We start from the raw sequence: 72,089 nt of genomic DNA on the forward strand, positions 1-72,089 counted from the left end.
GAGGGGTCAAAGTTGTTCAATTAGTCCTATGGCTCAATACGACTCGATTACGAAGCATGTGAAGCAAATAGTCAAGTTTCATGCAAGGTACACGTATAGAAACAAGTTAGAAAGATTACATAAGTAATTGGTCAAGTTTGATTAAAAGTCAAACTTGGTCGGGTCAAAGTCAACGAAAAAGTCAACACGTTCGGGTCGGGCCTCGAACGAATTTTCTGAAGTTTTTAATCATATATAAGCATGTTGGAACAAGTCTCATGTGAAACGGAGGTCTAGAACGTCCCAAACATTTTTCGTTAAATGACAACCAAAACAGCCCACTTTAGGCTTATGGGACGGCGTCCCAAAAGGTCTAGACGGCGTCCCACTTTGAAGGGCAAGACGGCGTCTTGGACCCCTAGACGGCGTCTAGGTTTGAAAGTCAGGACGTCGTCCTGGGTATTGGGACGGCGTCTTGGCTTGTTTCCAGACCCTGGTTGCTGAAACTCCTAAGTGCACGAGTCCAAACATAAACCAACACAAATTACAACCCGCAAACATTCAAGACATGTATTTTATATCACCGGAAAGGTATTTTGACGAGGAACACAACTATGCACTTATCATCAATCAAACTTTCGCATACAACAACCAAAAACTGCAATTAATGTCCCTCATTCAATGCATACAAGTCATAAATGTAATTTAATGATTCGGCATCCAAATTACATGAACGATATGCCGTTTCGAAGGTAATCAAGCATACAACACAACCTAACACTTACAATTAACATTACATGTCATTCAAGTCATCAAAAGTCCATTTTAAGTTCATGAAACCTTAACCTAAATTCACCAAATTTCATAATCAAGTTTAGGAGGTTTCATTAATCAAACTATACATCATAATGAAGCTAGTAACACTAGAAACACAATTAAAACATGAACTCTTAGCATCAAACAACATATGAACACTCAAATTTCAAGATTAAGCATGTCATCTTTCAATATGAACTAGTTACATCAAAATATCAAAAACGAGCATACAAATCACATAAACAAACTAGACTCGAGCCATAGACACTAATTAACAACCTTATAACTTAAAAATCTCAAGAACACAAGAATTAGTGATTTTAGAAAGTTACCCAAAATTGATGAAATCGGTATGGAAACGAAGAGGAGATCACGAGGAGTTCAAATATGCAATTTGTTTTGATCGAATCCTTCTTGAACGAATTTGGATGATGATTGAAGGTGTGAGGGTTTTGAGAGAAAAAGGTGAAGTATTATTTGGGAGGTGATAAAATGAATGGAGAGGAAAGAGTTGACTAGTTGACCTAGTCATCTCTTTCTCCATTTGGCAACTTTAGTCCCTCAACTTAGGAAACGGGTACGGGAATTGCCTAGACGAGATAATTCAAACGCGTATTAACGAGATGTGTTATAAATATATAACGGAACTTAAATAGTTAAACGGAAAAGTAAATGGAAAAAGGCGGGATGTTACACTCTCGTTGCCGGGAATGCTCGTAGTCATTCCGACGTTGCCATGCCTCGTACTGCATATGCCTATCATAGTTCGTCATGTATTCATCCTCCATACGAACGCCTAAATCAAGAGCAGTCTCCCGAACAACTCCTATAATGTTGTTCGCCTCTTCCATTTCATCATCCGAACCTCTTTCTACCTGTCGCTGAGGTCCCTCGTATCGATATACCCGACCACGTCTCATCAATAATACCCTTGCACCGTGATAAAGGTTTGAACTTATAGTTTCACCTCCGTCCTCTATTTCGTTCATTGGACCCCCTTGGTGCTTATCTACACCTAAATACTCTCCAATGAGAGTAATGAAAATACCACCACCTATAATACTCCCCGATTTCATCCCCGAAACTACATTAGCGAGATAATAACCAACACAATAGGGAATGTTAACGAAACTCCTCGGGTCTCTAATACACTTGAGGTAGAACAAATCGTTTACGGTCAATTTCTCCTTATTTCTTCCCCTTTGTGTAATTGTGTTTGCTAAGAATCTATGAATCACCCGGAGTTCAGCTCTGTCTATATCTAAGTATGTATGATTTCCACTGGTGTGAAATTCATTAAAGTGGGACATACGCCTCCAGATGGCGTTAATATCAAATTCCCTATCTACCCTTTCTCCTTGGGCAATCAGGCTATTACAGTCGGGGCTCAAAAGTTCAGCAGGGGTGTAAATCTGTAAGGCCCTGGCTAAATCTATCATGGACATTCTGTACATGCGTCCACCTAACAGAAATCTAATAAAGCTTCTATCATCTATCCTCCTAACATCACTGTTTAACTTAATAGTACTAAGTAATTCTATACACCATTCCCTATATATGGTTCTACGAATGGAAAATAGGCGCATCCAATCGTTAAACTGAGAATTACCATACCTTTGCACCAATAATTCCCGAATCGGTTCGGCAAGGTTAACTGTTTCCAAAGGTACCCAGTCAATTGCCCTTGGCATTTCAACAACCTTAAAGTAGAGAATGTGCATATTCTTTTGATAATCTGGATACTCTATCCAACATCGATCAAATCTCAGATTTGGGTGTAACTGATCTTCATTAATGTCTAAGCTCAGAATCCTTTGATGTGGAGCGAATTGACGAAACTGATTCATGAATAATTGATCTTGATCGTGATATGGAATATGTTGCTCCTCCTGTTCTTCTTCTTCTTGTTGCATATGTTGTTCTTGTTCATGAAACATTTCCGGTTCGGGCTCTGGTTGCCTGGACGATGATGCTCCTGAACCTCCAGTATCGGCTCTCTGTAAAACACATTAAACACAAAAATTGTGCATCCAAATATGCATTAGTGTTAGCAAAATAATAACTTGAAACAATTATGATGACATGTTCAATTCATAACACATTTTATACACATTTTCTTAACAATAACAATTCTACACTTTTACATACGAAAATGTGTACAATGTTTTATCACATTTAAACTCTTAAACATGTCAGCAATAATTATTATAACAATTAAACACTTGTTACATTGCATTCAAATCAAACTAGTGCTCATTTTCATATTTTTGTCAAGTCTACACTTTGTCAAATAAGCATATACGAAAAATGTACATCAAGTTCATAAGCATTTATCTCAAATAACATGCCAAAATAATCACTACTAGCAATGAAACAAGTTTCAAATGGCCTTTATATCAAATTATCCAAGTTCATGAATTTTTAGACTTAAAAAGTCCACTTTAATTCTCAAAAACATGTTTAGGCTCAAAGTTTGGATCAATTAACTACCTAAACATGTTACACTACTTAATTTAGCAACAATTCATGACAAAAATCGGCCATAACCTGTTTATATCAAAAAGCCCCAAATTGCTCAAGAACACAAACCCTAGATTCTTAAAATTTTGAAGTTTTTTGCTTCAATTCATGTTAAATAGCTTCTATCTAGGATATACATGCATAATATAACAACAATTTAGCTCTAATTACACCTAAATTTAACAAAATCAAAATATAAATTTTCTAGCTCAAGAACACAAAAATTCGAATTTAAAGAGATTAGGGGTGAAATCTTTACCTTTCTCCTGAAGGGGTTGAGACTACTGAATCTAGGCATGATTATTGTGAAATTTTTGCAAGAAATTTGGTGAAAATTGGTGAAAAATTGAGAGAGTTTGGGAGGTTTTCGTGTTTGTGTATGTGTGTTTGTGAAAGAAGCAGATTCGCTGGATAAATTGATCCTGTCCAGTTTTTCTGGTCCATGCGAGTCGCATGGTTTTACTCTTACCCCGATGCGAGTCGCATGGGGTGTAATTCTGGTATTTTTTTTTTTTTTTTTATAAAAACCTTATACTTTTAAAACATAAAATTTAATAAAATTTTAAAAATTTTGTTTCTTTTTAAGACGAGGTCGTTTCGGGACGATGCCCTAGTCCGTCCCTCGACAAAATTTTAAAATTTGTCTTTTTGTAGCGATTGTTTTAAAAGCTAAGATTTTTGGGTTTTTTAATGTTTTTGGCATACTTTAAATCAATAAGATTAAAAATAATGATAATAAAAGTTCTCGTCCCTCCTTCGGGTAAAGCAATTTCGGTTCAAAGACCTAGTCTTCAACTTACGACGAATTTTAAAAATCATATTTTTAACTTAATGAGATATAGTAAATTTTTGTTTTTAAATTCACACAATTATAAAATTCAAAATTAAAAATTCACACCAAACTTAAAATTTGAAATGCATAAAATTAAAATTTCATATTTTAAAAATTAAAAATTCACACCAAACTTAATTTTAAAATTTATAAATTCATATTAAACTTATATTAATTTTTCAAATATTTACAATTTTAAATATATTGTTTTTACAAAGTTTACAATATTAATTTAAGATTTAAAAACATTGTAAAAATAAAATTAAAAATCTTTTTGTCTTTTTATCCCACTTTAATCAATCAAATATTATCAAAAATATGCGCCCCTCTTTTCGGTAAAGTAATTTCGGTTCCAAGACCTAATTTAACTCATGACGAATTTTTGAAATATTTTGGGTTGATTGATTAAAGATATTTATACCTTAAGAATAAACGTTAAATTTCGCAGTGATGTAATAAATTTTTGAATGATATCAATAATTTCGGTCGCCAAACCTAATTTTATTCAATACCAATTTAATACTTTTTAGCGAACAAATTAGCGTTTATTATCAAAAGGTTAAAAATAAAAATAAAAATAAAAACTGTACAGACATACCTGTGAAATAGATTTCTTAGTTATATGATCTATTATATTCATAAGATAGTCGGTTTAATTGGTTTTCCATGGCTGCATAGGCGTAACCTCGAGCATTCATTGTCTTTTCTTCTAAACATATGAACGGTCCGTCTCTGCATAAAGTAACAAATTCGGTATTTGAATAGGTTTGATTATTTGAACATTTACCTCCATGTGACCATTTTCCGCATTTGTGACATCGTTCTAGGTGTCGTGCTCTTCTTTTCGCTGCGGATTTTGATTTTCCTTTACCAAATTGTAACTTATTATCTTCGCATCTGGATTCTTTTCTAACTCCGTCCATTCTTTCTCTGATTACTGATACTATTTCGCTCGGTAGTATGTCATTATTACGTTTAGTGATCAAAGCGTGTAGCATTAGACCATGGTTTAGTTCACAGGCAGTCTTCATTTTGTAAAAACCTAAAAAAATAAAAATTCAGAATGGGGGGAGAAGACTAGTTCTTTAGGGTCTGCTAGGGAAAGACCATACGTGTTCCATTTTCGAGAACTACACGAAAACAGACAATCTAACTCTAACAGAAATACATATTATCCTTTAAAGACTTGATTCTCCCCACACTTAGTTAGCTGTGGTGTCGAAATTGTGATTAACTTCGTTGTCGACTTCCATCGGACCATGTATGTAATGTTTAACTCTGTGACCATTAACTTTAAATTCTATCCCATTTGAATTTATCAATTCTATCGTTCCGTATGGGAAAACTCTTTTGACTATGAATGGTCCAGACCATCTTGATTTCAATTTTCCAGGAAATAGCTTGAATCGTGAATTGAAAAGAAGAACTCTGTCTCCTTCTTTAAATTCTTTTGAACTTCTGATTCTTTTATCATGCCATTTCTTCGTTCTTTCTTTATAGATTAACGAATTTTCGTATGCTTCATGTCTTAATTCTTCTAATTCGTTTAGTTGACTTAATCGTAGACGTCCAGCTTCATGTAAATCAAGATTACATGTCTTCAAAGCCCAAAATGCTTTGTGTTCAATTTCTACTGGAAGATGACATGCTTTTCCATAAACAAGTCTAAAAGGTGTGGTTCCAATTGGAGTTTTGTAGGCTGTTCTAAAAGCCCAGAGTGCATCCTCCAATTTAATGGACCATTCCTTCGGATTTGATCCTACGGTTTTCTCTAGAATACGTTTTAAAGCTCGGTTGGTATTTTCAACTTGTCCACTTGTTTGTGGATGATATGCGGTGGAGATTTTATGAGTTACTCCATATCTTTTAAGAACTTTCTCAAGTTGATTATTACAGAAATGAGTACCCCGATCACTTATTAAAGCTTTCGGTGTTCCAAACCTTGCAAAAAGACGTTTTAAAAAGTTGACTACAACTCGTGCATCGTTAGTTGGGAGAGCTTGTGCTTCCGCCCATTTAGATACATAATCAATGGCTACGAGTATATATAGATTATTATTAGATTTTGGAAATGGACCCATAAAGTCAATACCCCAAATGTCAAATACTTCACATACTTGGATGACATTTTGTGGCATTTCATCACGTTGACTTATTTTTCCGGCCCTTTGACATGCATCACAGGATTTGCAAAGAAGGTGTGCGTCTTTGTAAATTGTAGGCCAATAGAATCCAGCTTCATAAACTTTTCTTGCTGTTAGTTGAGGCCCATAATGCCCTCCTGTTGGTCCTGTGTGACAATGGTTTAAAATTTTACTAGCTTCATCTCCAAATACACATCGGCGTATTATTCCATCGGGACAACTTTTAAACAGATGTGGATCTTCCCAGAAATAGTGTTTTATATCACTGAAGAATTTCTTTCGTCTTTGGTACGATAATCCTTTTTCAAGGAATCCACAAACTAAGTAGTTTGCATAGTCTGCAAACCATGGGATTTCTTTATAATCTATCTTCAATAGATATTCATCAGGAAAGTTGTCTTGTATGGCCGATTCATTCAGAACTTCTAATTCGGGATTTTCAAGACGAGAAAGATGATCAGCGGCGAGATTTTCTGCTCCTTTTTTATCTCGGATTTCAATATCAAACTCTTGTAAGAGTAAGATCCAACGGATTAATCTTGGTTTAGCATCTTGTTTTGAAAATAGGTATCTAAGAGCAGAATGGTCGGTATAGACCACCGTTTTTGCTAGAACGAGATATGATCGAAATTTGTCAAAAGCAAAGACAATAGCAAGGAGTTCTTTTTCAGTAGTTGTATAGTTCGTTTGTGCTCCTTGTAATGTCTTACTAGCATAATATATAGGTTGAAATCGTTTTTCAATCCTTTGTCCTAAAACGGCTCCCATTGCAAAATCACTTGCATCGCACATTAGTTCAAATGGTAGATTCCAATTTGGTGTTATCATGATTGGCGCATTAGTGAGTTTTTCTTTAAGAATATTAAAAGATTTGATACACTCATCTGAAAAGATGAATGGCGCATCCTTTTCTAGGAGTTTATTCATAGGAGTGGCAATTTTAGAAAAATCTTTTATGAAACGTCGGTAAAAACCGGCATGCCCTAGAAAACTCCTAACTCCTCTAACATTTGTGGGATGTGGAAGTTTAGCAATTACATCTACTTTAGCTCTATCCACTTCAATTCCTTCTTTTGAAATTTTATGTCCAAGAACGATGCCTTCTTTAACCATGAAATGGCATTTCTCCCAATTAAGTACTAGATTTGATTTTTCGCATCTAATTAGCATTCGTTCCAGATTAACTAGACATGATTTAAATGTATCACCGAAGACTGAAAAGTCATCCATGAATACTTCCATGCATTCTTCTATCATGTCGTGAAAAATCGCCATCATACACCTTTGAAAGGTTGCAGGGGCGTTACAAAGTCCAAATGGCATGCGTTTGTAAGTAAAAGTACCATAAGGGCACGTGAATGTGGTTTTCTCTTGATCTTCGGGTGCTATTGGAATTTGAAAATATCCGGAAAATCCATCTAGAAAACAATAGTAACTATTTCCGGCTAATCTTTCCAACATTTGATCTATGAAAGGTAAGGGAAAGTGATCTTTTCTGGTGGCGTCATTTAATTTTCTATAATCAATACATACACACCATCCTGTTACAGTCCTAGTAGGAATAAGCTCATTTTTCTCATTTGTAATGACAGTCATGCCACCCTTCTTAGGCACGCATTGAACTGGGCTTACCCATGGACTATCAGAAATTGGATAAATTAAACCTGCATCTAGCAGTTTAATAATTTCTTTCTTAACTACATCTTGCATATTAGGATTTAGTCTTCGTTGGCGTTGCACATACGTTTTATGACCTTCTTCCATAAGGATTTTATGTGTGCAATACGAAGGACTTATTCCTTTAATATCATGAATCTTCCATGCAATGGCTGGTTTATGAGCTTTCAACACAGAAATGAGTTGTGATTTCTCATTTTCAGTAAGAGAAGACGATATTATTACAGGTAATTCAGATTCACCATGTAAATAAGCGTATTCCAAATGGTTTGGAAGTGGCTTTAACTCTAATTTCGGAGGTTCTTCTATCGATGATTTATATCGATATCTGTCTTCTTCTTTTAGCATTTGAATTTCTTCTGTTGTTGGTTCATATCCATTAGCTATAAGTGTAGCTAACATTTCAGCTTCATCAATTGGTTCATTACCTTCTCCTAAAGAACATTCTCCTGTTCCTTGTAATTCTGGAAATTCTTCTAATAATTCTGCATGTGCATCTATAGTTTGAATATAATAACATGTATCATCTGCAGATTGTGGTTGTTGCATTGCTTTATCAACTGAAAAGGTAACATTCTCATCCTCTATACTTAGGGTCAGTTTCTTACCGAACACGTCTATCATTGCTTTAGCCGTGTTTAAGAATGGTCTTCCTAATATGAGAGGAACTTGAGAATCTTCTTCCATGTCCAAAACAACAAAATCTACTGGAAATACTAAAGTACCAACTTTAACTAGCATATTCTCCATTATCCCTCTAGGATATTTTATTGATCTATCGGCTAGTTGTATGCTTATTCTGGTTGGTTTCAATTCTCCAAGGTCTAGTTTAGCGTATAGTGAATACGGCATTAGATTTATACTAGCACCTAAGTCTACCAATGCTTCTATTGAACTAAGACTACCCAGAAAACATGGAATTGTGAAACTTCCTGGATCAGATAGTTTTTCTGGTATCTTATTCAACAGCACTGCTGAACAATTAGCATTCATAGTAACAGCTGAGAGTTCTTCCATTTTCTTTCTATTTGAGATTAGATCTTTCAAAAATTTAGCATATCTAGGCATTCCTGAAATCACATCAATGAAAGGAAGATTTACATTTATCTGTTTAAACATATCCAAGAATTTGGATTGCTCGGCTTCAAGTTTTTCTTTCTTCATTTTACTCGGGTAAGGAAGTGGTGGTTGGTATGGTTTAACATAAGGTTTATCCTTAACTGTGTTATCTTCATTAACCTTTTCAACTACCGGTTCTTTTTCCTTATCTTGATCAGGTTGTGGTTCTTGTGGAGTAGGAATAATTTCATCAGAAGTTACAGGTATTTCAGGTGGTTTAAGTGTTGTACCACTTCTTGTGGTAATAGCTTTAGCTGTTTCATTCCGGGGGTTAGCATTTGTATCGCTTGGTAGACTTCCCGGTTTTCTTTCACCTATTAACCTTGCTAGGTTACTCACTTCTTGTTCCAGATTTTGAATAGAAGCTTGTTGATTTCTAAATGCTTGAGCATTTTGTTCATTTGTTTGTTTTTGAGATGTGAAAAACTGTGTTTGAGTTTCAACTAGCTTCGTCATCATATCTTCTAAATTTGGCTTTTTATCATCGGTTTGTTGTGGTGGTTTGTTTTGAAAATTCGGTCTTTGCTGATTGTAAGTATTATTGGATACTTGTTGATTGCTAGGACCTTGTTGGTTATTGTATGGAATATTTCGGTTATAATTCTGGTTTTGATTGTAAATCGGTCTTGGCGGTTGATAATTATTCTGATAATTATTTCCAGGCCTTTGGTTTATGTATGAAATATTCTCTCTTTGTTCCATTGTTAATTCAATACTGAGACAATCTTTTGTCAAATGTGGTCCTCCACACTGCTCACAACTAATTCGTATAGCATGAATATCTTTAGTCATCTTTTCCATTCGTCTCTCGAAAGCATCTATCTTTGCGGAAATGGAATCTAAGTCATGGCTAGAATCGGCTCTAGCTGCTTTAGATGATCTAATGATGTCTTTTTCTTGGTGCCACTCATGTGAGTGGGAAGCAGTGTTATCAATAATTTTGTAAGCATCAGTTTCGGTTTTCTTCATAATCGAACCACCAGCTGCTATATCTATGTCTTTTCTTGTAGTGATGTCGCATCCTCGGTAGAATATTTGTACTACTTGACAGGTATCTAAACCATGTTGCGGACATCCTCTTAACAACTTTCCATATCTAGTCCACGCCTCATATAGAGTTTCATTTGGCTTCTGTGTGAACGTAACAATTTCTGCTTGAAGTCTTACGGCTTTAGATGCAGGAAAGAATTGTTTAAGAAATTTGTCAACTAAAACATCCCATGTATCGATCGCCCCTTCAGGTAACGATTCCAACCAATCTTTGGCTTCTCCCTTTAAAGTCCAGGGAAATAACATGAGATATATCTGTTCATCCTCCACTTCTCGGATTTTAAATAGTGTGCAGATCCTATTAAAGGTACGTAGATGTTCATTTGGATCTTCCTTCGGCGCACCACTAAATTGGCATTGATTAGTCACCATGTGTAGAATTTGTCCTTTGATTTCATAATCTGGCGCATTAATGTCTGGATGAGTAATTGCGTGACCTTGGCCAGTGCGTTTAGCTCTCATTCGGTCTTCCATACTTAAAGGTTCCAGATTCTCCATAATTGAATTTGTTGAATCGGTATCACTAGATGATTCTGTTTTAATGGTTCGTTCCTCAACAATCTCTGTTTGAATGATTGGTGGTTCCGGAGGAAAGTTTAATGGTTCAGGATCTACGAACCGTTCCTGAATATTCTCTGGATTCTCAATTGTGAGGTTGGGTTCAAAAAATGGATTATCGGAAATTTGAACTGAAGTATTTGGTTGACTAGATGACGATTCTAAAGAAAAATCAACGGCGGTTATATTTGTTAAACGATGTCTTGATCGAGTTACAGGTGGTGAACGTACAAAAGGTGATGAACGTCTTGCTCGGTGCATTCACTGAATATCCTATTAGTTTTTTTTAAAAGGAAAGAAAAATTATAATAAGTTATCCAATCAATAGACTTTTCTGATTTTGCCCACGTTTCGAATAGCCAAAAGATGCAGCAGAGGGGCAGGATTCGTTTGGTCTCAATATAATTGAGGACTGTTTGGCTCCAATAACCCGGTCCACGTACAAATCCAACTATTACTACGAACCAGAAAATTTTGATGTCTATTAATTTAACCACTTAAAATAAATTTTCGTAATTTTAAGAAATTTAGATAAGAAGTAGAAAAAATTCTAAGTCCTAAAAACTAGAATGGCGAGAAATAAGAGAGAAAAAGAGTTCGTCGCAAAAGGTCGAAAAAGAAAAAAAATGGTTGAAAAATAAAAGGTGACGGAAAAATAAAAGAAACTTATAAAAACTTAAAAATACTTTACTAACCTAACCTTATTACTACAACTAACTTAAAATTATAATCGCAAATTGAAATTACTAATTGGAATGATATTTGGTACATAGTAAAAGGTCTAAAAATATTAAAGCTTACATGAGAAACTAAATCTCAAATGGAAATAACTTAAAAAGAAACTAAAACTTAAAAAGGCATCGCAAAATTCTAAAGCACCTAAATCTAAGTCTAAAGAAAAAGCACTTAAGGAATTCTACGGCAAAGCCTAAAAATCTAGGAATAAAAATAACTATAGCAAAAACTAAGTTTAAAATTAAATATGAGCTAAAAATACAAATATTACGCTACAACGATTAAAAAGGGACAAAATATAAAAATATACAAAAAGTTGTAAAAAGTACAATTTTTATAAAAATATTATTTTTATATTATTTATATTAAAGTATTAAATTTTAAATATAATAAAACTATTTAAAAGTAGTTAAAATTAATTAAACTAAAAACTTAATTAATAATAATAAAATCAAATTAGGGTTTAATTAATAATAATTAAATAATAACCGTAATAAATGCGGAATTAGGGTTTGGATGTGGCCCTGTCAGACCCCTCATGCGAGTCGCATGATTTAAGAGGGTGGGTCATGCGAGTCGCATGAACACCCTGAACTGGTTCAATTGGACTGGTTCAAATGACAGGTCACGTAATATTTAATATTTTATTTTCTTTTTTTTTCTGTTTTAAATTTAAATAAAATATATATATATAATTAAAATAAAAACTTAAAAATAAACTTAAAATACTTTATAATTTTGTAAAAATAAAAGAAAAACTTAAAAATATATTTAAAATACTCTTTTTTTTTTTCGTTTTTTAAAAGATTTTTTAATTTTTTTTTTTATATCTTTTTAAATTTTTATAATTTTTAAACAAAAATATATATATAACAAAAACTAATTAAAACTTAAAAATATTTTTTTTTTTTATATTATATTGACGTTTCGCTTCGGTGTTCCCCGGCAGCGGCGCCAAAAATTACTTGATGTGAAGCGAGGTGTATATAAAATAGTTATTATTTTACTAGGAAAAACTATTAAATACGATACAATTTTACACAAGATATTTATTTATTTATAGAATGGATATACTTAAACCTTGCTACAACACTTATAGGCAGTGTACCTAATCGTACAGTAGTGTAGTTTTTAGTAAGTCCGGTTCGTTCCACAGGGAAATCTTTGAACAAAGCTCAACGCTATATTAGTTTATTTTATAAAAATACAAACATATATATAAGTAATATTATTATTATAAAGGGGGATTTTTTTACCGTTTAATGACCGGTTTGTCGATTTTAAAACTTTAGTCGCAGTTAAAACCTAATGTAAAATATAAAATAAATACAAGACTTAAATTAAAGCGTAAAGTAAATAACGATAATGAAATTGCGAATAATAAAAATGCGATAAAATAAAATTGCGATAATTAAAAGTACGATAATTAAAAGTGCAATTAAATAACAAATAATAAAAGTGCGATAATTAGAAGTGCAATTAAATATAAAATAAAGGAAATTAAATATGAAATAAAAGAATTATGCTTATTTAAACTTCCGTAATCATGATGTTTGACGTGTTGATTTTAGTTTTATGCCCTTGGGTTAATTGTCATTTGTCCTGGATTATTCAATATGTCCGTCTGGTTTTTGTCCATAACAGTCCATCAGTCATAAATATAAATTGCAAGTGTCCTTGTCAAATTATTATTATACCCGAAGTTAAATATTCCAACTAATTGGGGATTCGAATTGTAACAAGGTTTTAATACTTTGTTTAATGAATACACCAGGTTATCGACTGCGTGTAAACCAAGGTTTTACCACTTTGTTAACAATTACACCAATTACCCTTGAATGTAATTTCACCCCTGTTTTAATTATTCTAGTGGCTATTAATCCATTCCCGTGTCCGGTTAAATGAACGATTATTCGTACATATAAATACCCCGCCCATCGTGTCCGATTGAGTGTATATGGTAGTTTATAGGGACGCCCAATTGTAAATCTTTATATTAACATTAACAAACTTTCATTTAGTTAAACAAATATAAAGCCCATTAATAGCCCATAGTCTAATTTCCACAAGTGTCGTTCTTTTGTCCAAACCCCAATTATGGTACAAAGCCCAATTACCCAATTTTAGTAATTAGCCCAACATCATGATTACTTCGTTTTAAATAAGCATAATAATAACTTAGCTACGAGACATTAATATAAAAAGGTTGAACATAACTTACAATGATTAAAAATAGCGTAGCGTTACACGGACAGAATTTCGACTTACACCCTTACAACATTCGCTAACATACCCTTATTATTAGAATTATAATTAAAATTAAAATATAAATTATAAATATAAATATATTTACGTATGAAGAGGAAGAAAAAAAAGATGATTAAAACTCGGCAGAAAACTGGCTTTATATAGGACCTGACCAGCAATCTCACTCCATGCGACTCGCATGGATTTGTGCCTCTGGCCATGCGAGTCGCATGGCCACCCTGGATCCAGCCAAATTGGTTTGTTTTCTTCTTGCCGACGTAATATAATAATAATATATAAAATAATATATAATTATATATAATTATATATATATTATATTATATTCTTGTGCATAGTAGACTAGATATTTCTGGTCCGTTGCGTCGGGCGTTTCTTCTTGACTTAGGTCCCGGTTCCGGATTTTCGGACGTCTTCGCGTATTATTTTATATCGTGTACTTTGCATCTTGTAACTTGTACTCTTGTCATTTTGAGACGTTCCTCATCAATATTTTGAACCTTTTTAGTTGTATCTTGTACTTTTTAGCTCTTTGGACCTTTTTGTCTTCAATTTGTCGAATCTGCCTTTTGTCTTCACTTTTTAATATTTAAACGAATATTGCTTGTAAATCGAACAATACCAACTAAAATTTTGTCTTTCTTGAGGAATAATGCTATGAAATATATGTTCGTTTTTAGCATTATCAGATACTCGTAAGAGACCGTCGGAGTTCGTAACATCCATTAGCGTTACTTAAACACCGCGTAATCACTAATCCCCCGGGTGATGTCTTAAACACCGCGACTAATTCACCCCCATGACAATGTGGCGTCTTAAACACCGCGACGAATCCACACGTCAATCAAAATAATGAGTGGTGTCTTGAACACCGCGACAATTCCACTCCCATGACAATGTGGTGTCTTAACCACCGCGACAATACCACATGCCAATCAAACAATGAGTAGTGTCTTAAACACCGCGACACTACTACTCGTTACTTAGAATGTGGTGTCTTGAACACCGCGACAATACCACATTCATACTACACAAATAAATACATTATATACGTACACGCATAATTATTCCACTCACAATATTAACCCTTCGCCATTGGGGTTATATAATCCACATCACACGCCCATGTGATAGAGTACACGCAAGGTGTGCACCTCGTCAAAGATGGTCAACCAAAACGCACAACCGTGCCAATTGGACCTACACACAAGTCCATCAATCCACCTATATGTGAAGTGAGCTCTATAACCGAGAACCACTTCACCCGACCCGCACCCATCCTACACATACATATGCATATAGGATATTAACACTCACCTTAAGCCTTGATGAATGCAACCAAGTAATCCGCAACTCGTCAATGGAAAGTACATATTCCATTATCACAAATTCAACAACACACTTAGATTGGATTTACAAACCAACCCAATTTGACACTTAGTGTAAATTCGACCCAAATGTAATTCCAAGTACAAACCGCGCCCAAACTAACCAATAATTACTAACACGGGTGAAAATGGTCCTAATATGCCAAGTAAACCCAAACACAAGTGTTAAACACATGTCTCACCCATTTTGACACCAAAACCCTAATTTTGACCCATTAAGTCAAAATCTCACCGTTTACAAGTCTTGACACCAAAATACATTTAACTCGGTTTAATACTTCAACTTAATCCATTTTAAGTTTATAAACCTTAATAAATCAACAATCGGGTCAAAATCATCACCAAACCCTAATTTTGGCTCTAGTCAAAATTAGTCAACTCCAAGAACCCTAAATGTCCCCAAAACCTCAATAATCACTAATACTAGTGATTATACACCATTTACAAGTCTTACAAGCATGAACTTGCACACCAAACCCAAAACCCGACATTAACAACAAAAAACCCGAATCTTGGTGTTAACCTTCAATTAACAACTAAATGGGTTTCACCTATGAATCATACAATCAAAAGCCCTAAACTTGAATGATGAACACGAAAATGAATTTCGGAGTTAGAGCTTACCACTAGTATCACCGTGTAGCTAAGAACGAGGAGAACACACTTGTCAGCTACGCCAAGGATCAACTCCCGATCCTTCCTTTCCAAAAATCCTTTTGAAATCAAATGGGTGTTTGAGTTTGAGAGGAAAAATGAAAAGAAAAGGGAAATTAAAATGAGAAATGAAATGAATGGATGAGGTTAAATCCTCAAATCTGGCTCAAACGCGAAAAGACCAAATTGCCCTTGAACTTCATTTAAATTTACAAGAATCTGGTGCCAGTTCACACCATTCGCCGCGCCGCGGCCTAATTCGTCGCGCCGCGACGATTGCCTCGAACTGGTGACTTTGTTAACAAGCTTTCTGATCTGGGTTTATTTAAAACGCCGCGCCGCGGCTCCCTTTGTCACGCCGCGACACCCAACGTGGCCTGACACATTTTCTCGCATACAAGACTTTAACACCCAAACATGTATCGAACCCTTCATACGCCTGTCGTACATACACAATACACCTATAAATCATGTACGGGGAAAAACGGGGTGTTACAACTCTCCCCCACTTAGACTCGATCACGTCCTCGTGATCCTTGTCATTTAACCAAACGGACCACACTTCACGGTCCTCAAACATAAGTCCAAACCGACTTTCCTAAGCAATTCTTCCCACTGAATTGCCTTTAACAACTAAATCGTCACCCGCGATTTATCAAATCCACAATCCGAGCACTAAAACCATGCTCATTCCCTAACATCGGGAAAACTCAACCAATCTCGTACAGGGATATCAACCCCTTAGCGTACCCTTACCGAGTACAACGCTAAAAGCAACTAAGTCTCAACCTAAGGTCAACAATCCGAAACGATGAAGACCGAACCAACGAATCCTGACGGATAACACCAATCACTAAACATCCCTTGTAGTGCGCAATACGATCAATACGCAACTACCGTAACATCATAATCAAAAGGCTAAAACCGATAGCGCCCAAAACGACTATGAAAACGCCAAATCCAAAGGTGTACAAAATAGACTATCGTCACACCCGTAACAACACGTGAGCGAAACACGGCTATCGCATCACTAATCATACCACATGGTCCTCGCGACCCCACCATCGGCGTATAAAAACACCCGATCGATCACACAACACGGTCCTTACGACCCCACCATTGGTGTATAAAACAACCAACAGATCAACATCACGGTCCTTACGATCCCACCATCGGTGTATAAAACAACCGACAGATCACACAACACGAAGGCTGGCCGAAAACACACGCGCCTTAGTGAATCCGAACTACACGCGATTCACTACCATGATGAAGTCAGCGAACCCAAATATCATGCTTCACCAATCAATAATCCCATGATGAAGTCAGCGGACCCCGAAGGTCATGCTTAACCAATCTCAACACCGGATGAAGTCAGCGGACTCCGAAAGTCATGCTTCACCGATATAACACCTCGCTCATGATGAAATCAGCGGACCCCGAAGGACATGCTCCACCAATCGCATACTCCCATGATGAAGTCAGCAGACCCTAAAGGTCATGCTTCATCAATCACCAATACCATGATGAAGTCAGCGGACCCAAAAGTCATGCTTCATCAATCAACGCCCTTTTGGCCTCGAACGACGAGTAGCGTAACATCGCGCTCTGCTACGCCATAGTGAATCCTAACGGATACCACTAACCATTCACATACACGAGCAAGAACCACCTATATCAAACATAGGCACAAAACAATTATTCTCTAGAAGAGAATCCGACACACACCTCCCTTAACCGAATGATTTCACCTTGCTCGCCAAACACGTCCATTATCTCTCAATCGAGATTTACCACATTACCACCTCGGTGATAATTCAAATCCAAACCATAAGTACAATTTATCCGAAATTGTAATCTACCACAAATCGACCAAAATCAGGTCTCGACAACATTTTTCGGATCTACCAAAAGCATCATCCGAAATCTCACACTAAAACTTCCTCGTGCGGGAGTGTAACTCCCCCATTTGGAACTACGTCCCATATCCACAACTCGTACAACCGTACAATGCTACCTAAGGTAGACTTTACAAAGATTGGGCTCACACGACCCGTCACCATATCTTGCTCCAGCCTTGAGCACACAAAGGATTTCAATCAATCCTTAAACACTTCGAGCAAAAAGTGTACCACGATTACACAAACCATACCTTCGCAATCATCCAATTGCTTTAGTTTGTCAAATTACACCTAGTCACTCATGTACCTAAGGATTTCACTTCGGTACCCTAAGTACAATGTAACCGCAACATAATCGGAGTCGAACACCACGCTAGTAGGTATAAAAGAGGCACCTAATGTCGCGTCATAAAGACTCCATTACCAACATACATCGAGATTCAAAACACTCGATCTCAAGGGTTTCAGCCCACCCGTCGAACCTCACGGTTCATCGACCTCAACACAAAAGCGAACACGCGCTTAACAACCGAACACCAACCCATTTCCATGGCTTGGTAGAAACATTTTACAAATATCAAGGAATGCTTGGTTACACCAAGTCTTACGCCCTTCGCCCGTCAATCAAAACGTCGTCATAGGGTACTTCCATTAGGAACGTCACCCATATCAATAACATGCACAACACAATGCATTTAATAAACTCAACTTCAAACGGCACTTAATAAATAATCAAAAGACATATTTATTAAAACGAAACGTACCTTAACGTCTCCTTGCCGGCCCCGTCCCCGCTAACTTGGGACATTCCGACTTACGATGTCCTTCTTCTTGGCAATTAAAGCACACCATGCCATCGCCTTTTGGTACCGAACATTCCCACGACTTGTGACCCCTTATGCCACAATTGTAACATCTAGACGCACTAGAATCCAATATACCCGTCCGTGTACCACCCGTGCTCACACTCGGACCCTTAGTCCTCTTACTCGGAGCACCATGCGAAACAACCCTTCTCTCGCTCGAAGGTTCACCCTTCTTTGATCGTGAATACGACTCGAAACCTCTAGCCAAGGTGAATAATTCCGCAAACGATTTCGCGTGACCCCGGCTAATCTTATTCTTCAAGTCATCATTCAAGGTTCGATAGAAATCCTCCATCAACAACCGATCATTCCCTAAATACTCCGGGCAAAAACGAGTCTTCGCCATAAAGGTCGTCTTGAGAGTATTCAAATCCATAGATCCCTGTTGCAAGTTTCGCAACTCATCACGCAATTCCGACAAGTCGGCCGAAGTCCGGAACTCCTCGAAGAATTCCTTCTTAAAATCGTTCCACGATAATGCCATAAACGGCTCACCACCGACAAGATCAATCTTACCATCCAACCAATCCTTCGCCCTACCCCGCAGTAAACTAGTAGCGAGTCTTGTCTTTTTCTCGGGAGGGCATTCAATAGTACGAAAACACCCTTCAACATCCGAGATCCAAGTTGTGCTTACTAAAGGATCCGGTTTCCCGTCATACATCGGAGGTTTAGTCCTCATGAAGCTCTTAAGACAATGCTCCATTTCTCCACCATTTCGAAATTCGGAATACTTCCTATCCATTTCTTCTCGAAACGCACTCATTTGCTCCGCAACGGCGACCGCAACTCTAGCGTTAAACTCAGTGTCGTTCGTCTCGATCCCATTTCCCGTCACCATTCTAAGGAATGCAAAGCGGTTAGACCACGAACGTGTAAATCACACGCACAACACCGCCCCATCTTGCTAAACATTTGTCGTACATCACTTGCTAGACACGATTTGCACCCGTAATAAGGTTTGCAAGTCCTTATTACGCATACACGCTGTATCAGCTCGTTAGTACAACAACCGTCTCGCTCGATGATATATGCAAACACAAACAAAATTCTACGCGATATAAACACACGCGAGAATTATTATCACATCACAATAGCATATTAATAATATTCGCATTACTAATATAAACGTTAGTCAACCTATAAACAAGGCACTAGCTAGAACCCATTCCGACCCGTACTCCTACAAGTCCCGCAACAAATTAAGCACACACAAAAGTCTAAGTCTAGGCACCTATCTCAAGTCACCTAAATCCCTTAGACCATGCTCTGATACCACTTGAAACAACCCAACCCGTATTAAAACCGGCCCATAAAATTTTTTCCTTTTAATACGCGTTAAATAATACTTTAGGTCCCGTTACACATATTCCAAAACGTATTTGTTATCAAGGTAAGTTCATCGAACTTAAAACATACATTAATGATTTAAACTCCTTAATACAATGGTTCATTAATTAAATCGTAAACCGGTTATAATCATTATGACCCGACTAGTTACGTTTACACAAAACCGAGCATGGTGATTTGGGACTACGCTACCCAAATCCTAATCGAGTCCAAAAGCAAGATCTTCTAAAGCAACCTAGCCGAGATCTCTAATTCCCAAGCTTACCCGAGCCGCCAAGCATGCGAACCTATAAAAATATCAACAATGAGAGGGTAAGCTAACGCTTAGTGAGTGAGAATATACTACATACATATATATGCATAAAATGGACACGCCACAAAATAGCAAATACCGCATACCGGAGCATCCAAACATAAAGGCAAGCTAGTCTAAGCATACCGTAAGATCACTAAGCAATGAGCTAAAGATACATCAACAAAATATAAGTTTGCCAACAACGATGTGAACAATGCCAATAAGCTACACCCGGAGGGTTAGCTACAACACGACAATACAACATTATATGTATACAATATATATGTATATATATGTATATATCTCTCGAATAACATAATTTGCTTACGCTTACAACACAATAACCATGGTTAACCAATCGTACAAGGGAACGATACTCGTAAGAGACCGTCGGAGTTCGTAACATCCATTAGCGTTACTTAAACACCGCATAATCACTAATCCCCCGGGTGATGTCTTAAACACCGCGACTAATTCACCCCCATGACAATGTGGCGTCTTAAACACCGCGACGAATCCACACGTCAATCAAAATAATGAGTGGTGTCTTGAACACCGCGACAATTCCACTCCCATGACAATGTGGTGTCTTAACCACCGCGACAATACCACATGCCAATCAAACAATGAGTAGTGTCTTAAACACCGCGACACTACTACTCGTTACTTAGAATGTGGTGTCTTGAACACCGCGACAATACCACATTCATACTACACAAATAAATACATTATATACGTACACGCATAATTATTCCACTCACAATATTAACCCTTCGCCATTGGGGTTATATAATCCACATCACACGCCCATGTGATAGAGTACACGCAAGGTGTGCACCTCGTCAAAGATGGTCAACCAAAACGCACAACCGTGCCAATTGGACCTACACACAAGTCCATCAATCCACCTATATGTGAAGTGAGCTCTATAACCGAGAACCACTTCACCCGACCCGCACCCATCCTACACATACATATGCATATAGGATATTAACACTCACCTTAAGCCTTGATGAATGCAACCAAGTAATCCGCAACTCGTCAATGGAAAGTACCTATTCCATTATCACAAATTCAACAACACACTTAGATTGGATTTACAAACCAACCCAATTTGACACTTAGTGCAAATTCGACCCAAATGTAATTCCAAGTACAAACCGCGCCCAAACTAACCAATAATTACTAACACGGGTGAAAATGGTCCTAATATGCCAAGTAAACCCAAACACAAGTGTTAAACACATGTCTCACCCATTTTGACACCAAAACCCTAATTTTGACCCATTAAGTCAAAATCTCACCGTTTACAAGTCTTGACACCAAAACACATTTAACTCGGTTTAATACTTCAACTTAATCCATTTTAAGTTTATAAACCTTAATAAATCAACAATCGGGTCAAAATCATCACCAAACCCTAATTTTGGCTCTAGTCAAAATTAGTCAACTCCAAGAACCCTAAATGTCCCCAAAACCTCAATAATCACTAATACTAGTGATTATACACCATTTACAAGTCTTACAAGCATGAACTTGCACACCAAACCCAAAACCCGACATTAACAACAAAAAACCCGAATCTTGGTGTTAACCTTCAATTAACAACTAAATGGGTTTCACCTATGAATCATACAATCAAAAGCCCTAAACTTGAATGATGAACACGAAAATGAATTTCGGAGTTAGAGCTTACCACTAGTATCACCGTGTAGCTAAGAACGAGGAGAACACACTTGTCAACTACGCCAAGGATCAACTCCCGATCCTTCCTTTCCAAAAATCCTTTTGAAATCAAATGGGTGTTTGAGTTTGAGAGGAAAAATGAAAAGAAAAGGGAAATTAAAATGAGAAATGAAATGAATGGATGAGGTTAAATCCTCAAATCTGGCTCAAACGCGAAAAGACCAAATTTCCCTTGAACTTCATTTAAATTTACAAGAATCTGGTGCCAGTTCACACCATTCGCCGCGCCGCGGCCTAATTCGTCGCGCCGCGACGATTGCCTCGAACTGGTGACTTTGTTAACAAGCTTTCTGATCTGGGTTTATTTGAAACGCCGCGCCGCGGCTCCCTTTGTCGTGCCGCGACACCCAACGTGGCCTGACACATTTTCTCGCATACAAGACTTTAACACCCAAACATGTATCGAACCCTTCATACGCCTGTCGTACATACACAATACACCTATAAATCATGTACGGGGAAAAACGGGGTGTTACATTATATTCATTATTGCTATACTACGTTTTTGTCTTAGTCACATATAAGAAAATATTATAACAAAGTTTTAATATCCATTGGATATCCATTAACCCGCTTAATCCACTGAATATGAATATGGATGGATGACCTGAAACTAAACGGATATGGATATGGATATGGATGAACAAAAATTAAATGAATATGAATATGGATATGGATATGGCATCACACGATCCATATCGTATCCATTGCCGTCCCTAGTTGCAACGTCTATTGAATCCCATTAACAAGATTTCTCGTAAACCCTAACTAACAAGAAAATCCCAAATCAATTTCATTATCAAATCACATGAATCTGTTATTAGCTTTAATCACTATCATCGCTCAATGACCCTCCATGTTAGATATTCAAATGCCTATCATCACCACAGGTAAACACACCTTCAATTTCATCAATCTTCGTTCAACATCTAAATCTTATTATCATTCTCAAAACAACCCAGTAATTTATAAATCCAAACGTAATTCCATTTCCAATTGCTCTGAGTTTCATTTTAAAAATCTCATCTTTTCAGCTATTGAAACTAATTATTGGGCTTTTTATTACAATACAAAACCTGGTTCCGGTTCGAGTCACAACCCATTTCAAGAAAGGTTCCAAGCTGTGATCTTTGAACCTGAACTGTTTACTTGGGTTCTTGGTTCAATTAAGAAACATCCTAAAGTTGCTCTTAGGTTTTTTCATTGGGTTGAAAGACAACCAGGTTTTACACCTTCAAATAATTCATTTGTTGCTATTTTTGAGATTCTTGCTGAGGGTAATTTGATGAACCGGGCGGTTTTTTCTGTTATGGAAAGGTTGGTATGTGGGAATTTAAATGGGGTTGTTGATGTTTTAATCAATCGTAATTCGAATGTGCATATGGTTGCGAAAATTCTCGACTTTATGCTGTGTTTTTTTTTTTTAGTTAAAAATGTGATGGTTGAGCAATGTTTACTTGTGTTTACCAAAATGGTTAGAAGTAAGTATTTGCCTGATGTGAAGAACTGCAATAGGATTCTTAAAATGCTTAAAATTAGCTGATAGAAGAAAACATAATATGATGAATGAGTTTAATATCAAACCCGATATCGTAACGTACAATACTTTGTTGGATTCGTATTGCAAAGAGGGTGATATTGATCAAGCTATTGAACTTATAGAAGAAATGAAATCGAGAGGGTGTGAGCCTAATGATGTTTCATATAATGCGATAATTAGTGCGTGGTCAAAAAAGGTGATTTTGAACAGGCAAAAGAATTCATTTCTAAAATGTCGATAACGGGTTTAAAGGTTTACAAGTTACAACCCGTTAATTCGCGCGTATTGTGAAAAAGGTTTAATCGTGAATGCGTTTAATCTTGCTGAAGAAATGGCGATTTCAGGTGTTTCACCAAGTGTATATACATACAATATTCTCATGTACGGTTTAAGTAAACAATCACGAGTAATTTATGCTAGACAACAACATTCCGAAATGTTAAGGAGAAATTTATTACCCGATATAGTTTCATATAATATCTTGATTTACGGGTATAGTTTGTTAGGGCGGTTAACCGAGGCTTTTTCGTTGTTATACGAGTTAAAACGTATGAATATTTCCCCTACGATGATTACGTACAACACCCTTATGCACGGTTTACGCATGAAGGGTAATTTGGAAAAAGCGAGAGAGTTGAAGGGCGAAATGGAAAATATTGGTTTTTCGCCGGATGTTTACACGTATACCATATTGGTCAACGGCTGTTATAAGGTCGGTAATTTGACCATGGCTAAAGAATTGTTTAATGAGATGATGTGGCATGGGTTAAAGCCCGATCATTACGCGTACACAACGCGAATCGTTGGTGAAGTTAAGCTTGGTTATAATAATGTGTTTAAGTTACTAGAAGAAATGGAGGAAAAGGTTTTGCGCGTAATTTAATCACGTATAACGTGATTGTTTGCAGTCTTTGTAAGACCGCAAACGTTGAAGAAGTTGGTAAAGTGTGGAAAGATATGATTTCGAATGGTTTTCTTCCGGATCATGTGACATATACGAGTATAATTTGTTTGTATTTGGAGTCGGGAAATATTCAAGAAGCGAAAGATTTGTTTCACGAGATGAAATGCAAAGGGGTAAATCCGTCAATTGTGACTAACACTTCGTTAATTCATGCTCATGCGGTTAGAAAAAGAGTAGGGTCGGCGTATATGTATTTTATTGAAATGCAAAAAAATGGAATTGATCCGAATGTGATAACATACAACGCGTTGATTAATGGTTATTGTAAATCAAGATTAATGGAAAAGGCGTATAAGTGCTTTTATGAAATGGAAGAAAGGGGAATAATGGCGAATAAATATTCGTACACGATTTTGATAAATGGGAATTGTAATTTGGGTAATTGGAGTGAAGCTATAAGGTTATTTGCGGAGATGGTTAATAGAGGAATCGAGCCCGATTCGTATACACATAGTTCGTTGTTGAAACAAGTTGGGTTGAAGTCAAAGGTTAGTGCGGTTCGTTATCTTGAAAACGTTGTTCTTGGTGATGATGATGTCAGCGAATCAAGTTCAATTTCGTATCGATAGTGATTATTGAAAATGCGAGATTTCGTCAAGTTTTGTGGCTCGTCAAATGCGAAATGACTATGGTGAATTACTTAAATAGCTTTATCAGGTTGGTTTTTATAATCTTTTGAGTATATATTATATATGTTATCAAATATCTAACATCGTATATATAAACGTTTTTTATAGAGATAGCACTTCGACCCATTGTCCCATTTACTTATGTGGACTGATTTTTGTGCTGACCCGTTATATGTTTTGGCCTGTACTAAAGATGACCCAGTTTAACTCAACATGTTACCAGACAATAGAAGATTTCACTTTATTGCTTATACGCCTACTTAAAGTTATTTGTGTAATACTTTGCCTTACCTTTTCAAGGTTTTTTTTTTTTTTTTTTTTTTTTTTTTTTTTTTTTTTAGTGATATTGACTCTGATGTCTACTATACATTTCAAGATGAAGATTTTGATATACTACAACAGCTCGCAATGAAAGAAGAATCTTGTTAACAGTAGGAGGGGATGTTATAACAGGTATGTAGATGAGATAAGTGTCTAAAAAGTTAAAAAAAATTGTATTCTTTCATTTTTTTTTTTTACCAAAACGAGTCTTGATGTATGATGAATATGTCAACCATAAAGCCATGCCCTTTTTCTGTTCGTACACGGCTAACTAATCTATTATACAACTTATCCGTATTCAATGGAATGTATGAGATTTTTTTTTTTTCAACTTATGAGAGTTTTTTGTAAATATTTGTTGATGGTTCTTGACAACATGAATTAGAAATTTTTTCATGACATGTTCATATTTACATTCACACATGTAATGAAATTAAGAAACAAAAGATCACACAGGCGTGTATGTTCACAACACAAATTGACTTGTATTGACTAAGCCAATGATTTACAGAGATTAGATGGACAAGTGTTTACACACACTAGAAAAGAATGCTAACCGACGCCGTTACTTAGCTAGCTCACGTGCTCTGCTCATGCACACATAGATAAACTCATAACATTGTATAATTAGGGTTGAGCTGCTTTCGCTAGTATTGGTTTTCTAGCCTAGTTTGCTTGTTTTCTTGCCTTCTTCGGCTTGTATTGTGTTTTTGTTGTAGGTGTTTTGTGGTTTTAATCAAGTCTTTTAGTTATTTTGCCTAAAAATTAAAAAATACACGTTCACACATAAATATGTATACATTGATTTTGATAATACTACATTTTGTCCATCATGTTGATTTCAGAATTTACTTGAAGCACATTGAATATGAAGGGATTTGGCAGTGTTATCTGTCGGTACATTGAATATGAGGGGAACTTGCCAGTGTGATCGGTTTTTTGTGTGTGTGTGTGTGTGTGTGTGTGTGTGTGTGTGCATGTTAAGAGCAAGTATCAGTTGCAGGAGAAAACGTGTTAACATAGAATATGTATTCATATAAATGGATGATTTACTAAAAAATATAGGCAAAAAAGATTGGGAAATGCCACCACACCATCATTGTAGCTATGGTTACTTTGTACAATAACTCAAGGTTGCAAAAATCGCCATTCACAGAGTACTCGGTTGGGAATTTTTCGGTAGTAATATCAGATAGATCCTCTCAGTATGTGTATCCCTTAACAAACATTCATTTCTTAGCATCCTCACTTTCACCTTCAGCTGAATACTTTCCTAGCTGAGCCAACGCGTTTGATTTCGCACGGGTCAAAAGTGCTCTCTGACCCGCTTCAACGTTCTCGGGCCTACCTTGCCATGCCTTGAGCACCGAGTTTTGAAGCGCACGTGCGTATGAAAACGACACGTGCCATGGGTTAGGACTTTGGTTCATTGCATGTAAGTTTAATGTTGCTTCCATTTCAGATTGTCCTCCTGATAAAAACTACATACCCAAAATTTTCATCAGTTACAAAATAACATGATTATTATAATAATTAACTAAAACTAAAAAGAGTATGATAAATGGTTATGCATACACACCATGATACTGGGAACTGCAGGTGGGACCCTCCTCCTCTTAAGCATGGTGAGTGTGTATTTAGCAATGGTCTCAGCGTCAGCCTTTTCCTTGTGATCGGCCCCTGGTGTAACCATACTGGGCTTGAGCAAAATTCCCTCAAACATAACGTTGTTTTCTGCCAAGTAATAGAAAACCTCGGACCAAACTCTTTCATCAACTTCAAGTGTTGTGTCAATTGAGTGGTCCCCATCAAGAAGGATCTCGGGCTCCACTATTGGCACCAACCCGTTATCCTACATAACATGATGAAGATTATAATAAATTCCAGTTCACAAATGATTCAAAAAAAGGTCAATTGGTAAAAATAAAAAAATAAAAATAAAAATTCAAACCTGAGAAATAGCAGCATAACGTGCAAGTCCCCATGCAGCTTCTTTCCCAGCCAAAGCAGAAGGACCGCAAGGAATGCTTACAACAGTACGCCTAGACAATAACATAGAAAAAACATTTACTAAATGTCATTTTATATTATTCAAACTTAATCTTAAAATAACCCTAATTATGAATTATGATATGTATATCTTACCATTTGGCAAAACGAGCTCCTTGAGTGTAGTACTCAGCTGATCTAGAAGCCAACCCATCCAAACCATCTTTATAAATATATAAAGAGAGATGAAAGAGGTTGTTTTCTCGAGTAGTCCGATGGGCAACGCAGGGGTTTATTTAGACCATGAATAACGTGGCGGCATTCAGCCTTATGCCGCCACAAACGCCACCACAATGCCAGAAATGGGCGGCGTTGGCGTTTGTCTCCCGGCGTTTGTCGCCGGTTCACGCTGAAGCATTGGGGCGGTTTGGCCAGGTGTTGCTTTGTGATTGGATGGAGATAATTGATCCATTGGGGTAGCCGTTGGAGGGGGAGCGGGGATGGATAAAAAAAAATTAGTTTTACTTATTATTTTTTACTCTATATATATCACAACTATCTCAAATAAAATACATACAACAACACCAAACACCACTCATTTCTTCATCAATCTTCATTTTTTAAAACCAAATGGCAAATACCAACAATAACTCAAACTCAAATGTTAACGAAAATGAAAACGATAACTCCGGTTTACCCAATTCGTTTACCAATTTACTCTACTCGGGATCTTCTTCCATCCCGAACACTTATGGTTCATCTTACCCGAACACCTTTGGTGCCTCTTCATCCAACCCGAATGCTTCGCCATATCCTAACTTTAATAGTTTCTATCCGAATCAACGATTGACTCTTGAGCAACAACAACAACTTATTCAACAACAACAATTACAAATTCAAGAAGCTAACTTACAATAAATGTTGCTTCAACAAGCTCGTCAACCAAATATGTTCACTTCGGGTCACCAACAAACGCAACCGACCTCCCAACCACAATCACAATCGCAACCGACAACTCAAGCACCCGACACGCCTACTCGAAAGAAACGAAGCCATAAGAAAAAAATTGGTGGTATGATATTTTTATTATTTACGTATTTCGCATATGTATATTTTAATTAATTTTTAGTATATGTATATTTTTGTGTATATGTATATGTATATGTAGAATGTACTATATTTGAATTAATTTTTAGTATGTATATTTTCGTGTATATGTATATGTAGAATGTATATGTTAATTAATTTTTGTATATGTATTTATGTAGGTGCATCGAAAAAAGAAATATACAAGAAAAAGATGTGGGATGCCGAAGAGGAAGCATGACTAGCAACATGTTGGATTGACGCGTCCGAAAATTCGAGAAAAGGAAACTCTCAAAAGCTTTCGACTTTTTGGGATTCGGTTTATGAAAAGTTTAATGGCAATAACCGTGGGTGGTTTAGGGGTGATGATCAATTAACATCGAAATGACGTCATTTAAGTAGAAGTTGTAAGGAGTTTAATAGTGTGTTCGATGAAACGCAACGTAATTGGGGTAGTGGAAGGAATGATCGAGATTTGATGAAAAGTGCGTTGCTTAATGATCGAGAGTGAAGGTGGGTGTGCGGAACTACCAAACCAATATGTTGTAGTAGGTGTCATTTTTAACATCTTCCAAAGGACAGCTTTACCCTTTCGTTATTACTCCTATCTTTTTTAATTTTAACTTTAAATATTTCTATTTATTTTATATGATATTTGATATAAAAAAAATAGTATAGCAATTAAAAAAACATTTAAAATCTAATTCATTTATATAAATTTTATTAAATATTATATATATAACACAAATAAAAATATTTAAATTCAAAATTACAAAAAAAAGACTTTTAATATCAGATAGAACAATTATTTTGAGATGGGTGGAGTATAGTATAATGAATCTTAGAGTTAAACCATGTTGATTGTAACAAATTTTGGTTCAATTTAATTTTTTTTATTGATAGATGAGTATATAATCAACTAGGTGTGTATAAAGAAAACTTATTGATCCACGTTTTTTCAACTAACAATTAGATTATAAACAGTAGATTACGACAAATTTTTTAAAACAACCTCACTCAAAAATCACACGAAACGGCATAGCATAGTTAGCCTGTTATAATTTGTATAAAGTAAATGTGATCAGTGACGGAAGTTTGTAGAGATAAAGGAGTTTTGATCTCTAAACATTTAAAATGTTTTTGTAATATTTATGTTTATATATATATATATATATATATATATATATATATATATATATATATATATATATATATATATATATATATATATATATATATATATATATATATATGATTTATAAGGGTAAAATATGCTACGGAGTATAAGTTAGTCACCTCTAAAATTACATTTATAAGTCATGTTATCCTCATGTCTCCTAATAAAAAGTTTCAATTTTTACTCCTTAATGTGATTGTAAAAATTATGTTTTGTTTAACTGTTTATTAGTTAGTTAAATTTTGTAAGGTTTATGTATTATGTATGCGTAGATAGAGGTGCACAAACTGGGTATTTTACCGGATCCGGGGTAAAAAAAACTGGTTGTTTTTGTTTTTTTAGAACTAGTTCGGATTCTCGGTGTCGCTTTTTCCGAATTTTTTTCCGGAATCGGTTATTTTTCGATTCCCGACCGTATTTTTTTGAATTTTTTTGGGACCAGGATTCGATTTAATCGGTTCAATTTTTTAACGTTTAAACAACAATAATATAATCAACATAAACAAAAGTTATAACGCTTAACATAATAAATAATATAAATAACGACATTTTTATTTATACCGATTACTATTATAACTAATATAGATAACAACACTTTTATTCGAACGGTACAATTATAATTTATACAAAAGTTAATACATTTCGAGCTTCGGCATGACCATCGGCCGATAATGTATTTGGACTAAAGTATACCGAGCTTCGGTATTGCCATCACCCATTATACTTTAGTTGTCAAATGTGTTTTATTGTCGAAGAGCATTCGTTCGTTCGTATTCTTCAAATTCGGGGTCATCAATAAGCTTGCTGGTAATTTGATGCATTATCATCCAACACAACGGTTTCATACTTACCTTCATCAAATTCATCCAATTCGGCCATGGTGTAACCTCGTGCAGATGTTTGAACGGAAACGGAACCGAAAGCAGTAGCTATGAATTATCTATTATAGGATAAGTAAGTAGATATTAGAGAGTAAAAATAGTGTAATTAGAGAGTATTTGAAGATTTAGAAAGAAATTTGAGAGTGTTTGTTGCTGTGTTTTCAACCAAAACAATACGGAGTACCAATTATTTATAATACACATTGTGGGGGTAAAATGGTCAAGACACTAAAAAAACGACCAGAAAGTAAAAAAAAAAAAAAAAAAAAAAAAAAAAAAAAAACCTATCTAAGTCGGATCGAATCGGATATTATCCGGTTTTTATCCAGAACAAATCCGGTTTTTTTTCTTTTCTGTATCCGACCAGAACCGGATCAGGCCCTGGATCCGGAACCGGTTTTTCTGAGATTCGGTTTCTACATAATCTGGTTTCGGTTTCTTTCCCGGATCGGATCGGATCCAGTTTTTTTTGTTCACCTCTATGCGTAGAGGTTTGATCAAATCAACTCGCGTACATAATATGTAGCTAAATCTTGATACGAACTTAAATCTAATAGATTGAAGTTCACTTTCTTTATCGGGTCTTCATTTTCAAGCATGATAAACCAATTTGATTCTTTCGTGATTAATTTGACTCAAATTGACTAGTATATATAATGATGAAAGTTTATATTTAAGTTGATTATTACCAGAAAGGATGTATTCTTTTTAAAAGCATGCGAGAGTATAGGTGAACCGGTAAGGGTAGATTGGTAATAGACTTGATGAGAAATCTTTAAATAACATGAACACATCGGTGATGGGCTCCCAAGGACCTACAACATGAATATGACCAAGCAATCGACAAATTTTAAGCCTTCATCACCTGTCAACTTTCACAATAAGTACCAAAACTAGATTTCATCACTATGTCATTATCACCTAATTTTTATGTCACAGAAAGTTTTTATTTCAAAAGGAGCATTACACATTCAAGTACTGAAGTGCATGTGACAAGGACATATACTTGTCAATAAGGTTTGTGTAAAAAAAGCATTTGAGCGCGAAAAGCCGAAAACATTTCGAAGGACCCTTGTATAAGACCTGCATTTCCTTCCAGGATTGATTAAAAGCAACTCATAACTGGTGCAAAATTAAAAAGTATCATTAGTTAGAACTTGATATTGCATCTTATATATCAATTATCACAAATTGGTCCCGAAATTGGATTTAAATTGCAGGTAGCAGAGCAAACATTAGAAGAGTACAGAATCAATATGTTCAATTCAACACACTCCCACCTATTTAATATAGGGGTCGTGCATATTTGGATATAGTGTATGATGCATTCAAAAATGAATGAAGATTCACATCTGCATTAGCTATAATCTAATGGAGATGTCATTTGATGTCTTGATTACTATACTGACCATTTGTAGCTGTTCATGGTCCAAAAAGCAGCTAAATGCTTCTCAATTTAGTAGATTGTGATCAGTGTGTATGATAAAAATGAATATGGTTTTGTTTTTTAAGCTACTGTAAAGAAACACAAGCTCTTACACATATAGAATTTAACCTAATTATACATGGCAATTGAGACCCATAATCTCAAATTTGGGTCAATTGGGTCAAGCTTCCAGGTCAATTGAGTCTTGAGAGAAATTAGGCATCGGCAATGTAAACCAGAACTTAAAAAAAGTTCCAATGGGTTTCCATCCAACCTATTAGGTCCTATACCAAATTTAAAGGAACAGGTCAAATGGCTATTAATTCCTAAAGCTCAATAAAAAGAAGGGTTAAAACGACAACCTGTGTTACATAAAGCGACACAAACCTGCATCACTTTTAGTATAACCTTGTGGCAAAGACCAAATGTTGTTGTTATCTGGTTTTATGTGACAAATATAGAATATAGCATGTAAGCACGAAAACAAACAACAAACAAACAAAATACAGACTTGCGAATAAATCTTTTATAAGACACTATATCCATGAATAATTCAAAGCAGCCCACAGCAGGTGAAAATTAAAAAGTAGCATGAGTCAGAGCTAATAATAACGAAACCTCATCTAGTAAATAAATTATCCCAAAAATGATTTCCAGAATTGGTTGGACTTGATAGCGATGAACATGCCTTAGTACGAAAAAACCTTTTAAATTAATCTTCAATGCCATCCCATTGCTCCCAAAAAGTCTCAAGTTGGCCCTCTCAGATATGAGCTGAAACACAAGTTACAGAAATACTTATTAAGTTCAAATTGCAGTACGGCACAGTGCAGTTAAACTTTAGACAACAGAATCAATGTACAACCAATTCAACCCGGCCCCACACATAAATAATAAATAAGTGTTCAAGATATTTTGAGCATAAAAGTCAGTCCTGATTTGATTGCACGCTGAAATTCAAGATATTTAGATTTAGATGCACCGAGAGGCAAGACCGGATTTATTGATTTATTATAGAGAATAGATTATAATCTAATTCATAATATTTAGCACATTAGGCATTCATTAGTTTTTATTAGAAAAAATAAATAAGTGTTCAATGTTAATCGGTTGACCCAAACCATCTCGACTAGATACCTTAACCTGCCAGACCCGCCCATTTTGCAACCTCTACTTGTAGCAAAGTACTCCGTATTATTCTCTTAAGGGTTCGTAGGGAAAGGCCGAAAAATACACAGGAGTTAGGGGCAAGTGACATACAAGGAACCTTTGAGATGCATATCAAATTAGACGATAAACAAATGAATAAAAGTAAACATATACTGCAATTAACTTCATCAGCTAGAATATTAATCAGGACTGAAAGTCTGAAACTACTAATTATAAACATATAACATGCACAGATACTATTTGCACCAATACATCATGCCTCTAACTTCACCCCAATAAACAATTAACAAGAAAACATGAACCATAAAGTTAATTTCATTCAAAGGTACCTTCTCTTCTGAATTTGTCTGAAAATCTCCACTAAGATTTGTTTTTCTTCTTGTTTTTGGATTTCGGCTGAAGTTTCTGATATGCAATAAGCCTTGAAGTTGACAGCTTCAATTCATTTAACCGATTCTTTCTTCGTTGTTTCCTGGATAAGGGTTTCGGATCTTCACTTTGTGCATCCAATTGTGACTTTTCATTTTCTGCCTCATCAACATCATGTTTTACTCTCTTGCTGCCATTGTTGGGTCCATTTGAAGACTCTCCTTTAAGAAGAGACTTAATCCTCTGTTTTTGTTCTTTTATCTTCTTACGAGGAACAACAAACTCATCTTCTCTGTAAGTCGCTAATTTCTTCAAAGGAACTAACTGATTCAATTCCTTATCATCCACTACCAATATCTCCTTCGCTTTCAATCCATAATTATTTTTGTTAACAGGCCTGTACTTGAATCTAGTCTTCAAATCCCCAATACTACCTTCATAGTCCAACTTATAGTACTCCTCTAACTCTTTTTCAACAACTTCCTTTTCTAATTCGGAACTTTTTCGTTTCCTCTTTTTGCCTTGTTGTAATACTACTGTTTCTTCTTTGTCTTGTGTTTGTTCTTCATGTCCACCATTATTATTAACCTTGCTTTTCAAAAATCTTTTTCTAGTACCTAAAAACCCATCATCAGAACCAAATTCATCCTCCCAACCCTTAGGCAAACCAAGCATATCATCTTCCTCATCAAAATTAGGTTTTTTCAATTCACAATCTTCACCTTCACTACCAAACTCAGGGTCAACATCTTCTGCTTCATAAAACTTATCATCAAACGCCTTCTTCATCTTTCTATCGTACTCTTCCGGATCAAAGTCCTCCTCAATATCACGTTCATCCAACACACAATCCACATCTTCCCCAATCCCCGCGGTTTCCCTAAACTTCCTAATTTTCTCATTAATCTCTTTCTTCTTCAAGTTTTTCAAACGCTTCAACTCTTCTTTCCGCTCAATCTCAGCCCGTGCCATTCTCTCCTCTTTATTCTTCCTATGTATGCTCCTAGCATTATCCTTCTTCCTCACTGAATCATTAACTGTTCTTGAATACCCCATTACTCTGTTGTCGCCTGCATTTTCACAACAACAACAACAACAATACCCAATCCCACAAAAGTGGGGTATGGGAGAGGTGGGTGTAGACAATCATTCCTCGTACCCTAGATTAGAAGGAAGTCGCTACTCCACCCGCGAGTATAGAACCCGCGCCTAGATAAGGTCTTCCCTCCCTCTACTCTAGAGCAAAAGAGATTGCTTCCAAAAAGGACCTCCGGCCAGAAGTGCTCATAAAAACGAAATAGATAGGGCAAAAGATACGTACCTGTAAGGGTTATGTGCGCCTAGCAAGATGCAACCAAACACAGTTACCAAAAAGGGAACACAAATAGCAGTATTGCACAACAGTAGGGCAAATAGCATGAATCATATAGAGCACAAAACCATTTAAAATCAAGTAGACATACAGACAAACAAAATAAATACATATATATATATATATATATATATATATATATATATATATATATATATATATATATATATACACGCACCACACATAAGCATGGATAAAAACCCATGCTTAAACATATATACATATAGATAAATTCGTAGATATATATACCTAGGTACAGAAACAAGACAGACAATCATACATACACCAATACATGTTACTTAGATACATAGATACATATATAGATACACACATATGCAACGGTACATGTATATAGCCTAAATACATATAAATAGATACAGGTGCATATATACTATGTGGAGGGGTATATATAGTGTAACTATAGAATAACTAGTTATAGTTATGTATGTAGTTGTACAATAAATGTAATAAAAACATTGAAAAAAAAAAAAAAAAAACAACTACTTACTCAATTATCCTAATTCTACTCCTCCACAGGCTCCTATCAAAAGTCATGTCCTCCGTCAGTATAAGCTCTTTCATGTCCAGCTTCAATCTATCCTCCATCCTACGTCTAGGTCTACCCCTTCTCCTTACGCCGCCAACGGCGAGGGTCTCGACTCTCCTAACCGGGGCTAAAATTGGGCGCCTCCTGACATGCCCAAACCATCTAAGTCGTCCTTCCCTAAGTTTGTTGATGATGTTCCCAACTTCCAATTTCTCCCTAAAAACTCCATTTGGTATCATATCTAGCATGGTCTTACCACACGTCCATCTAAGCATCCTCATTTCTGCCACCTCCATTCTCCTCTCTTGGGCCTTCGTCATTGGCCAACACTCTGATCCGTACAACATGGCTGGTCTGATTGCCACCTTGAAGAATTTCCCTTTCAGCTTAAGGGGCACCTTCTTGTCGCACAACACCCCTTTCGCAGCCCTCCACTTCAACCATCCTACACGTATACGATGCGTCACGTCCTCATCTATCCTTCCCGAATTGTGAAGCATCGAGCCTAAATATCTAAAGGACCCTTGCGGGGGTAAAATCTGATCCCCAATTCGGATATCTACTATATCGTCGTGTTCCTCTTCACTCTTCTTGAAATCACATCTAAGGTACTCCGATTTAAGTCTGCTAATCCGTAGGCCATTTGATTCTAAGGCGATCCTCCATTGCTCAAGCCTTCTGTTAAGCTCATCCTGGGAATCCGAAACTAATACAATATCGTCGGCGAATATCAGGCACCATGGGATGTTGTCTTGTATCCTATGAGTCAACTCGTCTAGGATCAAAGCAAAAAGATAAGGGCTAAGGGCAGATCCTTGATGTAGACCTACCTCAACAGGGAAAAACTCTGTGTTTCCTACCGTCGTGCGTACACGAGTCTTCGCCCCCTCGTACATATCTCTAATAGATCTTATATATCTACTTGGGACACCCCTAACATTAAGCGTCTTCCAAATCAGCTCACGCGGGACACAATCATAAGCTTTTTCCAAGTCTAAGAATGCCATGTGTAGGTTCTTTTGTTTTTCCCTACACTTCTCCATAAGGCTTCTAACTATGTGAATCGCTTCCATCGACGAGCGACCTGGTATGAAACCGAATTGGTTCTCTGAAACCTTTGTCTCGCGTCGGAGCCTCGTCTCCATCACTCTTTCCCAAAGCTTCATAGTATGACTAAGTAACTTTATGCCTCTATAATTACTACATATTTGCGCATCTCCCTTGTTCTTGTAAATAGGAATAACCTCACTGAGTCTCCATTCCATAGGCATATTTGCGCTTCTAAACGTCGTGTTGAAAAGGTTTGTCAACAATCTAACCCCATCGCCTCCTAGGCACTTCCACGCCTCAATCGGAATTTGATCCGGTCCTACTGCTTTGTTTCTCCCCATCTTTCGTAGGGCCAATCTAACTTCCTCCTCGTTAATCATCGTGCAGAAACAGTTGTTTTGAAACTCCCGAACCTCGTGGGATTCACCGTTCCGCTCTGGTCTTCCCCTACCGAAAAGAGATGCAAAATAATCTTCCCATCTTTTCCTAATAAGATCTTCTCTTACTATACTTTGACCCGCTACATCCTTGATATATTTGATGTTACTTAAGTCCCTACTTCTTCGCTCCCTAGCTTTGGCTATCCTATATACGTCATTAGCTCCCTCTTTAGAGTCTAGTTTCCTATATAAATCTTCGTATGCTTTGTCTTTTGCAATTGCTACGGCCTTCTTTGCTTCTCTTTTAGCTTCTTTATATCTTTCTTCTACCCTAGTTCTCTCTTCATGTGACCCTTCTCCAAGAGAAATGAGCTCCCTAAACCTCGCCTGCTTTAAAGCGACTTTCGTTTGGACATCGTCACTAAGCCACCACGACTCTCTTCTACTCTTATGGGCTCTCGATGTCCCTGTAGCCATTCCTAAGGTCTCTTTTGCCACATCTCTGATAGTGGACGCCATGCGATTCCATAACTGGTCTGCTTCTGTAGGGGCAACGTTATCCCCTTCTACACTCAATCTCTCAACAACATTCGCTCTAAAAGTCTCCGCATTCGCTCCATAGAGGTTCTTCCAAAGGATTCTAGGTTGTACAACCCTAGCCCTCCTGCCAACTCTTCCCTTAGTGACTAGGTCCATGACCAGCAATCTGTGCTGGGAGGAGCACGTCAAAGCTGGAAGGACCTTACAGTCCCTACAGGTCCTAAGTTCCCCTTTACGAAGAAGCAAAAAGTCAATCTGGGTGCTACGATCCCCGCTATGGAAAGTGGCTAACTGAGCATCCCTCTTCTTGAAGAAAGAGTTTGCTACCACCAACTCGTGGGCAATGGCAAACTCAAGAATTGAGCGCCCCTCTTCATTTCTAGGACCAAACCCAAAGCCCCCATGGGCTCCCTCATAACCTTCTATCTTCGCTCCTATATGTCCATTCAGATCACCACCTATAATCAGTCGATGGTCCGCTGGGCACTCCCTCACCACCTCATCTAACAATTCCCAGAAACTCTTCTTTTCGGCATCACCTAAACCCGCATGAGGTGCGTATGCACTAATGACCGTGAAAGTCTCCTCCTTAATAATTAAACTAACCGACATAATCCTATCGCTAAACCTGCCCACGTCAACGACGTTATCTATATGTAGTTTACCTAAAAAGATACCTACCCCGTTCCGTGCTATCCTAGAACCCGAGTACCACAACTTTTAGTCCTCAATCTCTATCGCCTCTTCACCCTTCCATCTAGTCTCTTGAACACACACAATGTCTACATTACTCTTACGAAAGGTATCAACGAGCTCAATCCTCTTACCAGTCAAGGTTCCTATATTCCAGCTACCCACTCTAATCCTACCAAGGGTGGCTACCCTACAACCACCTCTAACCCCTCTAGGCCTACCCGCCCCTAAATTAGGAGAACATGACCTCAAGTGACCATAAGTACGCGTAGGATCTATATTACTTTATTCACTAAAAAGGTGACCCAGTACAAGTAAAAAAAAATGAATAAGTTAAATTCGTATAAAAAACTAAGAAAAACAGTGTCCAATTATTAAGTGTAAGGGTATGGGAATATCTATATTACCAGTTAATTAAAAACTAAATAAATGAAGATGGTATAAGTCAATTTCAGATTCAATTGCTACCAGATAAATAAATAAAGAGCTAATTTAAAATACAATACTAGACCAGATAAATAAATAAAGGAACAAGTCAGTTTCAGATTCAATTGCTACCAGTATATTATTAGTGAAAAAGGCAGCTGTAGATACGCAAAAACAAGCGGGAAATCAGAGAAAAAGTTAGCACAAAGAGATAAAGGTAGAGGTAACCGGTCGGAAAATTTAATTTCCGGTAGCTGACGGCGGTGGTCGACAGGGCAAAGTGTAGCTAGCCGAAAAAATTGGTAGTTTCTTATGCGATAAAGTCGTCCCTGGGTCAGATAAGTAGGCGGTGATAGCACACTCACCGGAGAAATGACCGAAAAGCAAGTTTATTCTCCGGAAAAAACCTACCTCCGACGGTTGCTCCAGGCGGCGCGTGGGAGCTCCGACGACGGCAAGACTAGTCTGGTCTGGTTCGTTTTGTTAATTCGAGTTTAATGGTAGTGGTGGTGTCTTCTAATTCTCCGATATGAGAACTATATTTACCAGCAAAAAATTTGGGAGTACTATGTCTTTGAACGTTGGGTGAAAATACTAAGAGAGAGAAAATCTAACGCGGTGAAAATACTATGTCGCCTGCATTTTCCTCATGGCTAAAATTATAACTTCTCTCAAAATCCTCTTGCTTATCTAACTCCTCTTCATCCTCTGAAAAATCTATTCCATCATCAACATCCAATACTTTACGATTACTTTTATCTTTCTCCAACCACATCTTTTTCCTAAAATATTCCTTTAAAAACTTTTCTTTTTCATCCAACTTGTCATCCTCCTTAAAATACTCATCCAACTTCTTTACATAATCACTGTCATCTTCATCGTCGTCATCATCACCCTTGTTGTTACCCTCCTTCACTTTTATAATATCCCCTTCAACTTCTTCATCACCAACAGCATCCAAAAACTCCTTCCTTAATGCCTCCTGTTCCTCAATGTAGCTTTTCTTATTATTATTCGTATTACTATCATTTTCATCTTCAAACTCAGGTCCTTCTTCAAGTAAATGTTTTGCAGTCACATCTTTCAAATACATAGGATTCTTTTTCTTCTCCTTAACAACACTAATCTCATCACTAGCCTCATTATCATCATAATCATCATTATCAGAATCAAATAACTTAGCACCAGTATTCTTAAGTGAAGGATCCTGATTTCTTACTTTAATTAAAGCATCAAAAAACTTCAAATCATGCTTACTTGAAAAATTAACAATATCTTCATCATCTTCAGATGATTCATCATCATCTGAATCAATTAGGCCTTTCTTTTTAAGCTCCTCAAACCGCTGTAAATCTTCGCGTTTCTTATTGTGTTCATAACGGCGAGCAAATCCATCGTTAATTTGGATCTTCGATATGTCGCCGGAACCGCCGTCTGAATCAGAGCCGCTGTCATCGAATAGTTTCATCACCATAGTTCCGATGATAACTGGAGAGTTAGGGTTAGGGTTTTGGCAACTAAACTAAATTCATCGGCAGAATACATACATATTACTGTACGAAACTTAATTGTTCTTTTTTATTTGTGTGTGAATGGGTCCCACATGGGTCTCACCAATCCTACAGTCAGTTTATTTTTTTTTCTTTTCTTTTTAATTGTAATAATGAAACTCTTAGACCATGGTTAGTTACTCGCCCATTACCCGTAACTAATCATAGGCACCACTTAGTTACCCGCGTTAGTTACCCGCTTTCACTATAGATTTAACGGAAGAGTTATAGGAATTGCGGGTCCCAGTGCTTTTTATTGTTGGACTTGATGCTTTATTGCTTGTACATTGTATATTAAGAGGAATATTATTTTAGCCATGATATGGAGTGTTTAGTTATGAGTTAGTTATAGAATATTAGTGTTGATGTGGCGCTGATGTGGAAAGTTAAAAGGATGAATAGTTTAGTTACGATAGGGAGTGACCTTACTACTCCGTGCTAACATAATTAATACTCACATAAATAAATAAAACAAACAATATTTAGAAATTACTATATAAATAACGAATAATCTCATCACACTAATTTTCTAAATAAAAATATCTACTTTCTCGATTAAAATAGTAAGATACTAAAAAGCACATTATTTAAAAAATTTTTTGTTAAATATCAAACATGCATATCCATCTCAAATGTGTTAACTTTTAAACATGTACTACCACTAAATTTATGTACTTGAGTTGAGAACATTATTACATTTTTATAGTCACAAATAATACTTAAATTACTTTTATTATAATTATTATTTTAAATTTTAAATTGAGTTAAATTATTTTAAGTAAAAAATTTTTATATATATATATATATATATATATATATATATATATATATATATATATATATATATATATATATATATATATATATATATATATATATATATATGGCAAAGATCAAGCGCTAAGTGGTGTTTGGTGGGATAAGGGGATAAGTGATTTTGTGATTTTTGTATCGTTTTTTCTACAGCTCCGATTTTTAAAAAAAAAAAATTCCCCTTTCTACTGACATTGTGTAGATTCAGAATTTTTTTTTTTTTTAACTGGAGCGTTAAGATGCATCTGATGCATGTTATCTGCTGTTTTGATGATGTCTGATGCATGTTAACTGCCTTTCATGCATCAGATGCATCTTAACAAAATACAAAGAAAAAATGATTTTTGATTAAAAAAAATAGTGTTTAGAATTTAGTAATTAGGGTTTAGTAATTAGGGTTTAGAAATTAGGGTTTTAGAATGCGTTTTTAAACAAACGATTTAGGGTTTAGGGTTTAGGGTTGAGGTTTTACGGAGTAAACCCGAAAACCCTAAACCCTAAACCCTAACCCCTAAATCCTAAACTCTAAATCGGGCTAAATCCTAAAAAAAAAAACTCAAAAAAACCTCAAAAAACGTTAACATGCATCAGGTGCATTTTAAGCTCCTGTTGAAAAAAAAAATATTTAGAATCTACACAATGTCAGTAGATCACGGATTTTTTTTTTAATTGGAGCTCTAATGTGAAAGATATAAAAATCTCATTTTACTTATCCCCTTATCCCAAAAAAATCACTTATCCCTTGATCTCTCCATATATATATATATATATATATATATATATATATATATATATATATATATATATATATATATATATATATATATATATATATATATATATATATATATATATATATATATAGTAATGAAAATTTAAAATAAATAAAAAATGTAAGTGATTTGAGATGGGTGCATGGATGTGATATGTGTGTACGGGGGTAATAGTAGGTGGGCCGTGGGAGTATGTTTATCAATACCCGTTACGAAAGCTCTTAATAGTTACTAGAATAAGTGATATTGTAGACCTCTCATATTTTGATTATTATGAAAGATCAAAATATTTTTGCAAATTATACTTTGTGTCCCGTTATCTTTCTTGTTCTTTGGTATTTTGTAAACGAATATGTTTACACATTTTTTTTAATGTTTTTATTAAGTTAACAAAAAGTTCATTGTCAACTAAACGTATATATCTTTTGCATAAAATTGGATTTATAAGTTGAGTTGGTCACAAAGACTAGTTAGCAATTTAGCATATTACCATTATTATTTATTAGACAAAAATTATGAATTGTACTGAGGGCATTTTCGTCCTTTTACTTTTTTTCTCTCAAAAAAAGCCCCCACACTTTGTTCAAAAATTAAAATCGACCCCTCAAAAACGGGGTAAAGTGTCAAATCATCATTTTCATAAAAAATCTTAAATAAACTTCACTCAAATATTCAACGGGGCATATCCCGCAACGAGTTAAATTTTTCCGACAACATCGTTAAGCTCGAAAAAACTTTACGAACACAATGTCACTAACTATACGCAAAACGGGCGCTTTTTAAAAAACAATAAATATTTGAGTCCACCTTTCATACACGTTGATTTTTTCCTCACGGGCTCCGTAACTATTTTCATCTATATATTAACAACATATACATATGGGTCTTATTATTTTTTTAAAAAAAATTATTTAGTAATTTTTTTGATATTACTCAGTAAATATTCTATTCTTAAATCATACGGAGTGTTACATAAGCTAACGAGTTAATTGCGTTAAATTTTAAAAAGTCAACAACTCCATAGCGAAACGCAGAAATACACATATATTGTTAATTTAAGATAACATATAAATCTTTGACGGGTTATACCTTTTCGTTCGACTCGAGTTGCGCGTCAACGACATCATTGTTAGCCACGAAATAATTTTGCAAAATAAACGCAGTGAAATACATTGGAAACCGAACCCCTTTGCGAAGCGAAGGTTAAAAAACTAGTTGTATACAAATGTGAGTATTTACTATTTTTGAAAATTTATGACAGTATTTAAGAGGGAAGTCCATAGAAGAAGTTTGATTATTATGGAGTAGTTTCTGATGATGACTAAAACTCAATGATTAGGAGCTTATATGATATTTGTAGACGAGAAATTTGATAAGCAACTATAATCCTATGTAATGGCTCCGTATATGTGTCCCCCAGAGGCTGACCAATTTCCAGAACCAAAATCGTCTTCGTTTGACCGTGGCGACGGTTTAAGTGCGAGTAGGTTAAAAATTTCAGCACAACGTTAAAAGGGTGTAGTGACTTTCGGAAGGCCATAAATCCTAAACCGTAACTCGGATTAAGACGAGGCCTAAACGGAAAATCATCTACTCGAATCGAAATAGCTGGAAATCAACTTTTACAGTAGCCCAGGTTACTGATCAGACCCAGAAAACAGTAGGTAAGGTGCTTCGGTGGGTTATTGGTGCTTGATGCTCATCACGGTTCTCATCCTTGATTGCGTATAGCTTCACGTGTGTAGTGACCCGAACTTTTCCGAACCTTTCTATGGTTATATGTTTAATGAAAACTATATTTACATGATTAAATTTTTCCAACATGTTAAGCAATCAAACTTGTTAAGACTTGGTTAATTGAAACGCAAATTTTGTAAACGTCTGATTACCCAGTTTGATCAATGATTCACGAACGCTATAAGTTGTATATGACATGATGATCCATAAATGAATAAATATATATGTTTAATATGATATAATGATCATCAAGTATCTCATTAAAAATAGTAACAATAAGTTATATACCTAAAAAGGAGACTATTGACGTATAAAACTCGAAACGATACATATAACGATTATCGTTATAACCACGTCTTACTAAATATATATGAAGCATATTAATACATTATTATATTATATATAACATGATAATATGATAATTAAATATATCATTAAGTGTATTAACAATGAACTACATAAGTAAAAACAAGACTACTAACTTAAGGATTTCGAAACGAGACATATATGTAATGATTATCGTTGTAACGACATTTTAATGTATATATCATATTAAGATATATTAATATATCATAATATCATGATAATATAATAATTTAAAATCTCATTTGATATTATAAACTTTGGGTTAACAACATTTAACAAGATCGTTAACCTAAAGGTCTCAAAATAACACTTACATGTAACGACTAATGATGACTTAACGACTCAGTTAAAATGTATATACATGTAGTGTTTTAATATGTATTCATATACTTTTGAAAGACTTCAAGACACTTATCAAAACACTTCTACTTAACAAAAATGCTTACAATTACATCCCCGTTCAGTTTCATCAGCAATTCTACTCGTATGCACCCGTATTCGTACTCGTACAATACACAGCTTTTAGATGTATGTACTATTGGTATATACACTCCAATGATCAGATCTTAGCAGCCCATGTGAGTCACCTAACACATGTGGGAACCATCATTTGGCAACTAGCATGAAATATCTCATAAAATTACAAAAATATGAGTAATCATTCATGACTTATTTACATGAAAACAAAATTACATATCCTTTATATCTAATCCATACACCAATGACCAAAAACACCTACAAACACTTTCATTCTTCAATTTTATTCATCTAATTGATCTCTCTCAAGTTCTAACTTCAAGTTCTAAGTGTTCTTCATAAATTCTACCAGTTCTAGTTACATAAAATCAAGAATACTTTCAAGTTTGCTAGCTCACTTCCAATCTTGTAAGGTGATCATCCAACCTCAAGAAATCTTTGTTTCTTACAGTAGGTTATCATTCTAATACAAGGTAATAATCATATTCAAACTTTGGTTCAATTTCTATAACTATAACAATCTTATTTCAAGTGATGATCTTACTTGAACTTGTTTTCGTGTCATGATTCTGCTTCAAGAACTTCGAGCCATCCAAGGATCCGTTAAAGCTAGATCCATTTTTCTCTTTTCCAGTAGGTTTATCCAAGGAATTTAAGGTAGTAATGATGTTCATAACATCATTCGATTCATACATAAAAAGCTATCATATTCGAAGTGGTAAACTAGTAATCACTAGAACATAGTTTAGTTAATTCTAAACTTGTTGGCAAATAAAGTTAATTCTTCTAAATACACTTTTAAAATCAACTATACACATGATCTATATCTATATGATATGCTAACTTAATGATTTAAAACCCGAAAACACCATAAAACCGGATTTACGCCGTCGTAGTTACAACCGGGGGCTGTTTTGGTTTGGATAACTAAAAACTATGAAAAACTTTGATTTAAAAGCTATACTTCTGGGAAAATGATTTTTCTTATGAACATGAAATCATATCCAAAAATCATGGTTAAACTCAAAGTGAAAGTATGTTTTTCAAAACAGTCATCAAGATGTCGTTCTTTCGACGGAAATGACTACCTCTTTCAAAAACGACTTGTAACTGGTATTTCAAACTATAAACCTATACCTTTTCTGTTTAGTTTCATAAAGTCAAGTTCAAAACGAAACCATGGCCACTTAAATCACTCAAAACGGATTAGAAACGAAGAAATGGCGAGCAAAACAAAATTGGTAAAAACTACTCATTTTAGCTATGTGAAAATTGGTAACAAATCTATTCCAACCATAACTTAATCAACTTGTATTGTATATTATGTAATCTTGAGATACCATATACACGTATACAATGTTTCTACCTATCATGTCGACACATCTATATATATTTTGGAACAACCATAGACACTCTATATGTGAATGTTGGAGTTAGCTATACAGGGTTGAGGTTGATTCCAAAATATATATAGTTTGAGTTGTGATCAATACTGAGATATGTATACACTGGGTCGTGGATTGATTCAAGATAATATATATCGATTTATTTCTGTACATCTAACTGTGGACAACTAGTTGTAGGTTACTAACGAGGACAGCTGACTTAATAAACTTAAAACATCAAAATGTATTAAAAGTGTTGTAAATATATTTTGAACATACTTTGATATATATGTACATATTTGTTATAGATTCGTGAATCGACTAGTGGCCAAGTCTTACTTCCCGACGAAGTAAAAAATCTGTGAAAGTGAGTTATAGTCCCACTTTTAAAATCTAATATTTTTGGAATGAGAATACATGCAGGTTTTATAAATGATTTACAAAATAGACACAAGTACGTGAAACTACATTCTATGGTTGAATTATTGAAATCGAATATGCCCCTTTTTATTAAGTCTGGTAATCTAAGAATTAGGGAACAGACACCCTAATTGACGCGAATCCTAAAGATAGATCTATTGGGCCTAACAAACCCCATCCAAAGTACCGGATGCTTTAGTACTTCAAAATTTATATCATATCCGAAGGGTGTCCCGGAATGATGGGGATATTCTTAAATATGCATCTTGTTAATGTCGGTTACCAGGTGTTCACCATATGAATGATTTTTATCTCTATGTATGGGATGTGTATTGAAATATGAAATCTTGTGGTCTATTTTTATGATTTGATAATATATAGGTTAAACCTATAACTCACCAACATTTTTGTTGACGTTTTAAGCATGTTTATTCTCAGGTGATTATTAAGAGCTTCCGCTGTCGCATACTTAAATAAGGACGAGATTTGGAGTCCATGCTTGTATGATATTGTGTAAAAACTGCATTCATGAAACTTATTTCGTTGTAACATATTTGTATTGTAAACCATTATGTAATGGTCGCGTGTAAATAGGATATTTTAGATTATCATTATTTGATAATCTACGTAAAGCTTTTTAAACCTTTATTGATGAAATAAAGGTTATGGTTTGTTTTAAAATGAATGCAGTCTTTGAAAAACGTCTCATATAGAGGTCAAAACCTCGCAACGAAATCAATTAATATGGAACGTTTTTAATCAATAAGAACGGGACATTTCAGTTGGTATCAGAGCGTTGGTCTTAGAGAACCAGAATTTTGCATTAATGTGTCTTATCGAGTTTGTTAGGATGCATTAGTGAGTCTGGACTTCAACCGTGTTTACTTGAAAAATGATTGCTTAACAAATTTTGTTGGAAACTATATATTTTTAACATGTGAATATTATGTGATATATTAATCTCTTAACGTGTTTGATATTATGTGATAGATGTCAACCTCTAGAACAAGTCCCATTGACTCACCTAATAATGTGAATCAGTCCACGAATCATTCCAATTTACATTGGAATGATTCGTGGACTGATTCACAAGTTCCCGAAGAGGAACCAGAAGAAGAGTCAGAACCGGAAGAAGAATCGGAACCGGAAGAAGAAATAGAACCAGTGGGGGAAATAATAAAACGGTTAAGTAGAAGAAAATCCTCAACCAACCGACCAAAGTTAATTATGGTCAATGGTGTTTCCGCCAAGGAAGCAAAGTATTGGGAGGATTACCAATTCTCTGATGAATCGAATCCCGACAAGGATTTCGATGATGTTATAGAAATTACCCCAACACAATTTAATAAGGCAAAAGAGAATAATAAGAGAAAGGGCATAAAAATAGAGAAATTTGATTCCAAACCCGATGAACTTTATATGTATCGTCAACACCCGTATTTCTTAAGTTGTGACAATAACCCGGGAACCTCTAAACCACCAGGTTTTTCTAAACCAATGTGGAAAACGACGGCTCATATTAGGGGAACATCATATATCCCTAGAAACTTGGCAAAACGAACCAAAACCGAAGAAGAAGAAACGAGCGAGTCAGAATAAGATAGTTGTATTCGTGTGGTGTAATATATGTAATATAGTGTGCTTATGCTTTATGATATATGTAAAAATTGCTTGTATTAATAAGTATTTTTTTTTATGAATCTAACTCTTGTCTATTTTACAGTATAAAAATACAAAATGGATAGACAACCCAATATTTTAAGAGACCTACCCGGAGACATGATTGATGAAATCTTGTCTAGAGTCCGTCAGAATTCCTCGGCACAACTATTTAAGGCGAGATCAGTTTGTAAGACATTCGAAGAATGTTCCAAGAATGCCTTGGTTTATAAAAGGCTTTCGTTCGAAAGATAGGGGATATCACATTGGGAAATCCATAAGTTACGATGTATTTACTTTGACGCATATATTGCGGGGAACCCAAATGCTATTTTACGCAACGGGTTAAGAAATTATTTTGACTCAATATATCCGAATATAGGACTTCGTGATTTAGAAAAAGCGGATAACATGCAACATAAAGAAGCATGTTATGCTTACGGGTTAGTAATGTTCGCTTCTCACCAAAGTGAGAACAAGAACATCGGGCTACAACTATTAAACAAAACGTTCCCACAAGTGACGAAGTCGGTAATTGGGGTAAGAAATGAGGTGTTTAGATTGTTACAGGACTGTTGGACATTACGTAACCCTCGTCCCTTTGATGACGTTACAACATGCTGTTTTATCAACGGCCATAACGGTTATATTCCACAAGACCAAGGATGGGACGTAGTCCTAGTAAAACCAGAATGCATGATTTGTTTCTGGACGTATGAATTGCGTGTCTTTATTTCCTTTGCTGAACGACTTGTGTACTAGCTAGAATTATCTTCACAGCCATCTTGTATCAAATTTATTGTGTGCTATATTTCATGTTATATGTAAAATAAGCGGTATTGTAAGTTTGTAAAATATTGTGTAAAAGTTTGAACGCGAAATATTATTATAATCAGTTTTTCATATAGAATTGTAGTAGTTGAATTGTATATTAGATACTAAGTATGAACTTAACGGGTAGGTACTACCCGAATTTAAACTTATAAAACGCTAATATGAAGAAAAAACTTTTATAAATGAGTTCATATTATGCTACGAGATACTATTGACTACTCTTAATATTCTGTATGATTAACTTGTTTCATTTGACTATTTTGAAGGAAATGGCACCAACTACTCGACATACCTTGAATATGAGCGAAGAGGAATTTCGTGCCTTTCTTGCTTCAAACATAGCCGCAGTACAGGCTGCGCTACATACCAACAATAACCTTGGATCTAGCAGTACAGGAAATCGTGTAGGATGCACCTACAAAGAATTCACTGCCTGCAAACCTTTGGAATTTGATGGTACCGAAGGACCGATCGAATTGAAACGGTGGACCGAGAAGGTTGAATCGGTGTTTGCCATAAGTAAGTGTACTGAAGAGGACAAAGTGAAGTACGCTACGCATATCTTCACAGGTACTGCGTTAACATGGTGGAATACCTATCTAGAGCAAGTGGGACAAGATGATGCTTACGCACTACCGTGGTCAGCATTCAAGCACTTGATGAACGAGAAGTATCATCCCATAATTGAGGTCAATAAGCTCAAGACAGAACTTAGAGGGTTACGAACCCAAGGATTTGATATTACCACATATGAAAGACGATTCACATAATTGTGCCTATTGTGTCCGGGAGCGTTCGAAGATGAGGAAGAGAAGATCGACGCGTTTGTGAAAGGATTACCGGAAAGAATCCAAGAAGATATAAGTTCACACGAACCCGCCTCCATATAACAGGCATGTAGAATGGCTCACAAACTAGTGAACCAGATTGAGGAAAGAATTAAAGAACAGGCGGCTGAAGAGGCCAATGTGAAGCAAGTCAAAAGAAAGTGGGAGGAAAACGGTGATAAGAATCACCAATACAACAACAACAGCAATTACAACAATAATCGCAACAACTATCCCAACAATCGCAACATCAATCGCAACTACAACAAACGGCCCAACAACAACAACAACAACAACAACAACAACAACAGCAACTACAACAATCATCCCAACAACAATAACAACCGCAACAACAACAATAATCAGAAGCAGCTATGCCAAAGGTGTGAAAAGTATCACTCGGGGTTCTGCACCAAATTTTGCAACAAGTGTAAAAGAAATGGTCATAGCGCTGCGAAGTGTGAGGTCTACGGACCAGGGGTTAACAGAACGAAAGGAACAAATGGTGTCGGAACGAGTAATGGTGGAGCAAGTAGTGTCGGAGCAAGTTATGCCAATGTAGTTTGTTATAAATATGGAAAACCGGGCCACATTATTAGAAATTGCCCGAACCAAGAGAACACGAATGGACAAGGCCGTGGAAGAGTTTTCAATATTAATGCGGCAGAGGCACAGGAAGACCCGGAGCTTGTTACGGGTACGTTTATTATTGACAATAAATCTGCTTACGTTTTATTTGATTCGGGTGCGGATAGAAGCTATATGAGTAGAGATTTTTGTACTAAATTAAGTTATCCATTGACGCCGTTGGATAGTAAATTTTACTCGAATTAGCAAACGGTAAATTAATTTCAGCAGATTATATATGCCGAAATCGAGAAATTAAACTGGGTAGCGAAATATTTAAGATTGATTTGATACCAGTAGAGTTAGGGAGTTTTGATGTAATAGTTGGCATGGACTGGCTGAAGAAGGTGAAAGCAGAGATCGTATGTTATAAAAATGCAATTCGCATTGTACGAGAAGAAGGAGAACCCTTAATGGTGTACAGAGAAAAGGGCAACACGAAGCTACATCTTATTAGTAATTTGAAGGCACAAAAACTAATAAGAAAAGGTTGCTATGCTGTTCTAGCACATGTCGAGAATGTACAAACTGAAGAAAAGAGCATCAATGATGTTTTTGTCGCAAAAGAATTTCCCGATGTATTTCCGAAAGAATTACTGGGACTACCTCCACATTGATCTGTTGAATTTCAAATATATCTTGTACCAGGAGCTGCACCAATAGCTCGTGCTCCTTACAGACTCGCACCCAGCGAGATGAAAGAACTGCAAAGCCAACTGCAAGAACTATTAGAACGTGGTTTCATTCAACCAAGCACATCACCATGGGGAGCTCCTGTTTTGTTTGTCAAGAAGAAAGATGGTACATTTAGGTTGTGTATTGACTACAGAGAGTTGAACAAACTTACCATCAAAAACCGTTATCCACTGACGAGAATTGACGACTTATTTGATCAACTACAAGGCTCGTCGGTTTATTCAAAGATCGATTTACGTTCTGGATATCATCAAATGCGAGTAAAGGAGGATGATATTCCAAAAACTGCTTTTAGGACGCGTTATGGTCATTACGAGTTTATGGTTATGCCGTTTGGATTGACTAACGCACCAGCTGTGTTCATGGACCTTATGAACCGAGTGTGTGGGCCATATCTTGACAAGTTTGTCATTGTTTTCATCGATGACATACTTATTTACTCAAAGAATGATCAAGAGCACGAAGAACATTTGAGAAAAGTGCTAGAAGTATTGAGGAAAGGAAAACTGTACGCTAAGTTTTCAAAGTGTGCATTTTGGTTGGAAGAAGTTCAATTCCTCGGTCACATAGTGAACAAAGAAGGTATCCAGGTGGACCCGGCAAAGATCGAAACCGTTGAAAAGTGGAAAACCCCAAAAACTCCGAAGCATATACGTCAATTTTTAGGATTGGCTGGTTACTACAGAAGATTCATCCAAGATTTTTCCAAAATAGCAAAATCCTTGACTGCATTAACGCATAAAGGGAAGAAATTTGAATGGAAGGATGAACAAGAGAAGGCGTTTCAGTTATTGAAGAAAAAGCTAACTACGGCACCTATATTGTCATTGCCTGAAGGGAATGATGATTTTGTGATATATTGTGACGCCTCAAAGCAAGGTCTCGGTTGTGTATTAATGCAACGAATGAAGGTAATTGCTTATGCGTCTAGACAATTGAAGATTCACGAGCAAAATTATACGACGCATGATTTGGAATTAGGCGCGGTTGTTTTTGCATTAAAGACTTGGAGGCACTACTTATATGGGGTCAAAAGTATTATAAATACCGACCACAAAAGTCTTCAACACATATTTAATCAGAAACAACTGAACATGAGGCAGCGTAGGTGGATTGAATTGTTGAATGATTACGACTTTGAGATTCGTTACCACTGATAATGCTAAAAACGAACATATATTTCATAGCATTATCCCTCAAGAAAGACAAGTTTTTAGTTGCAACTGTTCTATTTACAAGTGATATTCGTTTAAATAATAAAAGGTGAAGACAAAAGACAGATTCGACAAATTGAAGACGCAAACGACCAAAAAGCTCAAAAGTACAAAATACAATCAAAGAGGTTCCAATTATTGATAAGAAACGTCTCAAAATTACAAGAGTACAAGATTCAAAACGCAAAGTACAAGATATTAAATTATTCGCAAGGACGTTCGAAAATCCGGAACCGGGACCAGAGTCAACTCTCAACGCTCGACGCAACGGACTAAAAATTACAAGTCAACTATGCACATGAATATAATATAATATATAATTAATTCTTAAAATTAATATATATATTATATTATATTTAAAAACCGTCGGCAGAAGAAAACAACCAAATGTGGCTCTCCCCAGCTGGCCATGCGATCGCATGGCTTTGAAGGGCAAAGTTCATGCGATCGCATGAGGCTCTTTTCCAGCTCACAAGGCCTATAAAACACGAGCTCTGGTATACCATATATCATATATCTTTCTCTCTATCTCGTAAACATATATATATATATATATATATATATATATATATATATATATATATTATAATTTTAATTTTAAATTTTAATTTTAATTCTAATAATAAGGGTATGTTAGCAAATGTTGTAAGGGTGTAAGTCGAAATTCTGTCCGTGTAACGCTACGCTATTTTTAATCATTGTAAGTTATGTTCAACCTTTTTAATTTAATGTCTCATAGCTAAGTTATTATTATGCTTATTTAATCCGAAGTAATCATGATGTTGAGCTAATTATTAAAATTGAGTAATTGGGCTTTGTACAATAATTGGGGTTTGGACAAAAGAACGATACTTGTGGAAATTAGACTATGGGCTATTAATGGGCTTTATATTTGTTTAACTAAATGATAATTTGTTAATTTTAATATAAAGATTTACAATTAGACGTCCCTATAAATAACCATATACACTCGATAGGACACGATGGGCGTGGTATTTATATGTACTAATAATCGTTCATTTAACCGGACACGGGAATGGATTAATAGTCACTAGAATTATTAAAACAGGGGTGAAATTATGTACAAGGACACTTGGCATAATTGATAACAAAGTATTAAAACCTTGGGTTACACGCAGTCGATAACCTGGTGTAATTATTAAACAAAGTATTAAAAATCTTGTGACAGTTTAAGTCCCCAATTAGTTGGAATATTTAACTTCGGGTATAAGGATAATTTGACGAGGATACTCGCACTTTATATTTATGACTGATGAATTGTTATGGACAAAAACCAGACGGACATATTAAATAATCCAGGACAAAGGACAATTAACCCATGGGCATAAAACTAAAATCAACACGTCAAACATCATGATTACGGAAGTTTAAATAAGCATAATTCTTTTATTTCATATTTAATTTCCTTTATTTTATATTTAATTGCACTTCTAATTATCGCACTTTAATTTATTGTTATTGTATTTAATTGCACTTTTAATTATCGTACTTTTTAATTATTGTATTTTATTTCATCGCACTTTTATTTATCGCAATTTCATTATTGTTATTTACTTTACCCTTTAAATTAAGTTATATTTATTTTTATTATTTTACATTAGGTTTTAACTGCGACTAAAGTTTTAAAATCGACAAACCGGTCATTAAACGGTAAAAACCCCCCTTTATAATATTAATATTACTTATATATATATTTGTATTTTTATAAAATAAAACTAATATAGCGTTAAGCTTTGATTAAAAGATTCCCTGTGGAACGAACCGGACTTACTAAAAACTACACTACTGTACGATTAGGTACACTGCCTATAAGTGTTATAGCAAGGTTTAAGTATATCCATTCTATAAATAAATAAATATCTTGTGTAAAATTGTATCGTATTTAATAGTTTTTCCTGTAAAAATATAAGCTATTTTATATACACCTCGCATAACATCAAGTATTTTTAGCGCCGCTGCCGGGGAGCAAAATCTAGCTTAAAAGCCGGAAGCGCAACGCTAAATATAAAAAAAAAAGATTTTTATTTTTAGTTTACTTTTATAAAAAAATACACTTTTGTAAAAATACGTTTTAATATATTCAAAAATATAAAAAGAAAAACAAAAATATAAATATTTTTAAGAGTTTATTAAATTTTTAAGTTTTATAAAGTTTCTTTATTTTTATTTTATAAAAATATAAGTTTTGTTTAAATATTTTGTGTTTATTTAAAACATAAAAATAATAATAATAATAATAATAAACTCTCGGCCTGTACTGTAGCAGCCTAGTGTCTGGCCCGAAACCCTAGCCCATGCGATCGCATGGCCGGGTAACATATAACTCATGCGATCGCATGAGCTCACCTGACACGTCTGATTAGTCTGCCAACTGCATTAATTACGGTGTAATAATTATTATTATTATTATTTAATTAAAACCCTAATTAGGGTTAGTATTTTAAATAATTAATTTATTTTTATTTATTTAATTTGTATTTTAAGTTTAATTAGTTTAATTAATTTATAAAATTAATAGTTTTATAAAATAAATAATATAAAAATAATATTTTTATAAAAATTGTAATTTTTTACAACTTTTAATATATTTTTATATTTTGTATCTTTTTAATTGTTTTAGCGTAATTTTTGTATTTTTCGCTCGTATTTAGTTTTAAGATATAATTTTTGCCATAGTTATTTTTATATCTAGAATTTTAGGCTTTGCCGTAAAATCCCTTAAGTGCTTTTTCTTTAGACTAAGATCTAAGTGCTTTAGAATTTTGCGACGCCTTTTTAAGTTTTAGTTCCTTTTTAAGATATTACCATTTAGGGTATAGTTTAACTTTTAAGCTTTAATATTTTTAGACGCAACTTTTAATTTTTAGTTTTTAGTTCCTTTTTAAGTTTCAACGCGCTACTTTCTTATTTTTATTTTTCGACGCCTTTTACCTATGTATCAATTATCACTCCAATTAGTAATCTCAATTTGCAATTTTAATTTTAAGTTAGTGATAGTAATAAGGTTGGGTTAGTCGAGTGTTTTTAAAATTTTATAAGTCGCTCTTTTTCTTTTCTTTTTCGCCCTTTTTCGACGCGCTTTCTTTTTCTTTCTTATTTCTCGACATTCTAGTTTTAGGACATAGATTTTTATTCTTCTTCTTATCTATATCTCTTAAAATTACGAAAATTTATTTTAAGTGGTTAAATTGATAGACATCAAAATTTTATGGTTCGTAGTAATAGTTGGATTTGTACGTGGACCGGGTTATTGGAGCCAAACAGTACTCAATTATATTGAGACCAAACGAATCCTGCCCCTCTGCTGCATCTTTTGGCTATTCAAAACGTGGGCAAAATCATAAAAGTCTATTAATTGGATAACTTATATAATTTTTCTTTCCTTTTAAAAACTAATAGGATATTCAGTGAATGCACCGAGCAAGACGTTCACCACCTTTTGTACGTTCACCACTTGTAACCAGATCAAGACATCTAGCAAATATTGTCGCTGTTAATTTTTCTTTAGAATCGTCATCCAGTCAACCAAGTACTCCAATTCAAATTTCCGATAATCCATTTTTTGAACCCGACCTCACAATTGAGAATCCGGAGAATATTCAGGGACGATTCATAGATCCTGAACCATTAATTTTTTCTCCGGAACCACCAATCATTCAAACAGAGATTGTTGAGGAACGAACCATTAAATCAGAATTCTCTAGTGATTCAGATTCAACAAATTCAATCTTGGAAAATCTAGAACCTTTAAGTATGGAAGACCGAATGAGAGCTAAACGCACTGGCCAAGGTCATGCAATTACTCATCCTGACATTAATGCACCAGATTATGAAATCAAAGGACAAATTCTACACATGGTGACTAATCAATGCCAATTTAGTGGTGCGCCGAAGGAAGATCCAAACGAACATCTTCGTACCTTTAATAGGATCTGCACACTATTTAAAATAAGAGAAGTTGAAGATGAACAGATATATCTCATGTTATTTCCCTGGACTTTAAAGGGAGAAGCCAAAGATTGGTTGGAATCGTTACCTGAAGGGGCGATTGATACATGGGACGTTTTAGTTGAAAAATTTCTTAAACAATTCTTTCCGGCATCTAAAGCCGTAAGACTTCAAGGAGAAATTGTTACGTTCACACAGAAACCGAATGAAACTCTATATGAGGCGTGGACCAGATTTGGAAAGTTATTGAGAGGATGTCCGCAACATAGTTTAGACACCTGTCAAATAGTACAAATATTCTACCAAGGATGCGACATCACTACAAGGAAAGACATAGATATAGCAGCTGGTGGTTCTATTATGAAGAAAACCGAAACTGATGCTTATAAAATTATTGATAACACTGCTTCCCACTCACATGAGTGGCATCAAGAAAAAGATATCGTTAGATCATCTAAAGCAGCTAGAGCCGATTCTAGCCATGACTTAGATTCCATTTCTGCAAAGATAGATGCTGTCGAGAGACGAATGGAAAAGATGACTAAAGATATCCACTCAATACGAATTAGTTGTGAGCAGTGTGGAGGACCACATTTGACAAAAGATTGTCTCAGTATTGAATTAACAATGGAACAAAAAGAGAATATTTCATACATAAACCAAAGGCCTGGAAATAATTATCAGAATAATTATCAACCGCCAAGATCGATTTACAATCAAAACCAGAATTATAACCGAAATATTCCATACAACAACCAACAAGGTCCTAGCAATCAACAAGTATCCAATAATACTTACAACCAGCAAAGACCTAATTTTCAAAACAAACCACCACAAACCGATGATAAAAAGCCGAATTTAGAAGATATGATGACAAAGCTAGTTGAAACTCAAACGCAGTTTTTCACATCTCAGAAACAAACTAATGAACAAAATGCTCAAGCATTTAGAAATCAACAAGCTTCTATTCAAAACTTGGAACAAGAAGTAAGTAACCTAGCAAGGTTAATAGGAGAAAGAAAACCGGGAAGTTTACCTGGTGATACAAATGCTAACCCCCAGAATGAAACAGCTAAAGCCATTACCACAAGAAGTGGTACAACACTTAAACCACCTGAAATACCTGTAACTTGTGATGAAACTATTCCTACTCCACAAGAACCACAACCTGATCAAGATAAGGAAAAAGAACCGGTAGTTGAAAAGGTTAATGAAGATAACACAGTTAAGGCTAAACCTTATGTTAAACCATACCAACCACCACTTCCTTACCCGAGTAAAATGAAAAAAGAGAAACTTGAAGCCGAGCAATCCAAATTCTTGGATATGTTTAAACAGATAAATGTAAATCTTCCTTTCATTGATGTGATTTCAGGAATGCCTAGATATGCTAAATTTCTGAAAGATCTAATCTCAAATAGAAAGAAAATGGAAGAACTCTCGGCTGTTACTATGAATGCTAATTGTTCAGCAGTGCTGTTGAATAAGATACCAGAAAAACTATCTGATCCAGGAAGTTTCACAATTCCATGTTTTCTGGGTAGTCTTAGTTCAATAGAAGCATTAGCAGACTTAGGTGCTAGTATAAATCTAATGCCGTATTCACTATACACTAAACTAGACCTTGGAGAATTGAAACCAACAAGAATAAGTATACAACTAGCCGATAGATTAATAAAATATCCTAGAGGGATAATGGAGAACATGCTAGTTAAAGTTGGTACTTTAGTATTTCCAGTAGATTTTGTTGTTCTGGACATGGAAGAAGATTCTCAAGTTCCTCTCATATTAGGAAGACCATTCTTAAAAACGGCTAAAGCAATGATAGAAGAAGACAGATATCGATATAAATTATTGATAGAAGAACCTCTGAAATTAGAGTTAAAGCCACTTCCAAACCATTTGGAATACGCTTATTTACATGGTGAATCTGAATTACCTGTAATAATATCGTCTTTTCTTACTGAAAATGAGAAATCACAACTCATTTCTGTGTTGAAAGCTCATAAACCAGCTATTGCATGGAAGATTCATGATATCAAAGGAATAAGTCCTTCGTATTGCACACATAAAATCCTTATGGAAGAAGGTCATAAAACGTATGTGCAACGCCAACGAAGACTAAATCCTAATATGCAAGATGTTGTTAAAAAGAAATTATTAAACTGCTAGATGCAGGTTTAATTTACCCAATTTCTGATAGTCCATGGGTAAGCCCAGTTCAATGCGTGCCTAAGAAGGGTGGCATGACTGTCATTACAAATGAGAAAAATGAGCTTATTCCTACTTGGACTGTAACAGGATGGCGTGAATGTATAGATTATAGAAAATTAAATGACGCCACCAGAAAAGATCACTTTCCCTTACCTTTCATTGATCAAATGGTGGAAAGATTAGCCAGAAATAGTTACTATTGTTTTCTTGATGGTTTTTCCGGATATTTTCAAATTCCAATAGCACCCGAGGACCAAGAGAAAATCACGTTCACGTGCCCTTATGGTACTTTTGCTTACAAACGCATGTCATTTGGACTTTGCAACGCCCCTGCAATCTTTCAAAGGTGCATGATGGCGATTTTTCACGACATGATAGAAGAATGCATGGAAGTTTTCATGGATGACTTTTCAGTCTTCGGTGATACTTTTGAATCATGTCTAGTTAATCTGGAACGAATGCTTATTAGATGCGAACAATCAAATCTAGTACTTAATTGGGAGAAATGCCATTTCATGGTTAAAGAAGGCATCGTTCTTGGCCATAAAATTTCAAAGGAAGGAATTGAAGTGGATAGAGCTAAAGTAGATGTAATTGCTAAACTTCCACATCCCACCAATGTTAGAGGAGTTAGGAGTTTTCTAGGACATGCCGGTTTTTACCGACGTTTCATAAAAGATTTTTCTAAAATTGCCACTCCTATGAATAAACTCCTAGAAAAGGATGCTCCATTCATCTTTTCAGATGAATGTATCAAATCTTTTAATATTCTTAAAGAGAAACTCACTAATGCGCCGATCATGATAACACCAAATTAGAATCTACCGTTTGAACTTATGTGCGATGCAAGTGATTTTGCAATGGGAGCCGTTTTAGGACAAAGGATTGAAAAATGATTTCAACCTATATATTATGCTAGTAAGACGTTACAAGGAGCACAAACAAATTACACAACTACTGAAAAAGAACTCCTTGCTATTGTCTTTGCTTTTGACAAATTTCGTTCATATCTCGTTCTAGCAAAAACGGTGGTCTATTCCGACCATTCTGCTCTTAGATACCTATTTTCGAAACAAGATGCCAAACCATGATTAATCCGTTGGATCTTACTCTTACAAGAGTTCGATATTGAAATTCGAGATAAAAGAGGAGCAGAAAATCTCGCCGCTGATCATCTTTCTCGTCTTGAAAATCCTGAATTAGAAGTTCTAAATGAATCGGCCATACAAGATAACTTTCCTGATGAATATCTATTGAAGATAGATTATAATGAAATTCCATGGTTTGCAGACTATGCAAACTACTTAGTATGTGGATTCCTTGAAAAAGGATTATCGCACCAAAAACGAAAGAAATTCTTTTGTGATATAAAACACTATTTCTGGGAAGATCCACATCTGTTTAAAAGTTTTCCCGATGGAATAATACGCTGATGTGTATTCGGAGATGAAGCCAATCAAATTTTAAACCATTGTCACACAGGACCAACAGGAGGGCATTATGGGCCTCAACTAACAGCAAGAAAAGTTTATGATGCTGGATTCTATTGGCCTACAATTTACAAAGACGCACACCTTCTTTGCAAATCCTGTGATGCTTGTCAAAGGGCTGGAAAAATAAGTCAACGTGATAAAATGCCACAAAATGTCATTCAATTATGTGAAGTATTTGACATTTGGGGTATTGACTTTATGGGTCCATTTCCAAAATCTCATAATAATCTATATATTCTTGTAGCCATTGATTATGTATCTAAATGGGCGGAAGCACAAGCTCTCCTAACTAACGATGCGCGAGTTGTAGTCAACTTTTTAAAACGTCTTTTTGCAAGGTTTGGAACACCGAAAGCTTTAATAAGTGATTGGGGTACTCATTTCTGTAATAATCAACTTGAGAAAGTTCTTAAAAGATATGGAGTAACTCATAAAATCTCCATCGCATATCATCCACAAACAAGTGGACAAGTTGAAAATACCAACCGAGCTTTAAAACGTATTCTAGAAAAAACTGTAGGATCAAATCCGAAGGAATAGTCCATAAAATTGGAGGATGCACTCTGGGCTTTTAGAACAGCCTACAAAACTCCAATTGGAACCACACCTTTTAGACTCGTTTATGGAAAAGTATGTCATCTTCCAGTAGAAATTGAAAACAAACCATTTTAGGCTTTGAAGACATGTAATCTTGATTTACATGAAGCTGTACGTCTACAGTTAAGTCAATTAAATGAATTAGAAGAATTAAGACATGAAGCATACGAAAATTCGTTAATCTATAAGGAAAGAACGAAGAAATGGCATGATAAAAGAATCAGAAGTTCAAAAGAATTTAAAGAAGGAGACAGAGTTCTTCTTTTCAATTCACGATTCAAGCTATTTCCTGGAAAATTGAAATCAAGATGGTCTGGACCATTCATAGTCAAAAGAGTTTTCCCATACGGAATGATAGAATTAATAAATTCAAATGGAATTGAATTTAAAGTTAATGGTCACAGAGTTAAACATTACATAGATAGTCCGATGGAAGTCGACAACGAAGTTAATCACAATTTCGATACCACAGCTAACTAAGTGTGGGGAGAATCAAGTCTTTAAAGGATAATATGTATTTCTGTTAGAGTTAGATTTTCTGTTTTCGTGTAGTTCTCGAAAAATGGAACCCGAATGCTCTTTCCCTAGCAGACCCTAAAGAACTAGTCTTCTCCCCCCATTCTGAATTTTTATTTTTTTTTAGGTTTTTACGAAATGAAGACTTCCTGTGAACTAAACCATGGTCTAATGCTACACGCTTTGATTACTAAACGTAATAATGACACACTTCCGAGTGAACTAGTATCAGTAATCAGAGAAAGATTGGACGGAGTAAGAAAAGAATCCAGATGCGAAGATAATAAGTTACAATTTGGTAAAGGAAAATCAAAATCCGCAGCGAAAAGAAGAGCACGACACCTAGAAAGATGTCACAAATGCGGAAAATGATCACATGGAGGTAAATGTTCAAATAATCAAACCTATTCAAACACCGAATTTGTTACTTTATGCAGAGACGGACCGTTCATATGTTTAGAAGAAAAAAACACTGAATGCTCGAGGTTACGCCTATGTAGCTATGGAAAACCAATTAAACCGACTATCTTATGAGTGGGATAGATCGTATCACTAAGAATACTATCTCACAGGTAAGTCTGTACAGTTTTTATTTTTTTTATTTTTATTTTTAACCTTTTGATAATAAACGCTAATTTGTTCGCTATAAAGTATTAAATTGGTATTCGATGAAATTAGGTTTGGCGACCGAAATTATTGATATCATTCAAAAATTTATTACATCACTGCGAAATTTAACGTTTATTCTTAAGGTATAAATATCTTTAATCAATCAAAATAAAATATTTCAAAAATTCGTCATGAGTTAAATTAGGTCATGGAACCGAAATTACTTTACCGAAAAGAGGGGCGTATATTTTTGATAATATTTGATTGATTAAAGTGGGATAAAAAGCCAAAAAGATTTTTAATCTTATTTTTACCATGTTTTTAAAATTAATAAATTTGTATTAAAAAAACAATTTATTGTAAACTTTTTAAATCAATATATTTAAAATTGTAAATATTTGAAAAATTAATATTTTTAATATAAGTTTGTATGAAAATAAAAATATAATATAAGTTTGGTGTGAATTTTTAATTTTATGCATTTTTAATATAAGTTTGGTGTGAATTTTTAATTTTATGCATTTTTAATTTGAGTTTGGTGTGAATTTTTAATTTTATGCATTTTTAATTTAAGTTTGGTGTGAATTTAAAAACAAAAATTTACTTTATTTCGTAAGTTAAAAATATGATTTTTAAAATTCGCCGTGAGTTGAAGACTAGGTCTTTGAACCGAAATTGCTTTACCCGAGGGAGGGACGAGAACTTTTATTATCATGATTTTTAATCTTATTGAATTAAAGTATGCCAAAAACATTAAAAAACCCCAAAAATCTTTGCTTTTAAAATCGCGCTTTAATTTGTCAAATTTTAAAATTTTGTCGAGGGACAGACTAGGACAACGATCCGAAACACCCTCGCTCCTAAAGGAAAACAAAATTTTTAGAATTTAATTAATTATATGTTTTATAAAGTATAAGGTTGTTTAAAAAAAAAACATGAAATCACTGTAGCCGGGAACCAATGCGATCGCATGGGATTCTCACTATCCCTTCATGCGATCGCATGGAGAGTAAAATCAGGCCTGATACATACAGCTTGCTGCTCTGCTTTCTCCACAAAACACACACAACATACACGAAAATACTCTCAAATCTTCATCAAAATTCACTAAAATTCACCGTAATTCGTCATTTTTCTTGCTCTAATCATGCCTAGATTCTCATTCTTCAGTAAAATGGTAAAAATTACACCCCTAAACTCATAAATTTGCTAGTTTTTGTGATAATTACCAATATTTTACCTAATGCAATTTTGTTAATTTCTAGTGTAATTAGTGTTAAATTATTAGTATTTGATGCATGTATAACCTAGATTGATGCTATTTAACATGATTTGAAGCCAAAAACTTCAAAATTTTTAGAAATCTAGGGTTTGTGTTGTTGAGCAATTTGGAGCTTTTTGATATAAACAGAATATGGCCAATTTTTGTCATGAATTATTGCTAAATTGAGTAGTGTAACATGTTTAGGTAGTTAAATGATCCAAACATTGATCCTAAACATGATTTTTGGAGATTAAAGTGGACTTTTTAAGTCCAAAATTCATGAACTTGATTAATTTGATGTAATTGCCATTTGAGACTTGTTTAATTATTAGTAATGACTATTTTGACATGTTATTTGAGTTAAATGCTTATGAACTTTGTATACATTTTCATATGTGCTTATTTGAAAAGTGTAGAATTGTGAAAAATTGTGAAAATGTGTATAAGTTTAATTTTGATTTAACATGTTATAGTGATTGTTTTAAGTTGTTATTTTGCTAACACTAATGCATATTTGGATGCACAAATTTTGTGTTTAATGTGTTTTGCAGAAAGCCGATACGGGAGGTTCAGGAGCATCATCATCTAGACGACCAACATCAGCACCAGAACCAGAACCAGAAATGCAACACGAACAAGAACCACAACAAGAACCACAACAACAGCCTGATCAGCACATAACTTATTATGATCCGGTACAGTTTGTTGATGAATTCATAGTATTCCCAATGAGGCCGCCAGTAGAATTCCCAACGATTCCTGAGCACACTCTGCATCCTAATCTGAGATTTGATTGGAGATGGAGAGATTACGAGACATATCAAAGGAACAAATTCAAATTGGTAACAAAAAATGTAGAGGTGCCAAGGGTAATCGATTGGGTTCCTTTGAAAACGGTCCATCTAGCTGACCGTGTTAGACAACTTTTAGTTCAAAGGTATGGTAGTTCTTCTTTTACAGATTGGGAACGTCTTTTCACCATTCGTAGACCTGCATATAAGGAATGGTGTGTTGAGTTGATGAGTACTGTATCACTTGATACAAATATAGTTAGAATAGATGATAGAAGATTTCTTAGGTTTATCCTTGGTGGTAGAATGTACAGAATGTCCATGCTGGACATGGCCAGGGCTTTACAGATATATACTCCTGGTGAGTTGCTACTACCCGATTGTACAAACTTGATTCATTATGGTGAAAGGGTAGATAGCAACTTTGACGCTGACGCTATTTGGAGGCGTATGTCACATTTTGATGTTTTTACACGAGCATGAGGACACTCCTATACACATATTGACAGAGCCGTGCTTCGTATTATTCATAGATTTTTGGCTAACTCGATTATACAGAGAGGTCATAATAAAGAAAAAATTACCTTACATGATTTATTCTACCTAAAGTGTATTCGGGATCCTAGAAGCTTTGTCAATATCCCTAACTGTGTTACTTTTTATTTATCTAAAATAGTAGAGGGAATGCAGGACGGGAGTATAATAGGAGGAGGTATTTTTGTTACTCTCATTGGAGAGTATTTAGGTGTTGATAGGAACCAAGGGGGTCCATTACAGCTTTGTAGAGAACAGGTTGAGCCCTTAGGATTGAAAGTTTATGTGGGTGCTAAGGTATTGAAAAGTAGACGTAACCAGGCAGTACCCTATGAGGGACCTCATCCACAGGTAGAAAGGGGCTCAGACGAGGAAAGGGAGGAAGCGGAAGACATTAGAGATGTCTTTCGAGATGCTATTCTTGACGCCCACGTTCGCATAGATGAAGAATCAATGACGAACGCGGCCAGACATAGTATGTATGAGCAGTGGAACTCCGAGCGAGTATACGAGGATTATAGGCGACGCCCACACGATAGTTGGTTAGTTCATCAGCACCAAATCATGAGCCAGCTATCATATCAGGTACCAAATAACTATGTACCTACTCGACCTGCTTATTTTCCGCCACACAGCCCCGAGATCCGACCACCCTTTAACCGGTATGACTATAACCAAGCCTATCAAAACACATATAACCAACAATGGAACCCACCTGACGAGATGAACTGGAACCCATATCCAGACTGATTTAGTTCCATTTGGTTATTTTTATGATTTTTATGTTTTTATCTTTTTAATTATTCATGTTTAAACTTATGTTATCGGATATATTTGTGTAATTTTTATCATTTTTATTATTATTGTGTACTAATATTTTACATTTAGGATTTGAAAGTGGGATATTAAGTCCCATTTCAAATTGCCATGCATGTTTATATTTGTATGTATGTATATTGTCGATTGTACAAAACAGGGTAAAACAGCGCATTTTCAAAGACTGGCATTAAGTTCAGCAAAAGCTAGTTTTGACGACAAAACGAAAAACAAATGTGATGTAACAACAAGAAGGAATGAACAAATGATGTGCACCATTTATCATTCAGCAAACAAACGCCAATATGTTTGGAAACTTTGGTAAAATTTAATCATTTTTCTACGCTAATCACCCTCAATAATTTAAATTGTTACTGATTTCTTGCAAATGAGGGCATTGCATGATCTTAAGTGTGGGAAGGGGTTAAATTCTTTCGGATTTTTAAATTTTTTACTTTAAACACTTGGTTACCATTAAAAATACTAGTAACGTAGTAGTTGTATTAGAATCTAGTGCTCTCTGATAATAAAGAACAGCCCTAGTCTTATATACTGACTACCCAATTCTAGTAAAATTTTTCAAAATTTTCAATTAAATGAACTCAAAATCATGTTTATACATATTTATGAACGATAAAACTAGGTGTTAACACCGAAATTATTATTACCTCGGAAAGGACATAAATTGAGAAACAAACCAAAATGTTAAAATTCATTTAAAATGGAATAGAGGACAATAAAAAGGAAAATAAAAGCCAAGTGTGGGAAAAATTACCAAGTTATCTTAAACATATGTCACATATTTCTGTAACAAATAATTGAAGATACTTTTACTTTGGACTAAACTTGAAAGGACCCGTTCATATACATTATAAACGATTCACAATAGTTGATTACATTGCGAGGTATTTGACCTCTATATGATACAATTTACAAACATTGCATTCGTTTTTAAAAGACAATCTTTCTTTACATCGAAAATTGACAGGCATGCATACCATTTCATAATATCCACTATCCAACTATAAATTGATTTAATAATAATCTTTGATGAACTCAATGACTCGAATGCAACGTTCTTCGAAATATGCTATGAAAGACTCCAAGTAATATCTTTAAAATGAGCAAATGCACAGCGGAAGATTTCTTTAACACCTGAGAATAAACATGCTTTAAAGTGTCAACCAAAAGGTTGGTGAGTTCATTAGTTTATCATAATCATTTATTTCCATCGTTTTAATAGACCACAAGAATTTCATTTCCAGTTCTCATAAATATACGTCCCATGCATAGAGACAAAAATAATCATTCATATGGTGAACACCTGGTAACCGACATTAACTAGATACATATAAGAATATCCCCTATCATTCCGGGATCCTCCTTCGGACATGATATAAATTTCGAAGTACTAAAGCATCCGGTACTTTGGATGGGGTTTGTTAGGCCCAATAGATCTATCTTTAGGATTCGCGTCAATTAAGGTGTCTGTTCCCTAATTCTTAGATTACCAGACTTTAATAAAAAGGGGCATATTCGATTTCGGTAATTCAACCATAGAATGTAGTTTCCATTACTTGTGTCTATTTCGTCAAACATTTATAAAAGCGCATGTATTCTCAGTCCCAAAAATATAAAGGGTAAAAAGGCAAATGAAACTCACCATACTGTATTTCGTAGTAAAAATACATATAACATCATTGAACAAGTGCAAGGTTGACCTCGGATTCACGAACCTAAATTAATTATATATATTTATGTATTGGTCAATATTTGTCTAACAAATTAGGTTAAGTCATAGTGTACCACAATCCTAATGCTCGAGACTAATATGCAAAAGTCAACAAAAGTAAATTTGACTCAAAATAATTTTCAAAAATCTATACATGATTAATATATAGTTTAAATATCGTCGTTTTATATTTTTAAATATTTTTAAAAGATTTATTAGAGTAAATAATATAATTTATTTATTAATAAATAAAATTTTATATTAAATTTATATAATAAAATATACTTTTATGTATATTAAGTAATAAAATTTATAGGGTTCATTTAATATCATAAAGATAATATGATAGGTATTATTAAAGTAAGTTATTACACGTAGTAAAATATGTTTGTATCACATATTTATTTGATAAAATAATATCTATAATGATAGTAAGTAAAAGTTGTATTATTTTGTAATAACAATTATTATTATAAAAATATCAATATTTATAATTACTAAGATGACATTATGATAAAACGATAATTCTAATTATGATAACTTTAATATTTACGATAATTTTTAATATTATCTTTAAAATAATAATTCTATTTAAAATAATAATAATAATGATATTTTATAGTAACAATGACATTTCTATTAAAATGATAATTTTTGTTAAAATGATAGTTTTAATACTAACGATACTTTTAATAATAATAATAGTAATGATAAAAATAATAAGAACGATAATTTTATCTAAATCAATATCTTATAATATTTTAATTTCATCATGATACTCTTACTCATTATTTCCTAATCGTTTCGTTTAATAGCTTTTAATCGTCTTTTATATCGTGTTCATAATAATGATAATAATAGTAATCAAAATAATTAGGTGTTACAAATATTTGTTTTAAATACACTAATATTAATAATGATAGTTACTATAACATTATTAACGATAATACTAATAATTATCTTAATGATAATATAGTAATAATAATAATAACAATAACAATAACCATTTTAAAATAATGATATATATATTAATAACGATAATAATAATAATAATACTAATAATAATAATAATAATAATAATAATAATGATAATAATAATAATAATAATAATAATTGGATAATAATAATAATACTAATTATAACTTTAACGATAATAACGATAGTAATAATAAAAAAATAACAATTTTTAATGATAAATCCCTTTTATTGATAAAGATAATAATAATCATAATAATAAGATAAAACTAGAACGATGATAAAAACGACGATAATAATAATCATTTTTAATAAAAATATCGAAAATTCAATTGATTATAACTTCTAATCCGTTCATCGAAACCATTCGATATCTAAAGGAAAAGTTCTTAATTTTTCGCTAGCTTTCCAAGGACATGCATATCTTATACCTTATCTCAACCGCAAGTGTAACTAATTCAACATTCAACCTAACCTGTCTAAGGGCAATATTAAAAGTACAAGCATGCATAATCCTAAATACTCGAGCACTAGTCAGGGATACACTATTAGTATGTAAAAGTTAAATTATGAGTACTCACGTATCAATATTGAGATTCAATATTGCAGGAAAGGTACGTAGACGCAACGGAAAAGATAAACACTATATTGACCTCACGAGTATACCCATGAACCATACTCAATCACCTCCATAGCTATAACCCATAATTTCCTTAATCCTATCCCACTCAAAAAACAATTTCGAAATCACTCGGCCAGCACTCCGTCGTAATATTTTATGTATACTAATAATATCTTGAAATAATACGGAGTAAATATGTATATGTAAATCGATTGAGAGAGTTTAGAGAAAAATATTTTCAAGTTTCTATGAAATAATGAAATCTGTTGAATTCTATTTATAATAGATTTTTGAATTATTAAAGTGAATTATTAAAGTATGAATTATTAAAGTGAATTATTAAAGTATGAATTATTAAAGTGAATTATTAAAGTATGAATTATTAAAGTGAATTATTAAAGTATGAATTATTAAGGTGAATTATGAAAGTATGAATTATTAAAGTTAAAGTAAAGTAAAAATAAAGTAAAGGTAAAGTTTAAGTATAGTAAAAGTATAAAACTATGTACGTATAATACGCGTATAAATATATATAATATTAATTTAAATCGTTATATATATAAAATAAAATATAAATATCGTTATCTTTATCATACTAGTTAAGTAATGAGTTGTCAAAAGTGGTTCTAGATATTTATAAAAGTTATATACGTTTTAATAATAAAGTTCTTTTTAAACTGAAAACGTTTTTGTACGTTTAAAACTAAATAGATCAATCGAGTCTTTATGAGATTCAATCTTCCACTATCCTTTGTCTAGTTCTCAATGATTGACAATTTGTTCTTATTTATAAATCACTTTACCATTTTCTGAATATTGTTAAAATGGAAAGATTTCTCAAATCAACGTGGGCCTTTCAACAGAGACTTGTAATCATAATTCAATATATCTGATAATTCAATCATTTGATCTTATCTTCTAATTCCATTGATAAACATTTTGAAACAGATACAATCATATAAAGTATTTAATCTAATATTTTGTTTACATTTCAAGTTATAATATATATACACATATACATATATAATCATATTCGTTTAATGGTTCGTGAATCGTTGGAACTTGGTCGAGGTTGAATGAATGTATGAACATAGTTTAAAATTCTTGAAATTTAACTTAACAAATATTGCTTATCGTGTCGGAAACATATAAAGATTAAAGTTTAAATTTGGTTGGAAATTTCCGGGTTGTCACAGTACCTACCCGTTAAAGAAATTTCGTCCCGAAATTTGAGTGGAAAGGTCGTGAATGATAATAAGTATGTTTTTATGATGCATGCGGGCTGAAAATTAGAGTTTTATCATCATCGAATAATTTGGATAAACAATCCATTTATATGAAGAGTACGAATGAAGCTAACATAGAAGAGTGAAATGAGTAAGTGTAGATTCATCTTATCATTTGACGTAGATATGGTTGATTCCCAGATTTAAAGGGGTTTGAAGAAAATCTTCTTAATAAGATTTGACTCTCCGGTAATCAAGGGAATTAGGATCCGCTTTAAATGCGATCGTCCATTTTAATTGTTCTGTCGGAGATTTTCTTATAAATTCACCTCCTTCATTTCCTTACAACTCACACCTTCTGTTGATGCATTTTATGCAAGTCCCTAGACATCTACCCACGTCCATTGCAGGTACAACAGTTTACAGGCCACCATGATTGCTCGTTATTATCCTATACGTGTTTGTATGTGGTTACAGGAACTGCAGGAACGAGATTTAGATGTTTGAATATGTTAGACTTAGTCAGACGTACGAGTGAAGCCTCACTAGTACAGCTTACAGGCTCATACGTACGGCTGATGCTGAGCTAAGTCACAATTACAACCTAAATAAGAAGACACGAGTGAGTGATCACCCGTACGGCTGATGAAGCTAACTCGTACGTGTGATGAATGAATCATATGGGTGAGTCAACAACAGGGGTATATAAAGTCTTATGTTCTTCAATTTTAGGTTAAGCCTCTCATTTGTTACACACACTCAGATCTAGTGAGCTCCTCCAATTTTCTCTCAGTCTAAATCACCCAGGTGGTGAATAATAGCTCTAGGTGTTGATCTAATCACACTTGATTTAGTTGTGGTTTGACTAAATTAATCAAAAAAAAAAATTAACCTATTCACTAGAGGGTTTGATTCACTTATTCCGCCATTGTGTGAGTTAAATATGTTGATTTCTAAGTTCCTAGTCATGTTTCATCACCTTCTATTCTTTCCCCTTCAACTCATATTTTAAAGTATTCATAAATATGCTCCATCCAGTTCTGATTCTCGATATACTTCTAACTTTCATATCGATCATTCTTCTTTTTCATCTACCGCCGAAAGAATCTATTTACTTCTACTATACTCTTGGGTTTATAGTGTTTCTAGTTCTCACGTGTCTTTATATTGCTATATGCATCGATATATATGGTTTATAATTTCTAGTTTATCGTTGGGCTTTATATGTTCCCTTATATTTCAAAGTCTCTGCTTCTGTCTTCTATAATCATTATCATTAACAGTTAATGCTCTCTTTTATTTGCTGCAATTTATACCCCAATTTTTATTTAGGAGTTTTGTCCTTTTGTTTCTTCTTCTTGCGATTAAGCACCGCTTGTAATTGTCCAGAATTCACAGATATGAATTTCAGAATGAACATTGTTAATGTTCTAGGAAGGAAATTGTGATGGCACGATCTTGACTTGTCAAATTACTAGAATACCTTGGAAAAGGCCGAATCATCAAGAAATATTTTCTTGATATTTTAGAGGTTAAATAGAATACAAGAGTCGTATAACATGGCACATGATGATATTATGATCTGTGAATCATCACGTTCTATTTAGAAACTCAGCATGACTTACTGTAATATAATCACGTTGATCAAGTGTCATTATATTATACTAATTCATGCTTCAGTTCCCAACACTACTTCAAAATATTCCTATTTTAAACTTGAATGTTTCAGAATTTAGAAACAAAAATAGTTTCTTTTATGATGTAATACAGATAGCGCAAAGAGGTAAATGATTTCAAATAAGAAAAATTAAGAAAATATCTTCAGAAATATGGAGGATATTTATAATGAAAGATATGATGATATTTTAGAATTTCTAATATCAGAGGATGATGAAGAATATTGTCCGCAGGGGTTTAGAGTCAGGAGCAAGGTATTCGTTAATGACTTCAGCAGGTACTGAATCATTTGGATCCTTTGAAGTCAGGTTCAGTCTTTGTAATTTGTCCAAAGCCTCCTTCCTACTTTGCTCAATCCGTTTTCCAGTTCCAAAACTTCTCTTTTTCTGCGCTTTGCCAGCACACTTCATCATTATCATTCAGCTTTTACCGTTTAAAGTCGTTTTTAGTTTTTGCTGCTTCATCAGCATTTTTTCCATTTTCGGAGAACCAACTCTTAGTTCGGAGTGTTTTTCAGAAACTTCACATTCAAATTAAGTCCAGAAGATAGACGTTATATATACACATATAACTGTTGGCGTAGACATGCTGCGAGATTTCAAAATACTGATTGCTAATTCCCAATGATTCGTATGGCAATTCTCATTACAAGATGCGAATGAGTAAATGATGGGGTTTCAATAAATAATTATAATGACTTTTTGGAGAGGCTAAAGTCAAAGGGTAATGAAGTTGTTGGTACATCTGCTAATAATGTGGTGGAATGTAAAAGGTTCCCTGGTAACGATGGTGTATATCTCAAGGTTATAATAAGGTTAGTCTGACTGAAAAGTCGAAGTTGACTTGCTGGAGCTGTGACAAAACTGGCTACTTTGAATAGGAGTCGCAAAGTTATTTTTGCTAATAAATGCCAAAGAATCTGACGCGGATACGTTGTTTAAACTTTTACTTTGGTTTCAAGAGTTTTTCGGGTACATAACTGTGGGTAACATGTGGTTGGATCATCATCTCGATTGCTCATCATTCGAAGTGTCTTCAGAAATTTTCGAAGGGTTTGAACATAGATTGTAATCGTTAACATACATTTGATGTTCTAACACAGTTTTGAAGTCAAAATATAGCTTGTGAAAGATGTAAGGATCTAAGAGTGATGATTTTGGTCATATCTCGAGTTGAATTTTGAGATTTCAAAATCAGAATATGTAATTAAATTTTGAATGA

General features: G+C 34.6%; 1 protein-coding gene and 2 pseudogenes across 1 annotated transcript; 1 reads left to right on the top strand and 2 right to left on the bottom strand.

Annotated features, from left to right (window-relative positions):
* The first annotated feature begins 22,741 nt into the window (after positions 1 to 22,741).
* Positions 22,742 to 25,044, top strand: LOC139857870 (uncharacterized; annotated as a pseudogene).
* Positions 25,045 to 26,551: 1,507 nt separating this feature from the next.
* LOC139859973 (fructose-bisphosphate aldolase 3, chloroplastic-like) lies at positions 26,552 to 27,660 on the bottom strand (annotated as a pseudogene).
* Positions 27,661 to 32,416: 4,756 nt separating this feature from the next.
* LOC139857055 (uncharacterized) lies at positions 32,417 to 39,990 on the bottom strand. Its single transcript, XM_071845762.1, has 3 exons — positions 39,087 to 39,990; positions 33,408 to 34,509; positions 32,417 to 32,682 (listed from the first exon to the last, which is right to left on the bottom strand). Exons 1-2 carry the CDS (start codon positions 39,927 to 39,929, stop codon positions 33,439 to 33,441), a joined length of 1,914 nt encoding a protein of 637 aa, XP_071701863.1. The 5' UTR covers positions 39,930 to 39,990; the 3' UTR covers positions 32,417 to 32,682; positions 33,408 to 33,438.
* Between the last annotated feature and the right edge of the window lie 32,099 nt (positions 39,991 to 72,089).

This window comes from Rutidosis leptorrhynchoides, chromosome 7 (genome assembly GCF_046630445.1).
Source record: "Rutidosis leptorrhynchoides isolate AG116_Rl617_1_P2 chromosome 7, CSIRO_AGI_Rlap_v1, whole genome shotgun sequence".
Taxonomy (NCBI): domain Eukaryota; kingdom Viridiplantae; phylum Streptophyta; class Magnoliopsida; order Asterales; family Asteraceae; genus Rutidosis; species Rutidosis leptorrhynchoides.

Excerpts from the sequence above, each read along its gene's own strand:
- LOC139857055 (XM_071845762.1), bottom strand. The coding sequence starts at position 39,929 with ATGGTGATGAAACTATTCGATGACAGCGGCTCTGATTCAGACGGCGGT. Across the intron at positions 34,510-39,086 it reads ATGAGGAAAATGCAGGCGAC|AGAGTAATGGGGTATTCAAG; the intron begins ATAGTATTTTCA and ends GCAGGCGACAAC.